A 72,089-nucleotide genomic window follows, 5' to 3' on the forward strand; every position below is an offset into this window, starting at 1 on the left:
TGTGAGTGTACGTATGTCTGTGTATTTTCTGGGGATGCCTCTGTGATGGTGTGTGTGTGTATGTCTGTGTTTTCTGTGGATGTCTCTGTGAGGGTATGTGCATATGTCTTTGTGCATTTTCTGTGGGTGTCTCTGTGAGGGTATGTGCATATGTCTGTATTTTCTGTGGGTGTCTCTGTGAGGGTATGTGCATATGTCTGTATTTTCTGTAGGTGTCTCTGTGAGGGTGTGTGTTTGTGTGTTGTCTGAGGCTGTCTCTGTGGGTGTTTCCTTGGGTGTATGTGCAAGTTTGTGTTCGAGTGTGTGTATGTCCATTGTCTGTTCATTATTATGACATTTTGACCTTACTACTGATTATTCACATCTTTCTACATACTTTGAGACTAATGAGACGTTTCCGGAAGTCACCAATTCACCACTTAACCTTTAAATTACTGTTTAGGCAGTTCAGGGCCCTTCCTTTCAGTCATTGCCTGCTGTTATCATATAGTTAGCATCTTCCTTGACAAAAAGATAACCAGAACTCCATATTTTGTCTTGTAAATCTCCTTTTTTGACAAAACTGTAGTCTACCTCATTACTTGTCAGGTCAATGTAAACAAGTGTCTGTGTGTTTCTTTGCATGTCTGCTAGAGTGTCTATATGTGAATCTTTATGTGCGAGTGTGTGTTTCAGTGTATGAGTGTGTCTGTGTTTCTGTGTTACTACCTTTACAACATTTCAAGTTTGACTACACTTAGGAATAAAGTGCATATACTTTTTAGTCACTTGGTCAAAAATTGCACGTGTCAAAGAGAGGGGGGGTCTGATCAATGGTTAAGTAAGGGGCCCCAATATTTCTAGTGGCGGCCTTTAGAATAAAGGATAGAATGTCTAGTAGGTGTCTACTAATTATCTCCATTATATTTGTTATATACAATGCAGAGAGATTTAAATGTTATGATATAATTAACGTAATAGGATTGTCCGAGTGATTTTTTTTATATATATATTTTTTTATATATCCTTTTATACTTATTTTTATTTTAATTCAATTTCGCTATGTGATGATTTGTATTTACAAATATGGAGCAAATGTTTATGTAATTATAATCTAACATAGTTACATACTCGTCACAATTAAGTGAATAAGGAGAACACAGAAATAGATATACTCTGTAAAATCTAGCACTCTTTCATCCGGCATTTCCGGCTCTCATGCAGGCTGGTATAATATTGTAACACATTAAATGGCTAAAGAATCGAGTACAGCAAGTGTTAAATAACTGCCCGGTATTACATAGACCAATTAGAGAATCATATGACGTTTCAATCCGTGCTCCAATCAGCGTCTGCCACTAACTCACACACCTAATATTTTTTAAATTAAGCCCATACCTCTGACGAAGAAGTAATCAAAATAATAAGACTTTGAAACGCGTAAGGTGACTAACTGTGGGTTTTGAGATCCTGGCAGACGCATCTTAAAATGAGCTGTTTTTATCTGGAGCTTGTTCGTCTGTATATACAGTATATTGCATCATTCACATCCGTTGTTGTTTGGCATGTGCATATGTTTAATATATATAGTATATAATATAGTATACAGGGAGTGCAGAATTATTAGGCAAGTTGTATTTTTGAGGATTAATTTTATTATTGAACAACAACAACCATGTTCTCAATGAACCCAAAAAACTCATTAATATCAAAGCTGAATAGTTTTGGAAGTAGTTTTTAGTTTGTTTTTAGTTATAGCTATTTTAGGGGGATATGTGTGTGTGCAGGTGACTATTACTGTGCATAATTATTAGGCAACTTAACAAAAAACAAATATATACCCATTTCAATTATTTATTTTTACCAGTGAAACCAATATAACATCTCAACATTCACAAATATACATTTCTGACATTCAAAAACAAATCAGTGACCAATATAGCCACCTTTCTTTGCAAGGACACTCAAAAGCCTACCATCCATGGATTCTGTCAGTGTTTTGATCTGTTCACCATCAACATTGCGTGCAGCAGCAACCACAGCCTCCCAGACACTGTTCAGAGAGGTGTACTGTTTTCCCTCCTTGTAAATCTCACATTTGATGATGGACCACAGGTTCTCAATGGGGTTCAGATCAGGTGAACAAGGAGGCCATGTCATTAGATTTTCTTCTTTTATACCCTTTCTTGCCAGCCACGCTGTGGAGTACTTGGACGCGTGTGATGGAGCATTGTCCTGCATGAAAATCATGTTTTTCTTGAAGGATGCAGACTTCTTCCTGTACCACTGCTTGAAGAAGGTGTCTTCCAGAAACTGGCAGTAGGACTGGGAGTTGAGCTTGACTCCATCCTCAACCCGAAAAGGCCCCACAAGCTCATCTTTGATGATACCAGCCCAAACCAGTACTCCACCTCCACCTTGCTGGCGTCTGAGTCGGACTGGAGCTCTCTGCCCTTTACCAATCCAGCCACGGGCCCATCAAGACTCACTCTCATTTCATCAGTCCATAAAACCTTAGAAAAATCAGTCTTGAGATATTTCTTGGCCCAGTCTTGACGTTTCAGCTTGTGTGTCTTGTTCAGTGGTGGTCGTCTTTCAGCCTTTCTTACCTTGGCCATGTCTCAGAGTATTGCACACCTTGTGCTTTTGGGCACTCCAGTGATTTGCAGCTCTGAAATATGGCCAAACTGGTGGCAAGTGGCATCTTGGCAGCTCCACGCTTGACTTTTCTCAGTTCATGGGCAGTTATTTTGCGCCTTGGTTTTTCCACACGCTTCTTGTGACCCTGTTGACTATTTTGAATGAAACGCTTGATTGTTCGATGATCACGCTTCAGAAGCTTTGCAATTTTAAGAGTGCTGCATCCCTCTGCAAGATATCTCACTATTTTTGACTTTTCTGAGCCTGTCAAGTCCTTCTTTTGACCCATTTTGCCAAAGGAAAGGAAGTTGCCTAATAATTATGCACACCTGATATAGGGTGTTGATGTCATTAGACCACACCCCTTCTCATTACAGAGATGCACATCACCTAATATGCTTAATTGGTAGTAGGCTTTCGAGCCTATACAGCTTGGAGTAAGACAACATGCATTAAGAGGATGATGTGGTCAAAATACTCATTTGCCTAATAATTCTGCACTCCCTGTACTTACCTCATTTTCGATTGAGGTTTGACAGTGTAAGCCTTTTTATTTTCTTGCGTGTCTTTCTATAATAATTAAACGTTTTTACACTATTTGGGGCATCTTTTCTCATTAATTCCTTAAATACGAGATGAGCCGCTAGTGACGCAGTACGTGGGGATTCCGCTGGACGTACACGCACAGTGAGAACAAGCAGTTACTAGATGAGCCGCTTTTGACACAGAACGTGAGGATTCTATTGGACTTACACGCCCAGTGGGAACAAGCATCCGTCACGCTTGCCGCTTTCTCTCCCAGGACTGAATAAGATTGAGGTTTAGTTTGGCGAGTACCCATCTTTCTCACTTATTCCGGAAATTGAATGTAGAACTGATAGGTGATGTGAAAACGGATCCGACTATACATCTGCGATATTACTTGGGACTTTTAATCAGTTTTTTATATATACTCCTAGTTTCCAATATTTCAACTGTATATGCCTGTGCGCTTATTTATATGTTTTTTTTTCTTGTATATGACCTGTAAAAACGATATATTTTTTTTAGTAGACAACTCAAGGTATTGAACTAGGCCTATTGTGGTATATTTCATGCCACCATTTCACCACCAAATCATATATATATATATTTTTTTTTTTTACAAACTTTGGGTTTCTCACAGAAATTATTTACATGTTGCTTGTGCAATCATGACACAAATGATTGTAAAGCTTCTCTGGGATCCCCATGGTTCAGAAATAGCAGACATGCATGGCTTTGCCTTTGGTTTTTGGTAATTAGAATGCTGCTAACTGCAGCTGCGCATCACACTTCTATTATTTCCAGCAGTGAAGTGGTTAATCAAGTAGCTTGAAAGGTAAATTTTAGCTGTAATGTAGCAATTACTCTCCTACCCCCTGATCCCTTTCAAAGAGCTCTCTTCCCTACTTCCCCCACCCACTGGTCACCACCATCTTAGGTACTGGTAGGCAGTTGGTCAGTATGCAGTTTAGTTTAGCAGCCACCAATCACCAAGCGCTACCCAGGTGCTGAACCAAAAATGGGCCAGCTCCTAACCTTACATTCCTGCCTTTTCAAATAAAGATAGCAAGAGAACAAAGAAAAGTTGATAATAGAAGTACATTAGAACGTTGCTTAAAATTGCATGTTCTCGCTGAATCATGAAAGAAAAAAATGTGGGTTTAACATCCCTTTAAGGACATTTACTTTTCAAGGATGAATAAGAGTCGGAATTTTTTTATCTGATTCATCTCACCCTGGCCATTGTTTTTTAATCGTCTATCTTTTATCGTAGGCCAAGGTTGAGTTTTACAAACTCAGTCAAACCGTTTTCTGAATATTTTTTTCCACCAGGCTATTATAATAACAAACAAGAATACTTCTCTTATTTCACTTTTAGTCCAATACATTTCACTTTAGTCAATCTTTGTGAATATATTTGATGATTAGATTTTTATACTGCTGATTGTATTTGTTTGTTCATTGTCATCTGTTTGCACCATGAAGAATTCATTGTATATTTTTTTTATATACTTGTTGAGTAAATGATTTCCATTCTATAATGAAAATACGGAATGCAGAAAAAAATGCTTGCGTTAGGAACATAAGTTTCAAACTTTTGTCACACGTGAGGGGAAAAATAGACTTCTTATATTTTATGCATAAATGATAAAAAAAAAAATTAAAAAAAATATTTATTTTTTTACTGTAAATAGCTTAATAAGTTATCTAGAATATTCTTAAAGGGGCATACTAGTTAAATTTGCTCAAGTGTGCTAAGTATTTATCAGTAAATATCAGCCCTGCATTGCAAAAATAAATGCATACAAAACAAAATGCAAAAATATTTGAAATTGCCATTTTGCAATTTTAATACAGGTGGCCCTCGGTTTACAACAGTTCAATTTACACCGTTTCAGAATAACAACCTTTTTTTCCAGTCATGTGACTGCTATTGAAAAGCATTGAGAAGCAGTGCATTTATTAAAATAGCCAGTAGGTGGAGCTGTCCGCTTGTGTTGCGGCAAAGCCAAGAAAACTGAAATTAATCAGTTTAACCAGACCTGAGCTATCGAGCAGATTTCAAAGGAACAAGATCTTCCTGTCTATAAATCAGTCCAGTTTGGAATGCATAGAAAGAACTGCTTTACAGAAAAATGCAAGTGAAGTCTGTGTTGTGTGATTATTTTATTAGGTTTATAACGCTGTTTAGCAAATGTTTTTGTTCATTTAACTTAGTTTAATTATATATTCTGTGTTGTGTGATTATTTTATTAGGTTTATAATGCTGTTTAGCATTTAAAGTCTTCATTTCAAAGCTTTAAAAATAATATTAGGTGTTACTTATGACAATTTTGAGAGGGGCCTGGAACCTAACTCCCTCACTTCCCATTGACTTAAATTTACAACGGTTTCGATTTACAACCATTCCTTCTGGAACCTAACCCCGGCGTAAACTGAGGGCTACCTGTACATATATCATTTGTATATCTGAAAGAAAATGCTTTTTAAAACAAATATAAAAAATATAAAATAACATTGTTTAAAATAAATATTTCGTAAACATTGTTTAAATGTAAATATATTTATGATTGATAATTTTGAGGCGCTATACAAATAAATGATAAAAATACATAGCAACAGAAAATATTTCAAGTTATTTGTTATAGTTAGTGAATGGGTATGTGCTAGAGGAGATAAGGGGAGCAGCAATTATTAATTCCTTTGATTTGCAAGCATTTTAAGGCCTCCTGAGAGAGTAGCGCAGGGTCACGCTAAGGCGAGTGCTGCGGCTGCTTTGAACCCAGCTAAAGTGAGTGAGCAGCGGGGCGGAGGGCCTAGCACTGGTGTAAGAACAATTTTTATTTTACATTTTTAGTACTGGCTACTACTACTCCTTGCATGTCTGCCCTTATTCTCTCTCTAAAAGCCATAGCACAGTATAGTGAGTGCTACAGCACGCAAGCTTTTACAGAAAAGATATGGCGGATGTATAAGGGGCAGCGTTGAAGGCTGCTGCTGTTTTGTGAACATTGAGACAGTTGGAAAGGACTCAAAGAGAGAGAGAGAACATGTGCGCTGTCAGGACTCATCCCCTGTACAACGGTAGGCTGATTTATTGTTCCCCTGCACCTTTGCAACAAATCTGTATAAAAGATTATATATATATATATATATATATATATATATATATATTTCAGAAGGAAGGGAGCTAGTTAAAATGTTTGGAAAGAAAAGCTTTGTTTACAAAGAATCATTAGGCCTAAAATCAGAAAGCTATGGCAGCTCAGCACAGAATAAAAGACTCACCTACACACAGCACAGATTTGATAAAGATCCCATGGTCAATTACATTAGACAGAGAATATGGTGTTAGTTAAAAGGGACATCAAAACCAGAATTTTTCTTTCATGATTCAGACAAAGCATCTGATTTAAAAAAAAAAAAACTTTCCAATTTACTTCATTCTATTTGTGTCTTTAGTTGAAAAGAATATGTAGGTACTACTAGGTAGGTTAAAGGGATAGGAAAGTCAAAATTAAACTTGCATGATTCAGATAGAGCATGTCATTTTAAGACACTTTTAAATTCACTTCTATTTTCAAATGTGCTTTGTTCTCTTAGTATCCCTTGTTAAAAAATGAATACGCAAATATCATACACTAGTGGGAGCTGCTGCTAATTGGTGCCTGCACACATTTGTCTCTTGTGATTGGCTAAATAGATATTTTCAGCTTCCTGTCAGTAGTGCAATACTGTCCCTTCAGCAATGGATAACAAGAGAATGAAGAAAATTTGATAATAGAATTACATTGGAAAGTTGTTTAAAATTGTATGTTCTATCTGAATCATAAAAGAACATTTTAGGGTTTACTATCCCTTTAAGGAGCAACAATGCAATACAGGAAGCTAGCTGCTGATTGGTGGCTGCACACAAATTCCTCTTTTCATTGGTTCACCAGATGTGTTCAGCTTGCTCCAAGTAAGTGCATAGCTGCGGTTTAAAAAAAAAAAAAAAGGATCACAAAAGAATTAAGCAAATTAGATAATAGAAGTAAATTGAAAAGTTGCTAAAGGGCCATAATACCCAAATGTTTAAAGTGTAAACACTTGTAAGTGATGCAGCATAGCTGTAAAAAGCTGACTAGAAAATATCACCTGAACATCTCTATGTAAAAAAGAAAGATATTTTACCTCAAAAGTTCCTCAGTAGCCACATCCCATTGTAAATGACTTCTAAGCAGCAAATCAGTATGTCTGTCCCGGGACAGCGGAAGGAGCGAGCTTTCCTGCACACTCATCTTATTTCCCTATTCAGTGTAAGGAAGTTTACAATGAAATCTCATGAGAGTTAAGTGAAATCTCAAGAGATCACAGTAAAAGAGTTCATGATTGGCTGCTGTTCATTTCTTCATTTTTTATTTACCTGCAGCTGGGCAGTAACCGAGTATAACTTTTTACATAGAACTTACTCTGCTGAGCTGAGGAGATTGTGAGGTAAAATATCTTCCTTTTTAACATAGAGATGCTCAGGTGATCTTTTCCTGTCAGCTTTTTACAGTTATACTGCATCAGTTTCAAGTGATTTAGCATATGAGTATTATGTCCCTTTAAAATCACATGTTCTATCTAAATCATGAAAGAAAAATGTTGGGTTTAGTGTTCCTTTAATTAACTAAACTATACATGGTGGCAGTTATGTAAAAAAACTAAAAACTTTCTTTTTTTTAATGTGCTTTGATTGCAAAGTGTCTTGCAACAGTATGCAGGTGGTACAGCCCCAGGATACAGTTCATTTCTATGTCCCTTTAAATGAAATGATTGTTGTTAAGGGGATACAATTGTCCCCTTAGGGAGGAAACACAGTTATGGATATATGTAAATGAGCTTAGGCTCTGGTCTAAGCAATCATTTTGTAGAATGTTACTGGATTAGTGGTTGTACCTCAAATGAAAGCTCATTTGCATATCCCCCCTAACTAGACACAGTAAAGAAGACCAGGAACATAAATTACACCAAGCTTTTTAAAGGGTATATTTTAAAAATGCTCTTTATTTGCTAAACATTACACATTTTGCAATCAAAATCACAACGTTAAATCATTTTTTAAACATTTATTTTATATACTGATAGTTTACCATTTAAATTAGTTGCTGACATATGGTATGCATATATAAAATAAACAAGTGTGTTTTTCCTAACTAGAAACTGTACAGCCGTACTGTTCTAGTATTCATCGCAAGAGTAAATCAACACTGGATATATGCAAGGAATAGATGCTTAGGACTAATTAAATTATACTACAGCCCCTATTATTATATGTAGAATTTAACAGCATATGGTGTTTATAGTTTTGTTTTTTTACCAAAGAATAACTAATGTTTAGGTAATAGTTATTAACTAAGGCAGTTTGTCAATTAAAATCATCATACCTTGTGTAGACAGGAAATCTAATCACCCCACAGCAGCTGGCTAAACATAGCTCGGTAGCCCTGGCAACTGCACTTGGCTAGCCGTGGGATATCCCAGCCCAACATGTCCGCTGTTGGAAAGTAGACATTCCACTGAGAGTAGTCATTTGACACTATTGGGCTAGTTCCTGGCTTTTGGATAACCACTGGAGAGTTACATCTATCCTCTTCTGTCCACAATACAGCCATAGACTTAGTGGAATAACCATTCTCATTAGCATGTTGGTCAATCTGCTGTGATACCATATGGACAATCACATTTTGTTACTATTAAAGGGATAAGAAGGTCAAAAAATTGAAATGTGCATGGGGACTTTTTTTTATTTGAATTATAAGCATTTTTGCAACATAGTTCCATTAGCAAAAAAGCTTCTTGTAGAAGTTATTACTGCTTTTCAGCAGCATTTCGCACACATCCCGTGAGGGCACGTGCACTAGTATTCAAACACCTTTCCTGCTCAGAGATCTGGTGGTGGTGTATTGCTTCTGAATTTGGATCATACAAGCCACTGCCTACTTTCTATGAAGGTGTGCTGCTTGAATAATGGTGAACAGGATATGTGCGTATGCCGCAGCAAAACAACTTTTACTAGACGCATTTTTGCTAATGAAGTATATTACAAAAATGCTTCTATTTCAAATAGAAATGCACCCGTGCATATTCAATGTTTGACCTTTCTATCCCTTTAAACATTTGGGGCCTGATGCTCTAAAGCTCTCTGCTCTGGTGAGGTTATTTATTTTTAGAAAGGCACCTTTTAGCTTTAGAGCTGTTTATCTCGCTGTGCACGGTTCTGGCTGTGAAGGAGAGAAACATAAAATGTTAATATAATGTTCAAAAATACCCCCCTCCCCCAAAGATTTTGCATGATTTCTCTCAATGCCAGTGAGTTTTTGACCATCAGGCCCTATGAGACACCTCAAAAATTTTAGAAATGTAAATTGTAGCTTGTTGGCTGTTTATGCAGAGTTGTGGATGACACACAATAAAATCATTGAAAAATATGAGATTTCTGTTAGAGAAGTTTTGAGTATCAGGTATTTGAAGTGAATATGTTCCTGGGAACATTTATTAGCGTTTCTCCCTGAAAAGCAATATTTTAAGGTTCAATTTTTTTTTCTTTGTTCCATTTATAAAATGGTTTTTAGATGTATTTGATTTTAGAGATATTTATGTAATGAATAAAACATTTTTTCTGGAAAGACCTAGCTTTGCAAATCAACACAGTCGTATGAGTGCTCAGACAGTGAACGTATTGAATACAATATAAGGATTAGTGTAGAGCCCTTCATGGGCTTGAAGCAGCCTTAAAGGGACATGAAACCCCAAAATTTTCTTTCATGATTTAGATAGAGCGTACAATTTTAAACAACTTTCTAATTTACTTCTATTATCTAATTTGCTTCATTCTCTTGATATACTTTGATGAAAAGCCTATCTAGATAGGCTCAGTAGCTTCTGATTGGTGGCTGCACATAGATGCCTCGTGTGATTGGTTCACCCATGCGCATGGCTGTTTCTTCAACAAAGGATATCTAAAGACTGAAGCATATTAGCTAATAGAAGTAAATTGAAATTTTGTTTAAAATTGTATTCTCTACCTGAATCATGAAAGAAAAAAATGTGGGTTTAGTGTCCCTTTAAGGGTTAAGGTTCAGTGGAATGGGAGGTTTGCTGTAGTGTTTGCAACAATGTTACAGTGTATTGGGAGGTCTCCGACTTAACTTTATAAGGGTTCAGCAGGAAGTTACAGGTCTCTCTTTTTCCTGCTGCATTGAGTGAAGATTTCTATTTTTCCCTCCCTCCCTGAATATGGATGGAGCTTGGGTCTTACGGCTCCCGTACGGGCTGCTTTAGGGTAACATGTCTGGGGTAGGGTTAATCAAGCTACCTTTTGTAGCCTGTGTGCTTAATTTGTTCCCTCCCTGTTGAGAGTTGGCTTGAGCAGCCGTCCCCACTGGGTCCCCTTAAGGGAAAGTGCACTCTAGTAGCGGAAGGTATTGGCCCCTTGTTTCCATCTTAGGACAATGAATGGTGTGGAGTGATGGGCAGGTAAAAGGAAGGGCCTACTAACTCTAGGTGTGTGCCTATGGTGTCCTTCTCGAGTAGGCAGGTCACGTGAACTCCCTGCAAGCCCCTTATTGTCAGTGCAGTGGGCGGAGCACTGAGGGGCTCCATTGCAAACTCCGGTTGGGGCCCTGACCTCTTTTTTTAACTTGAGTAGACTGGTGACTCAATGTGCCGCCATCCTAGTTAATAGTCGGTTATTTTGTCATGTTGAATAAACGCGACCACTTGCAGTCTTCAACCCACAATCTGTCTCTTGTGTTTATTTATGTTAAAGGGACAGTATACTGTAAAATTATTTTTCCCTTAATCCCTTTCCAATTACTTTTTAACCAACTGCAGAGTATACAATATATAAGAATTTGCTTTTTAAGGTTTATTTGTGTATATGAATTAGCTGATTTTGTGTTTTAAAGCCACAACCTAATAAAAGGGGTTTGTAGGTATAATCAGATCTCATTACTTTATCACATTGTATATATATATATATATATATATATATATATATATATATATATATATATATATATATATATATATACACACACACATATGTTTTTTTTTTATCTTATATCTGTTCATAAACCAATTACCAGTAATTGAAGAGAACAATGGAAAATTAACATTTTATTACCTTATCTCTTCTATCCCCAATAGTAGTATAATTTCTTCTGCTGGCTGTGATTACACAGCTTGGCCTGGAGGCCAAAAACTTTCAGAATAGGTGGGGATACCACAGGCTAAATCAACCATTTAAAATGCCAATATAAGGGTAATATAAATACTGTAAACAATGTAATAGACTCCAGCAGGTAAAGTGGATCATTGGGAACAAATTAAAGGGGAGATATTTTTTGAGTAAACTGTCCCTTTAAGTCATGCTTTGTAATTAAGTTAGTAGCTGCACCGTTAATGACAACTTGGGCCTTTAATCCTTTATGAACATTTCTATACATTTTTACATTCCTGTTAAATTAAATTTGAATAGGCTTTATGTAACGTCTATATTTAACCATTTTATTGCTTTTATGTATCCCTAGCACATTATGCAGTTAGCTCAAATTATATTCTATATTTATAATCTCTATTTATATTATGTAAGTATTTACCAGGGTCTGCCTTGTCTTCTCTGGCCTAGGCTCACCCCTGAACAGGTGAACGAACCTTGCTTCCAGGCTGAGAAGGAACTCCCTCTGTATCCCAAGCACTGGGTGTCTGCAACTGTGACTGTCTCTAATCACACCCCTGCTCTAGGACCCTCCCTTCCTGTGCTCACACCAATGCACTCACACGCTTGCGGAGAGACAGCCGGGCGACTTCAAGGCCTCAGGGACAGCTCCGGCTACAACAATGTACGAGACAGCAGATCTCAGTGACTAAAGTGTCTGAAGCAGACGACCCATTGTTAAAACAATACGATTATGTACATAAACTAGCCTGATCACACGTATAGAGTGACACATCAGCTCTCTAAGAAAGCTTGCCCCGCCGGATCATCGGACTGCTGAAATCAACGAGACCGCAGAAATCTACACAAAGTGCTCAGTCAAGGGACACGGAACACAAAGTCAGAGCATCTGGTCATAACATAGACTGTGATCAGATCATGGAGAGAGTGATCTGCCGTACAGTATAGAAGCAGCAGAGCTACAAGAGTGACAGCTGATCTAATGGACTAAGTACGTTCAGTTACTATGCGAGTTCTGTGAATATGGCTACAAATGCAGTGACTAGAACACAGAGTGCGCGTGTGGTGAGTATAGTGACCATGTGTGAGCTCCCCCTATAGCCAGTGACACACTCCGGTACATTGTTGTCTTGCCTATGGCTGATCCCTGCTTGTAGGTACAGGCCTGGCTCCCCTCCCCCTATGCGTTCCCTGGTTCGTGCTCTCAGTCATCTCAGTGTCGCTCGCTGCATATGCTCCTCTGCCCTCTCTTCTACTCACTGTCCCGATCCTTTGTGTTGGTTTCTTCAGCCTTACTCATCGCCACTTGTTTTATTCATTCAGCACATCTGTATCTAATTCAGTGTTTATTTACTTGTCAGTGAAGTTTACTGCATCCTCGCTTTTTGTTACACACTATTCTCTGTGCTTGTTACCATCGCAGCAATGTGTTTACCTTCCTCGGTTTGCCTCTGACCTTTTTATAGCTACTACCTTTATGTTTTCCTCCTTCATTTTGCATATCAGCTGAGGTTTCTTTCTTGACCTCACAGATTTACATCTTTTAATTTGGCATTGCTGGTGCCTTTGTCCAGAGACTTGAGCCATATTTGAGACGCACATTACACTTTTAACATAAAACACTTTGCTTAATACATGTTTCAAGAGTTGCTTTACATGAGTTTGTAGAGGTATGCTCCACTATATCCTGCTATTGGTTCTATGATCCACCTCTTTGTTTTGCTTTGTGTTCAGTTGGCTTCTAGTATCCTCTGTTTTTTTGAAGCAGTGCTTGACTGATGGCTTCTGTTCATGCTCTGTGAATGAACACTACAGGGTGACAGGTGTTCAATTAAGAAGTAATTCATTTGAACATAAATCAAAACTATGTAATATACTCTGAATTGTAGCTATTCTGTATGTTGTCTTGATTTATAAAGTATTATAGCTTTTATTTTGCAAGCTAGTAGTAACCCCCGTAAAGGGACATTAAACACTTTGAGATGGTAATATAAAATGATAAATCACACACACAAAACTCTGCAATATACTTAGGACGTCATAGCCCATTGGTTGTACTAAAACCAAAGCTGCTTCCTTAATGAGATCGTGGGCTGGAGGGCGTGCCTAGAATCATAGACGCACCCCCCCCCCCAACACAATTCCTTCATTGAAATCACAGAATTGCGTGATTTCAATTTTTTACTTGTTTACATCAGAACTTTGTAACACTGCAGACACATAAGGCTGGGCGGGAAGGGGTTAAATTGTAATCTTTTCAGTTCCAGTTATAAATGGAAGTGTAGAACGCTGTTATATTCCACACAGCCATTGGCTGCACACTCTAGTGACCTATTTATAACTGTCCCTAATTGGTCACAGCAGAGAAGGTAACAACATGGCAGCTCCCATTGTTTTATAGAAACTAAACCTTTACACTTATTTTGTCAATATTTAAACAGCTAATGAAAAATACATCTACATGTTAATTTCAGATTAATCTTTTCTTTGAATGCATCACTCTATCTAACATTTATTTAGTGTTTAAAGGGACAGTCAACTCCAAAAAATGTATTGTTTAAAAAGATAGATAATCCCTTTATTACCCATTCCCTAGTCTTGCACAGCTAACATGGTTACTTGTGAAAGCTAATAAAAAGCGTGTGATATGAGGCTGTCTTTAGGGACTTAGAAACAAGCAGGAATTTAGAGGTTTAAATGTCATAAAGTATATTAATATAACAATGTTGGTTGTGCAAAGCTGGGGAATGGGTAGTAAAGGCATTAGCTATCTTTTTAAACAATAACAATTTTAGTGTTGACTTTCCCTTTAATGTCTCTTTAAATGGAATGATTTCTAATATCTTTTATGTAGTTGTTGGTGTTTTCTGCTGTCATATCTCCTTGTATTCCTGATGGCTAGGGACACACTCCTCTTGACCTCTTGATGTATGCTATGATTCATTGATTACATTTGATCTAATATGTTTATAGTGGGTGCCACTAGGTGGTGTATTTTGTAAACTTAATAGATATGCTGTAATAGGCAATTAAGAAACTTGTTAGTACAAGTGTGCAATATACGTTCATTAAAGGGACAGTCTACTCCAGAATTGTTATTATTTTAAAAGATAGATAATCCCTTTATTACCCCCAGTTTTGCATAACCAACACAGTTATAATACACCTTTTACCTCTGTGATTACCTTGTATCTAAGCCTTTGCAGGCTGCCCCCTTATTTCAGTTATTTTGACAGACATGTATTTAGCCAATCAGTGCCCTCTCATTTGTAAATCCAGGGCGTGGTCACAGTGTTATCTATATGAAACACATTAAATTATGCCCTCTAGATGTAAAAAAATGCGAAATGCATTGAAATAAGGGGTTGCCGTCAAGGTTTTAGAAATTAGCATATGAGCCTACCTAGGTTAAGCTTTCAACAAATAATACCAAGAGAACAAAGCCAATTTGATGATAAAAGTGAATTGGAAAGTTGTTTAAAATTGCATTCCCTATCTGAATCATTTAAGTTTTATTTTGACTTAACTGTCCCTTTAAATAATGGTTGTATCATATAGCATGAGTAAGGGTTAAGAACCCGAAACATTGCTGATGGATTCACACTCTGGAATAAATTTTGTTGAATAATATAGTGCTGTGAATCTTGTTTGCTTTTGTCACACTCCTCTTGAAGTCAGTCATGGGTGTACATGGTTTTCTTGGGGGGGGGGGGAGTAACAAATAATACATTGCAACGTATAATGTCAGAATATATAAACACATATACACACATTTCTATAACTACAAATGTACACAGGCACAGTATATGAAATTGTATGGCAAAAAAAGAAACCTAATCCTTTTTATTGTTAGGACATAAGGAAGAGAACTTTTACTTACATTTTTTTTAGCCTTCCCAGTCACTGAAGGAGGCAACAAAATTGCCACCTTTCAAATCATTTTTTTGACGCAATCTAAAGTTACAAGCAAGCAAACAGGATTTAACAATGAACAATATATTTCAGTAGTTATCATGTCCTATTGTTTAAAGGGACAGTGTACTCTGTAAAGCAGCAGATACAATTTGTATTTAAAGTGAATGTAAAGTTAGTGACATGCGTTAACGACTAATCATTTGTGTACTGTTATTTTATGGAACCGCTAACTTTTTTTTTTTACAAAAGTACCATTTGTTAATAAACAAACTTTATGCCGTTTTCATGTGGACTATGCCACTTCCTAGTTCAGTAAAATTTGTGACGTATAGAGCGGTCCCACCCGCTTTATACGTATGTCTCAAGCGTGCTCCCATTGAGCAGTGGACCTGCGCATGCGTTAAAACCCTATTACATTTCAATTCAACATAGTATTCAATGAATGAATACATTCATTGAACACTATAGTGTTAGCGATCACAGCAGCAGATTTCTGATCCTCGTAACTGTCTAATAACAACTAGATTTCTCTGTTTACAAAGGGAGGGTTAGAGAGCATGCACGACACGTGAACGCGCATCTGGACTGAGTAGACCATATTTAGTTAAGCGCATTGCAGGAAGATCCTTTAATACAGGGCTAGACAACTGGCAGTGTGAGTTACATATGGCCTTTGAAACTAGGTTTTGCGGATCTTCAGGAAAAGCAGAACTAACATCATGTGCCATAGGTTTGTGGCCTTAGAAAAAAAACATTACTAAAAATGTGTGCTTTGGGGTGAGAAGATCAGCAAACAGAAAATACAATGTGACCTTACCTAAATCTATTATATAATTATATGTTTTATTGTTTAATAGCCATACATTTATATGCATCCCTTAAAGGGACAGTCTACTACAACATTTTTATTGTTTACAATATAGATAATCCCTTTATTACCCATTCCCCAGTTTTGCACAGCCGACATGGTTATATTAAAGGGACAGTCAACACCAGAATTGTTGTTGTTTTAAAAGATAGATAATCCCTTAATTACCAATTCCCCAGTTTTGCATAACCAAAACGGTTATTATACACATTTTACCTCTGTAATTACCTTGTATCTAAGCCTTAGCAGACTGCCCCCTTATTTAAGTTCTTTTGACAGATTTGCATTTTAGCCAATCAGAGCTGTCTCCATGGTAAATTCACATGCATGAGCTCAATGTTATCTATATGAAACACGTCAACTAATGCCCTCTAGTGGTGAAAAACTACCAAAATGCATTTAGATTGGAGGCGGCCTTCAAGGTCTAAGAAATTAGCTTATGAACCTCCTAGGTTTAGCTTTCAACTAAGAATACCAAGAGAACAAAGCAAAATTGGTGCTAAAAGTAAATTGGAAAGTTGTTTAAAATTACATGCCCTATTTGAAACATGAAAGTTTTTTTGGGACTTTGATTGTCCCTTTAATACACTTTTAACCTCTGTGATTACCTTGTATCTAAACCTCTTTTGACAGCCCCCTGATCACATGGTTATTTATTATCTATTTACTTGCATTTTATCCAACTAGTGCTGTGTCCTGCACAACTCCATGGGAGAGAGGCATAATGTTATCTATATGGCCCACATGGATTTGTAGCCTCTTGTAGTGAAAAGCTAATAAAAAAGCATGTAATAAGAGGCTGTCTGTTGTGACCTAGAAACAGGCATACATTTAGAGGTTTAAATGTTATAAAGTATATTAATATATCAATGTTGGTTGTGCAAAGCTGGGTAATGGGTAGTAAAGGTGTTCTTTATCTTTTTAAACGATAACAATGTTGGTACTAACTGTCCCTTTAAGGCTTCTAAAATATTGTTCTGCAGCCCTAATGTGCTAGGAAGTCGGCCATCACTGCTTTACAAAGGGCTGAGCTCTCACTTACACCCCCACTGGGGCGTTGATTTAAAATCTTTTTTTTTTTATATTGCTTTATTTTAGGCCATTCCTGCAGCAGTGAACTATGTTCTATAGGTGGAGGTTTAAACAGGAAAACAGCTATTTTAAATGACCAAATCAAAGTAAAGGAGTTAGTAATCAATTACTAAGGTAAAAATGGATAATTAGGCAAATTCTACAGTACACTCTCCCGTGGGGCATTTATTGGTCTAACTTTCACCACAGATGTTTGGACTGTTGTATATTGAGCCCAGTTCTCTACCTGATGAACAGTGATGTCATTGTCAGAGACTCATGTGACCCGCTATCCCAGAACTACTAGTTCATGGAGGAGTTTGATGGTAGAGATTACAGCTGTTGTAAGCAGACTTTTTATTTATTGTGAAATCTGCCAGGTGTAACTTTAGTGTATTGCTAAGTTAAAAGAAATAAAACAAATCCTGTACACAAATTCCCACCCCAGTGAGCAACTGCAAGGGCAAAAATGTAGCCACAATAAGAAGATAAAAACAAACGCTAACCTGCACACTATTCCCAAACTTATGTGACAAAATGGCATTATTACTGCCACAAGTATGTAAGCTCACTTGCCCATGTCAGCTATTTCAAACAAAAATAAAGGTAAATGAGCTGCATGTAAGCAATTTAATACACTCGGCATGTAAAATGGATAACTGGGAACAAAAAAAGGAAGATCTTTTTAAAGAAAAAACCCAAACATAAATACTGCCAGTGTTTAAAAGGACAGTAATGTCAAAATTAAATATTAATGGGTTGGGTAGAGCGTGACATTTTAAACAACTTTCAAATTTTCTTTCATTATCAATAATGCTTAGTTCTCTTGGTATCCTATGTTAAAGAATAAATCCTAGATTATCTTGGGTGCATGCCTATGCCTTTAGCCATCTGGTAGCAATGTTTGCAACAATGTTTTTGCAATGTTATACATAGTTGCAAACACTGCTGCCTCAGACTGCAGGCTTCTGAGTTATTATTCAACAAAGGATACCAAGATAACAAAGTAAATTTGATAATAGAAGAGATTGGGAAATAGTTTAACATTTGTATGCTCTATCTGAATAATTTTGACCTTTCTGCCCCTTTTAATTTACAACCAAATGTTAAAAAGCATTGTATTTCTCATGTTCGCCCCCCACCTCCACTGGATTTCATATTATGGTATTGCCTGGGCAATTTCAGGAATTTCCATGGTTTTTTTTTTGCCACTGAATGTGCCAAACCCATGTACCAGGTTAAATTTGAAGGGGCCACGGGCGGACACCCCAGTGTTTAGGTTTGTTGTATATAAAAAGTACATACAATGCCCACATTTAAAAAGCATAGAAATCCTGATATTAAAGGGACAGTAAAATCTAAATTAAACTTTCATGAATCAGACAAGAGTATGTGATTTGTAAACAGCTGTTTAATGTACTACTATTAAAAAAAAATTGCTTCATTCTCTTGGTATCCTATGTTGAATTGTATACCGAGGTAGGCTCATGAGCAGCAATGCTAGCTGCTGTTTGGTAGCTGCACATACATGCTCTGACCCAATGTGTTCAGCTAGCTCCCAGTAGTGCCTTGCTGCTCCTTCAACCAAGGATACCAAGAAAATGAAAAACAGTTGATAATAGAAGTAAACTGAAAAGGTTATTCCTAATCCTGAAAATATAATTGGATTACTTGTCCCTTTAAAGGAATAGGAGAGTCCAAATTAAACTTTCATGATTCAGATAGAGCGTGTCATTTTAAGTCACTTTTAAATTCACTTCTATTTTCAAATGTGCTTGAAAAGGAATACGAACATATGCTACACTAATGAGAGCTAGCTGCTGATTGGTGCCTACACACATTAGTCTCTTGTGATTGGCTAGCTAGACGGGCAATGCTGTTCCTTCAGCAAAGGATAACAAGAGAATGAAGCATATTTGATAATAGAAGTAAATTGTTTGTTCTTTACAAATCATGAAATAAAATGTTGATGTTTCCTGTCTGCTACTACCAAATAGTGTCTGTTTGAAGCAATACATTTTACAGAATAAATGCAGTTCTAGAATGCACAGTAGAGGGTGCGCGTAGGAGAATATATACAAACAAGGGCAGGGGGGGCTTTGTATGTTCATGACTTAAACCGTATTTTTGAAGCTAAGGGAAATTAAAGAAACAGTTTACTTGATTGTTTGTTTGTTTTTGGTTTAAAAAGATAGATAATCCCTTTACTACCCATTTCCCAGCTTGGCACAACCAAGATGGTTATATTAATATACTTTATAACCTCTAAACCTCTGTCTGTTTCTAAGCCCCTGCAGGCCGCCTCTTATCTCAGTGAATTGTATTAGCTTTTTACAGCCAAGCAGTGCTAGTTCATGTGTGCCATATACAGATAACATTGTGCTCACTCAAGTGGATTTATGCAGGAACCAGCACTAATTGGCTAAAATACAAGTTTATAAAAAGCACTGAGATAAGGGGCAGTGTGCAGAGGCTTAGCTACAAGGTAATCACAGAGGTAAAAACTAAAGTATATTAAAGGGACAGCCTATTTATTTATTGTTTAAAAAGATAGATAATCGCTTTATTAGCCATTCCCCAGTTTTGCCTAACACAGTTATATAAATACACTTTTTACCTCTGTGATTACCTTGTATCTAAGCCTCTGCAGACTTCCCCCTTGTTTCAGTTCTTTTGACAGCGCATGTATTTTAGCCAATCAGTGCGGACTTATAAATAACTCCACAGGAGTGAGCACTATGTTATCTCTACGGCACACATGAACTAGCACTGTCTGTGAAAAACTGTCAAAATGCACTGAGATAAGAAATTAGCATAAGAGCCTACTTAGATAAGGGATTTTCTATTTTTTAAGACAATTACTATTTTCAAGTAAACTGTCCCCTTTTATAAATTAATTTGCAGAGAGGTACAGCATATGTGGAGTGATGCACAAGGAAGATAAGTCTGGCAGAGGCATTTATGATGATATGGGTTCTAAATGAGCCCTCCCATATTAACCTCTTAAGGACATATGACAGAATTTTTCCGTCATAAAACAAACTGAAAGCTGTGTCCTTAAAGGGTTAAAACACCAATCTGTTACCTAGTTGGGACATGAAGTCTTTATTAACATGATCAGCATGTGATCCATCGTTCAAAAGAGGGAAATCACCTATTTCAAATGAAGGTTATTATCCTCAAATTAAATTAAAAGGACGGATAGGGATTATTTAAATGCGTGTGTCTAGTGGAGCAGGTGATCACAATTTCTCTTTGTGATACTAGAGGGACATATGACTCCTTACTCAATGTTTTTTTTCCAAACTTGTTCTTGTAGGTCAGATGGGGCACAGCAGCTATTTTATTGAGACCCTAATGATACTCTCTATAGCTGGGACACATCTGTCATTAGTGACAGTCTTTATGGCTAATTATGGGCATACACAACATAGAACAGATGTGCCCAAAAGATAGATTGGATCTAGAAAATGATCTCCTACAATAAAAGTGAGTAAATGCTAAAGATAAAAAACAAAGATAAGCCTGGATGTGAGCGGTGTCTTGGAGGCGAAGAGACAAGGAGGAAGATGCGAGTCGTGGGGAGTCTTGCTGGTAGACTCTGAGCATCCTGTTCGAATAACTCCTGCTGGTGTTATACTATTTTTGAGTGCTATTGAAGTTAATAATATTGCACTATGAGGCGCCCCAATGTTTTTATAGGTACTATCAGGTGTGTAGTCAGCCAGTAGGTGTCGCTAGAGATACAGAACTCCTGTATTGTGGGTCCTGATGATCAAACACTTGCTGCTATGGAGACTAGGGTTGTACCCTTTAATTCATGCCAAACCTGAACACTCTTGTGCTGTGCTTTTGCAGTGTATACATTATACAAAATAACACGTATACACAAACTTGCACATTCAAACGCTTACACTCTCTCACACACACTTATTCTAACTCACAAGTGCACTTGTTATTGTTACTTAATTAACAATTTATTTAATAAACAACTGACAAAAAGGTTTTATTGTTTGTATTTTCTTTTTTGCTATGAACTGTCATGTTAACCTCTTGACTGACGAACAAAGCAGCTCCCCCCCCCGGACCCCTCTACTACTCTTTCTTCTGAAGTGTCCCCAAAATGGACACTTAATACACCTGTAGTTTCTGGTGCCATTTAGCGCCCTATCCTCCCCAGACTAAATCTTTGGGACAGCCATAGGAGCAGGGTTGGAGGAGGGGCTTATCAGGTTCCTTACAAAGGGCTGTCCTTTGCCTGCTTGACATTGAAGGGCGTAAGTTCACCTTTCTAACAACAGAGGCAGAAGTTGTATATGCTTTAGGGAGAGAAGTGTGGGGACTGGGTAAACCGGAACATTTCCATGTCTGGTCCCGTGTAAAACCGGACACTCGGTCCCAGTCCGTCCCAGGCAGGTGGCAACCCTAACGGAGACAAATCCTGCCTGGAGACCTTTTTTTAGTATTATATTGTAATGTATATGTCTTTTCTTCATATCTGGAGTCGTGCTTAGTGAATTAAACAGCTCTCAAGCTAAAATTAGCACTGACGAGACTTCTTACATTATTTCAACACAGCAGAGAGCTTTAGATAATTCTTGTTGACATCTTTTTGTCCTATCTTTAACATTTAGTGGACTAATAACTTTTTCCCTTTTAGACTAGTTACTTTACTCCCCTGATTATTAAACTTTAGTGATATTTCCCACCCCTTTATGTACTGTATGTATATAGATGTAAACATACATGAAAGGGAGTTAACCACTTGCTTTCTCAAAACACCCAAAGGGCTAAATTGTTTGCATTATAACTGTATAACACACTTTTGTCCAGAACACATGCAGCAGCAATTTAACCCCTCGGTCTGAATCACCTGCATGTAATACACAGAGCGTCGAGTGCAATGGGAAAAATGGGAAGATGAGAGCACAGAGTCTGGATACCCTATAAAGATGCAGTTTACAAACAAAATCCCACCCAACAAAACAAAAAGACCCTTGTATAAGTATATGTACATTTTTATACATTGCTTGGATTCTTAAATCATTTTATGGCAAAAAGTAATTTAGTGCAGCCATAATGTGCAGTGAGTGGGGGAGGGTAATAGAATAAAGAGGGGGTGGACAAGGCAGCGAGGCAGATACACAGGAGAGAGCTAAAGAACAATAGCAAGACCTTGTTTTGTTTTAACTTGTTTGGAAATTGAGCTATTAAGAAATAATATTACAAATAAACTGACCTTTTTGAGATATATGTAGAGCTGGTCTTGTTGATATGATCATTTGTGCATAATTTCAGGCTTTGTTTACTAAAATCTATTTAGTATATTAAAAAACAAAACAAACCAGTTGTGCTTTCCTATGCCTAATAGAAAGCTTATGCTTACTATGCCCCTGTAGCTATGTGTGGTATGTGTATGGCTAGATAATGTGCAATAGTGAGATAAAGCAGATCGCTAGCACAGAGGATGTCACAGGGATTGGTGAGCAAGAACAAAGGATGGGAAGAAATGAATAAACTGCACAAATATCATGAAAGCTAGAAAAGGGCAGATAGCGTATAAATCATTTATTTTTCAAAAAGGCATTTCCCAGAGATGTACAATGCAAAGCCAGCAGAAGTATGTACAATTATAATACAGTATGTTAATTACAATAGTGGGGATTGGATGGGATCTAGAATTTGCAGTGTTTGAGGTTGTCATGGAGAGAGGTCATTGTCGCACGTTTTTGTACATCTTGCTTACCTCCATTACTCCATATAGTGACAACTGGCGGGTAGAATAATTTAGTAATCTGTGATGGGGGCTGTGCGTGTGTATGTACATGTAGGATTGTCACAATATACATGGTAGGATTAAACGTGGGCCTAAGGTTGAACTTTTGAGAGGTCTTTGTGTGACCCCCAGCTACCACCCGTGCTTATTCACCGCAGGTTTATTTGTTTTGACTTTTAAAGGAACACAAAAGTAAAAACGTTTCATAATTCAGATAGAGCACACAATTAAAGAAAAAAAAAAGTTTTCAATTTACTTATTATCAAATTGTGCACAATATTTTTATATGCAGTTTTTGAGGCACCAGCTCTACTGAGCATGTGCATGAGCTCTCAGTCAGTATATACATATATGAATCAGTGATTGGCTGATGGCTGTCACATGATACAGGGGCTGGTAAATTGAAGACATTTTTGAGAAAAAAAATCTACTGCTCATTTGAAACTCATAGTAAGTGCTATTGCATTACATATTTTAAAATATATGTTGATTCTGCTGTATTTAAAGGGACAGTAAACACCTTTACATTACAAGTAAAAAGACAACAGGACTAGCACACACCTTTTGAGAATGTCCCATGTAAATTGTATAAGAGTAAGTCTTAGTGCAGCACCTGGAGAACCTACCTTTCCAGGGTCCTAATGTACACCTCAAACAGAACACACAGGTAGCACACACAAATAAGGCAACAGCACCTTTTTTTAGCAATCTTTTGGGGCTCCTGCCCCTTTATCAAGCTAACAAACAATGTACCACATCAAATATTTATAGGTACTTCCAGCACAGGTAACCAATCACATGATAATGGGAGGGGTCAAAGAAGAAATGGGATCACACAAGACCTCATATACATAATTGCCACACATAATTAACCCCTACACTCCTAATGTGAAAAAGTCACCAGATTAAAAACAAGTGCAGCAAGTTGCTATATATACTAAACAATCAAATACTAAGCACATATTATTTATATCATACTTATTGCAAAATTAGTTTAATATAGCCAACTAAGGCCTAGCATAACAATCAAATAAAAGAAAGCAGATCAAATTTCCTGTTGAGACCCTTAGGGTACATAGTGTCTAGGTTCCCTTCAGGAGATAACGTGGCTGTTGAAACCTTTATTAAAATGGTGGAGTGGACACTGACTTTAGAAAATTAGCTGCTACTAACAAACACAACAAGAATCAGTATCAGGCCCTTAGAACCCTACAGGATAACAAAAACATCACCATCAAGCCCGCCGACAAGGGAGAAACGGTGGTAGTAATGGACTCAGCCAAATACAAACAGGAGATAATGCTAAAGCTTGAGGATACCAATACATATATGAAATTGGACTGTGATCCTACTAATGATGTATGTAAAGGTCTTGTTAGAATGTTAGATATGGGTATGTCTAATGATTTGTTAACGAAGAAATTGTATGATTTTTTGCTCCCTAAATTTCCTATTGTTCCAGTTTTTTATTCAGTTCCAAAGGTCAACAAAAGGCTGGTAGACCCCCCCGAGAGACCCATTGTGGCGGAGATTGACTCACTTTTAAGCCCTACAGCCCAATTCCTATCCAAGGTTTTTATCCCCTATGGTTATACAAGGCAAATCTTACATTAGGGATACAGGGCACTTTATTGAATCCATTTCTAAATGGAATAATTTGGGGGAGGATGTTATCCTGTCAACTTAGGACGTAACTTCCCTATACACTGTCATACCACATTTAGTGGGATTGTGTAAGTAAAACATTAGCTAATAGTGGACAATATAGCCAAAAACAACAGGAATGGCTTATACAATTACTTGATCTGGTATTGACATATTATTTTTTCTTGCATGAGAAACAGTTCTACATGCAAAGGATGGGGACAGCTATAAGGTCCAATGTGGCCCCAGCTTATGCCTGTCTGGTCATGGACTCCATTGAGGAGAGAGTAGTTTATGGTGATCCTCTTTTTAATCAGTTTTGCCAGCGGTGGTTTCGCTACATTGATGATTTATTAATCGTATGGCGGGGCCCCCCTGACAAACTGAGACAGCTTAAGGATAACATTGAGAGTGCAAGGAGGACTATCAAAAGGTGGAGTTCCTAGATACTATTGTACTTAAGCAAAATGGTTCCCTCACTACAGATTTATTTGTAAAAACTACAGATCGTAACACTTTGTTACACCGCAAAAAGCTTCCATCCCCCTAAAGTTTTTGACAGTGTCCCCAAATCCCAATTGATCAGGGTAGACAGGATAGTCTCAGACTCCATGATGAGACGGGTCAGATCAGCAGAAATTAAGAATAAATTCATCCAGAGAGGGTATGATAGTCAGAGGCTAGAGGAGGTGGAGAAATCCATAAAGGATCCCCCTAAGAGGTATACTACCTCTGTATCTAAAAGAATGAACTTTGTCACTTCATACAATGTTATGAGTCAAAAAAATTAACATTATCAAGAAAAATTGGCCTTTATTAAAGGAAGCCTGCCCTGAAATAGAAGAATTTCAGAGTGTCCCTAGAGCAGCTTACTGTAGGGGTAACACCTTAGGTAAAAGACTGGTTAGGGCTATGCCGTGCTTAGACTCTGAGAGCAAGTGGCCCCCTAAGGATGGCACTTTTCCCTGTTTAGGATGTGGTCAGTGTAGCAATGTGATTATAGGGGGTAGCATTTCTCACCAGTACACCGGTGAGACATTTATGATTAAAGGATATTACACATGTAATTCTACTCATGTAGTTTATGCGTTAAAGTGCCCATGTGGGCTATTATATGTAGGCGAGACGACCCAGAAGGTCAAAGACCGCATATGCCAACATAAGTCCACCATTAGAAATAAGAAAACAGCTAACCTCCCTGTTCCTGCACACTTCTTAGAGAAAGGCCACCAACTTAGGTTTATGGTGATAGATCAAGCCCCTAGACCTATTAGAGGTGGTGATAGGGTCAAAGATTTGCTTTGTAGAGAGGCCAGGTGGATTTGGAAACTAGACACTATGTACCCTAAGGGTCTCAACAGGGAATTTGATCTGCTTTCTTTTATTTGATTGTTATGCTAGGCCTTAGTTGGCTATATTAAACTAATTTTGCAATAAGTATGATATAAATAATATGTGCTTAGTATTTGATTGTTTAGTATATATAGCAACTTGCTGCGCTTGTTTTTTATCTGGTGACTTTTTCACATTAGGAGTGTAGGGTTTAATTATGTGTGGCAATTATGTATATGAGGTCTTGTGTGATCCCATTTCTTCTTTGACCCCTCCCATTATCATGTGATTGGTTACCTGTGCTGGAAGTACCTAAAAATGTTTGATGTGGTACATTGTTTGTTAGCTTGATAAAGGGGCAGGAGCCCCGAAACGTTGCTCAATAAAGGTGCTGTTTCCTTATTTTTGTGTGCTACCTGTGTGTTCTGTTTGACCTTTACATTACAAGACATTTCTGTTGTATTGCTATCAGCAAAGTCTTAATGTTTTTAAAACAAACTAGCTTCCTTTTTACTGCAGTTATTTTTCAATAGCCTTTGCTTTATTTGGAGGAGACCATTATTGTCATAAAGTTAGTATAGAGTACATTGTTTTGCCGTTGACATCTGATAAATCCAATTAGTGAAAGATATAAAGCAGTTAACCTTAACAAGTTAGAAGGGAGCTTTAGAGAATCAGGCCCTTTGTGTGTAAGTGCCAAATTTTATATTAAAAAACAAATCATTGAACTGTGGTGACCACTAGGTGGCATTGTTTGGGGGGAAAAAGTGTCAGGATTGTGTTCTAAACATTGACATATATCTAAGAATATAGCCATTTATAACCAGTTTCCAAAGATTTGAAAAATTATTATAACATAAACTGTACACCCAGCTCTATAAAGGGTTGTAAATGACAAGTGACTAGAGCAGAAGTAGTATGTTTTTCACTGCTGACTTTAAAGAACATCTCACACCACACTACAGATGATCTTTATTACTTTCCCCTAGAAAATGTAGCTCTAAATGAGAGCGATGTCAGGTATTTCTATAGATTATTCTGCGTCTAGTACTCTATGAAGGTGGCAGGATGCAGGTGATCTGTCATAAAGACCTCATACAAAGCTCACACAATGTACAGTAAATCTGGTGGCTATAACCAATGTCACATACAACAGCCACTTTTTTTTTGTATGTGACAAATATATTTAGGGGCCATTTATCAAGCTGAGGCGGACAGGTATGTGCGCCCCCTGTCCGCCGCAGCTCGCCTCTGGCGGAATTTTTTCTTTCATCTGTCTTATCCTTTCTCATTTTCTTTCTTCTTATGGATTGATACATAGACGTACACTATAGTCTATTTGAATAATGAGCTTTAGCTCTTCCGGCCTTAGAAATTAGGCTGCATTGGGACAGACTTGGACATCAGTACCTCAAGAAAAAAGAACAAAGGTGTAATGTATGTTGGATGTGCCTTTCCTTTGTCATTGGTCTTGTAATGTTGATCTGCAGAGATATCCGTTTTCTCTTGTTGTGTAGAACCAAACTGTTTTAAAGTTTCACTTTTTGCGCCATTATAAATATTGATGTATCCTTTAATCACTGTACAATTTCTACTATATTTGTTAAAGTGAAAGTAAATCCTAGCGTTTTACAAACGCTAGGATTGACTATTGAAACAAATAAAGGGGAACTTTAATTCATGAAGTATAAGATACTTCATGTAGAAAGCTCCTTTATTTGTTTTAACCGATCGCCGTTTTTAGCTGCTACAGCAGCACACGGCTAAAAAATTTTTTTGCCAAGAGGTGACTTTTTCACCTCTTAGCCAATAGCCGTGTGGTAAATCCGGCTTGGCGCCCATGGGAGCCGGATTTACCGCATGGCTATGGGCTAAGAGGTGAAAACGTCACCTCTTAGCCAAAAAAAGTTTTTTAGCCGTTGCCTGCTGTAGCAGCTAAAAACGGCGATCAATTAAAACAAATAAAGGAGCTTTCTACATGAAGTATCTTATACTTCATGAATAAAAGTCCCCTTTATTTGTTTCAAAAGTCAATCCTAGCGTTTGTAAAACGCTAGGATTTTCTTTCACTTTAACGAAGATGAATGAAAAACAAAACTGTTTGATTAACGCTCCGCAGAGAGGCAAAAAAACAATATATGTAACCTAGGTTTTAAAAAGAAATGTGCAACGTTGCCTAAACTAGTATTTGCAGGTTACAGAACTTGATTTTTGTTTAGGGAGCGTGGGGCTAGCACAATATTTTATTTTTTATGTTTAATTTTTAAAGTGTACAAACAATACTATGTGTGTATGTGTGTGTATATATATATGTATATAACATATCCTTAACAATTACTTCCCCAATAGATTAGCAACATTTGACATAAGTAGATCACAGTATAAAACAGCTTTTAGTGTGGTGTAAATTAAAAACGAATGTGGTATCCCCAGAACTTGGTATAAAGTATTGTCATATTGAATCTATGGGGCTGATGATAGCACAAAAAGGGGAGTTCCACATTAAAGTAGTATAAAGGGACATTAAAGACTTTGAGATGGTAATATACAATGATAAATTGTGTGTGTGTGTATGTATGTATGTGTGTGTGTATATATATATATATATATATATATATATATATATATATATATATATATATATATATATATATATATATATATATGTATGTATGTATATATATATATATATAGTATATATATATATATATATAATATATATATATATATATATATATATATATATATATGTGTGTATATATATATGTCTGCAATATGCGTTCTTTATTCTTTTTAACCCCTTTTCCTGTTATTCCATTCTGAAATAGTGAGCTTTTCAGTTCCTGTTAGAAATAGAAGAGCAGAGCACTGTTATATTCCACACAGCCATTGGCTGCACACTCTAGTGACCTATTTATAACTGTCCCTAATTGGCCACAGCAGAGAAGGTAACCTAAGTTGCAACATGGCAGCTCCCATTGTTTTATAGAAACTAAAACTTTACACTTAATTTGTCAATATTACAACAGCTAATTAAATTTAAAAAAAATACATCTACATGTTATTGTCGGACTAATCTTTTATTTGAATACATCATTCTAACTAGTATTTATTTAAGGTTTAATGTCCCTTTAACTCTTTAATCAAAAGAAAAGAACTGAGGGAATGACTGGGTAAGCATCAGAGGTGAAGTTAACCTTTTGTTGTCCCATTACAGTGCAGGGGGATGATATGCACCCCTCCCCCGTATTACTTACATGTATTCCTTTGTTGTTGCTGCCTTTTGTTTTAGATGTTTAAGGGTTACCAATTGTTTCTCTGTTCATGTCCCCACAGATGATGTTGCTTCATGCAAGTTTCGGACATCGGAGGACGCAGGTGAGGATGAAACCAATACTGTGTTGTGTAGGATCATGTAAACCACAGCATATGTCATATTAAACCGCAGTTATATTTAATTAGAATAATCCAGGCACCACCATGTACTATGCTGTGACAGGGTCAGGTCTCCTAGAAATCTACCTTACAGTGTCAGAAAAAATAGACCTCTACTACCTACAAAACTATAATTGCAGTAGCAGATATCCAGACATCCACTCCCCACCACACTGTGTAGGTAGCACCAGGGCAACTGGGCATATACCATCTAATGTGTAGCATCTTTAGCTCCACCGCACAGAGAGCACCAGGGCAACTGGGCATATACCATCTAATGTGTAGCATCTTTAGCTCCACCGCACAGAGAATCTGTTACTTGTATGTGTGCAGTGCCAAGACACTACCCTGCTATATAAATAGTGATTGCCCTGGTCCTGAAGTAGGTAAGCTACAGCCATCCCTGAGCCGTTAACCTAAAGCAATGCTAGGGGCACCCTCCTAGCTGGAATGTTTGCTGCTGAAGGCTGCCCAGGGCATATAAACAAGAGGCCACACCACTTACCTATCATATGTTTAGCCCTCAACATGATGTCAATGAGGAAAATATAGTTTCACTATGGGGCTGAGTTTGCAGAAGTAGAATGTTGTCGAATTGCCTATAATAAAGGGTTCATTTTTTTGGAACATAGATTTATTCATTAGTTTGATATGTTAACTTATATCCTTTTTTCATGTAGTATTTGTGCCCATATTGTACTATAAGATATGAGCTTTCTTTATATATAAAAAAAGGTAAAATTATAAGATTACTGTGACAAAATGTTTCCAAGGCATCAATAAAAATGCCTTATAGGACCTCATTAAAAACCAAGAGAACCTGCTGATTCTGGCTGATATAAGCAGCTCGTCAACTGATGTGTGAAATGCTGCAGGAAAATATTCCATGCTTTAGGCAGCCATATTGGTTTGGAATGCTATTCAAACACGCTTGTATTCTTGTTTCAAATCTTCACCACCTGCTTGATGGCAAAGCACCATTGTAAGCAGGGGAGAAAATAAAGCCAGACAGACTTGTATTTGCATAACGCATCCTTTTTTGTGGCCATATTATAGATCTTATATTTAAGTGTCTAGGCACACAAAGGACCCCTAAAGTTAGAGAAAAAATGTGTAAAATAAAACTGTGGAGCCCCCCCAGAAAATAAAAACACCCCAGTTTCTATGCTTGTTAATCCAAGAGCAGCTTGCGTACACTGCTTTTTTTTTTTTTTCTTTTTCCAAGCGGTGCTCGAAAAGTATCCGCCATTTACATGAATATTGGCAGCGTATTTTTTTCTGCATTTCTTTAAAATACGCAGCACGCCTTTTTCATTAGAGGTATTTGAATATAAGTATTTGTCTCACTGTGTATAGGGAGATAAGATAATGACAATTTTGTGTAAATAACTTAATGAGGTCTGTTCTCAATGCAAGCATTGCCCATTTCATTCGGTTGTAGTTTCAGTTAACATAAATGGTTATTTAATATATGAAAATATACATAAAGGAGCAATTTCTCATACATTTTACAGTCTGCAGCTAGTCTAACAAGTGATTGGAAACACATTAAGGGGAAATCAGTTTTACGGTACACTGTCCCTTTAAATGACACAGTGAAACATTATTTTGCTTCCTTTTGCTGTAAAATACATCTGACCTGTATACTGTACTGTTCCACTTTCTTGGGTTCATACTTTTAGCTACATCCTCTGAGCCAGTTTACCCCATCCTCCCTCATCATATCTGTACTCATTTGCTCTTTTAATGTGGATTATCAGTTTTACATCAACAAGCGAGAGAGAGAAAAAAAGATGCATGTGAGTGATAGTAAATTGTAATGTGCATGAACGTATTTTCCGAATCTACCCTCTTTCATTATTATTTTTTCCCCGATAGTCATTATACTCCATAACCCCCATCTGGCTGTCCACCTGGGGTTAAGGAGTATAATGACTACAGAAAAAAAATAATAATGAAAGAAGGTAGAGTTCAACTTTTGCATAGATTTGTAATATACGTTCATGCACATTTACTTTTAATAACTGTTAAATCAATTACTAAGTAACTAAGTTGCTTCAGTTCTAAACCACCTTAAGGGAAGAGAAGAGGGCGGGTTAAACCAGCACTTGTTATATATGTGTATTAGTTTGTGTTTGGTTAGCAAGATCCGCTAGGAACATATACTTGTTTTTGTATTTTTTTGTTTAAGAAGATAGAAAAGGTCTTTACTACCTATTTCCCAGCTTTACACAACCAACATTGTTACATTAATATACTTTATAACTTGTAAATCTTTGTCTGTTTCTAAGCTCCTGCAGGCCGTCTCTCAGTGCATTTGACTAGATTTTCACAGCTAGACAGTGCTAGTTCATGTGTGTGTCATATACATAACATTGTGCTCACTCCTGTGGAGTTATGCAGGATTCAGCACTAATTGGGTAACATGCAAGTTTGTAAAATGCACTGAGATAAGGGGCAGTCTGCAGAGGCTTAAATACAAAGTAATCACAGAGGTAAAATTATATTGTTATAACAGTGCTGGTTATGCAAAACTGGGGAATGGGTAATAAAGGGATTATCTTTTTAAACAAAAACTATTTTCAAGTAGACTGTCCCTTTAAATCAGTGATTTTCAACCTTTTTTTTTTTTTTGCAGTGGCACATTTTTTTTACATAAAAAAATCCTGCGGCACACCCACCATCCCAAAATGTTACAAAATCACACATTGTAGCCTAATACAGCATATGTGTATATATATATATATATATATATATATATATATATATATATATATATATATATATATATACAGTACATACATATACATACACACACACACACACACAGTACATACATATACATACACACACACACACACACACAGATATACATACATATACATATACATACACACACACACAGATATACATACACACACACACACAGTACTGTGCTGTCATGCCATGCCACAAACTATACAGAGGCGACTTATTTTTTTTACATCTGTTTTTTATGTATACACATCATGCACTCACACACACACACAGATATACATACACACACACACAGTACATACATATACATACACACACACACACAGATATACATACACACACACACAGTACATACATATACATACACACACACACAGATATACATACACACACACACAGTACATACATATACATACATACACACACACACAGATATACATACACACACACACAGTACATACATATACATACATACACACACATACACACACACACATACACACACACAGTACATACATATACATACATACACACACATACACACACACACACACACACACACACACACACACACACAGTACATACATATACATACACACACACAGATATACATACACACACACACAGTACATACATACACACACAGATATACATACACACACACACAGTACATACATATACATACACACACACACACAGATATACATACACACACACAGTACATACATATACATACATACACACACAGATATACATACACACACACACAGTACATACATATACATACATACACACACACAGATATACATACATACACACACACACAGATATACATACACACACACACAGTACATACATATACATACATACACACACACACACACACATATACACACACAGATATACATACACACACACACAGTACATACATATACATACATACACACACACACAGATATACATACACACACAGATATACATACACACACACACAGTACATACATATACACACACACACACACACAGTACTGTGCTGTCATGCCATGCCACAAACTATACAGAGGCGACTTATTTTTTTACATCTGTTTTTTATGTATACACATCATGCACTCACACAATTCGTCACAATTTCCTCGCCTTCTATCGATTCCTCTCCCTTGCTTGTTCACCCTCTCTTGTACTAAATTGCAATCCTCTCCCTCGCTCATAAAGTTAGGTTGTTGTATTCCAAACTTGAACCCCAGCCCTACTGCTATACAGCTTTGATCTTTCAGCTGTCTTCTGTTGTCATGCACCTTGGTCTAAGAAGAATCTTTGTGACTGCTAAACAGCACTGCACATTCCATCTGTTCAGCCCAGTAAGGGAAAAAATTAAATTGGGTGAATTTCGCCCATGCATAGTGGATTTGCCGCATACATTTCTGAAGTAATGTAAAATGGATATTTGTGCATCTGCAATATCAGATTTGGTAGAACATTTCTGCTTAATGTTTTGGTTTTTAAAATAATTTTTTTCAGCATGAATTTCATGGTAAGTTTTATTGTACTTACTGTAATTAGCTGTATATCATGGCTTGGTTCCCGGCCTAGCAGTAGTCACAAAGCTTACTTCTTTCCTATTTTCATTCAGTGCTTTTTACATAAAAATGCTGTCCAGTATTATTTGGGGGTACTTCTATTACTTGAGAAAAGGCGGGATGTTGGGTTTCTGTTAATTAGCTTTAAAGGGGGACAACTCTTTGTTGCGTGCATCTGAGGAGAGTTGACATGGAAATTATTTATTTAGTACAATTTACTTTCTTTTTTTAGGTACATCACTATCCTTACTGAGTTTGTTTTTTCTTTATTTATAAAATACTTAAAATTACAATATGACTGCACTACAAATGTAGGTCAATATGTTTTTATATTGTAACGTAACATAAGCATACATGCTCAGATAAAGAACAGGAGAAGTGGACCGAGCGCTACACCCAGGGCCTTAGGCTTACTAACTATATAGCCTCCTAGTAGGCTAACAATACAAAAGTTAAAATGGGGAGAGAGTAAGCGCTAAAAAGCTTAAAAGGCTAGTAAAAGGTACATTTTAATACATATAAAAATTTACAAATGGCAATCAGACGCATGGATCCATGTCTGACTTAACACAAAAAAAATATATATATATAATAAACAAATCTAAAAATATCCAATGGAGTATAGCATGTGACGCTGACTTAGTGAGCCAGTGATGAGGAGTTAGAAGGACATGTACATTCAATAATATAAACAACCTAAGTGAGTGATTGAGTGCACACAATAGCTTTCAACAAAGAAAAATAGCATTCACAAAAAAGAAAAATAGCATTCACAAAAAATAGTGTTCACAAAAATTGGCGTACATAAAAAATGTTCAAATGTTCAACCGGTTATATGTAAGTGAATCCAGTAGTGTTTCCTCCAAAGTGACGTGTAGAAATATAACGTGAAGTCAATAATAGTAGAATGTAAACGTTGAGTGGGTCAAATTATTGTGGTTCAGCTGCTAAATTAAAAAATTGTAAATCCGTGAGGTGTATAAAAATAAAAATAACTTGTGAAAAAATCCACGTGCAAAACTTGAATTCAAATGATAAACAAAGGTCAAAAATCAAAAGACAAAAAATCAAAACACAAAAATATTGAAAGACAAAAATAGAAAATCAGTGATAATATTAAAAAGCACTAAAGATCTAGTGAAAACAAATCCTTAATTCAGATGTTAAAAATCCTTGGTAAGATCCATAACAAACAAATACATCGATAAAATACCTAAAAGGGAACAAAAGAGAAACAAATAGTGCAACACTGTATATGATATATAATATAGGTAATTAAAACCAAGCTCACCAGTATGCCAACGCGTTTCGGCCTAGACTAGGCCTTTCTCAAGACTATACTTTATCAGAAAATCTGGGAGCTTTAAGTAGGGTCAGTGTTGAAATGATTGGTGCTGTTTTGGCGCCATTTTTAGAGGCACCTCCCTTTCCTGTTTCACCCATTGCATCTCTGAGGTATTTCCTATGTTATGTTTCCTGTTTCACCCATTGCATCTCTGGGATATTTCCTATGTTATGTTTCCTGTTTCACCCATTGCATCTCTGGGATATTTCCTATGTTATGTTTCCTGTTTCACCCATTGCATCTCTGGGATATTTCCTATGTTATGTTTATGTTTTCCCATCTTAAAGGTTAATTGGTTCCTATTATTACACAAATTCTAGTATAAATCTAGATTTTCCTATTTATTTGTTTTTTATTTTCATTATTAGGTAATATTAGCGTTTTGTCAATGTTGTTATTATTATATTCTGTGTTAACTCAGTTAGTTTTCTGGGCGGGTTTCCCCTTTCTTTGGGCTCAAATTGCTTATTTATTTACATGGACTGGTTCTCATTTATGAATTGCCCCTGTTGATGTCAAAAACTTAATTTCCAATGCGATCTTATTTTGAAAATATGACCGGAAGTGGCCTGGTATCGCGGCATCAACTTCCGTTTTAGCTTTTGGGAGACATAGTTTACTCGATTCACCGGTCTCTATCATGTGACCGGAAGTTCTTTGGTCCACCGGTCTGCATCATATGACCGGAAGGTGCAGCATCATATTCCCCATTGACTTATGGGATATGTAGTTCCCTCACTTATTAGGACTACAGATCTTTCTCAGATATTCGGTATTACCCGATCTTACTATGGCTCATTGTCTCTATGTGTCTATAACATATAATGTCAGAGTGAATGTGCCAATATGTAATAGAATCGGTTACTGGGAATAGTCAATTCTTTGAATAATGTATGTAATTTCTTACGATGCTGAATGTACATTATTGAATGTACATGTCCTTCTAACTCCTCATCACTGGCTCACTAAGTCAGCGTCACATGCTATACTCCATTGGATATTTTTAGATATTTTTAGATTTGTTTATTATATATATATATATTTTTTTGTGTTAAGTCAGACATGGATCCATGCGTCTGATTGCCATTTGTAAATTTTTATATGTATTAAAATGTACCTTTTACTAGCCTTTTAAGCTTTTTAGCGCTTACTCTCTCCCCATTTTAACTTTTTTATTGTTAGCCTACTAGGAGGCTATATAGTTAGTAAGCCTAAGGCCCTGGGTGTAGCGCTCGGTCCACTTCTCCTGTTCTTATAGATTGGTCTTTCCTAGTAGGTCCCGAGCAGCCACACACCAAGACCCCTGATATTAGTGCAGCATTCTACAAAGTACTGCACAGGAATTTCCCAATTATAGGCTATAGCCCGTCTTATTCCCATACACCAATATGGATCTGTTGTCAACACTCAGAAGGGATATTACCCTAAGTATAACCACACCGTTAGATGATCATGACAATGATCCAGACAGATTAGACATTCAATCTATTTTCAGAAACTTAGGAAAACTTCTCATTTCTGAAGTTAAGTATAAAGCCGAAATCTCATTTCTAAACAAATGTTTAGAACTGGACATCATTCCTAAAGGCTTGATTATTAGAAAAGAGTGTTCATTTCAGTTAGCTGATCCAGATTTTGCAGAAAAATGGATGAATATCCTATTGGAAACTTCAAGACAACTAATGAGACTCATCATCGAATTTAAGTCATCCCTAATCTTAAAACTAGATGATGAGATTAAAGATGATGAGGTACTACTAACTAATCTGGACAGCACAGAACCAGAATCTAAAGAAATAACCGAAAGAAGAGAAACTCTAATAAAACGAGTCACGAAAACGAGAGAGGACGTAATCCAGAAAAAGATGAAGAAACTAAATAGAGAATTGGATGCCAAAAAATCGGTAGATATGGACAACACACGACAGACCGACCCACCGTATGAGGAAAGGGGGAACTGTCCGCAAGACACAACAGAACAAGACAGTGAAGAGAGAACGTAAGATATAAGAGACAACTGGACAGAGGTGAACTATAGAAAAAAGAAAAAACAGGGATACCATTCCAAAACAGGGAATGAGAGTTATGGAAGACGAAGACCGTACTTCCGGTCCCCTGTCAGGCCAAACAACAGCTACTATTCTCACACAAGAGATTCTCCATACAACAGAAGCTATGTGTATAATGCACACCGGGAGGACCAACAATACCCGAAAGATTATAACAACTACAACTACCCCGAAAGGAGACCACGCTATGACAACAGAAGAAACCAGGACCAAACAAATTGGGAACATGAACCCAGGTTTGGAAATACCAGGCCATACTATGGCCACTTCCGTCCACAAACTTATTATCACAGACGGCAGCACCATTATCGTGATGATAGAAGATCACCGTTTCCACTAGGGGACAACTATGGAAAGAGTCCATTCTTCATGGACCAAAGGAAAAATCATTCGAGGTTTGATGAGAGACCTTATGCCCATACAGGCCATAGAGAACACAATGATTACATGTATAACGGACACAGAAAACAAAGTTGGAAAGACGACCCTCCCTACAACCAAAATATATCCAAAGAATCACAATGGAGGAACAACCAACAATACTCCAATGTGAAGGTGGGCCAACAAAAACACACCCCACAACAACATAGGAGTGTTACAATACAAGAAAAAGGCCAAGAAACAGGCGAGGTTTTTTCAGGGGAAAGCCCCCTTTCACCAAGGGAAAAAGAGAAAAACAAATCAACATTAAAGAGAAAGAACCTGGACATGGAAGAACAATCCTGTTCCGTAAACAAAAAAAGACCTCTAGAGGGTCCAGAGGGGGCAGCAGGTCAAGGAAACAGAAGCCTGAACAGATCATGAGGATTCTAAATGACACCAATACCTACCAAAAGCTCTGCAGCAACCCAGTAGTTAGGTTCAAGAAAGAGCTAGATGCCCTCCTCGGAACAGCTGAAACCGAAGGGATACTCAGTGAAAGGGAATATAATTACATAAGAATACCATACCCAAAAACACCCGTATTTTATCAACTACCGAAAGTCCATAAATCCTTAAACGATCCACCAGGAAGGCCCATTATATCTGGGATAGGATCTTTGACAAGCAACTTATCTGAATACGTGGATAAGATGTTACAGAAATATGTAATATCATTACCATCACATCTCAGAGACTCCACACAAATTCTGTCACTGCTAAATTCAATGACCTGGAAGAACAACTATATAATGGCCACATGTGACGTTACGTCACTTTATACAAGTATCCCACATGACCTAGGGATTGAAGCAGTAAACTCATTCCTACTAAAGGATGAGGAAATACCAGAAGAACAGAGGATATTCATTTTGGACTGTATTAAATATATCTTGAATCACAACTATTTCTGTAACAATAATCAGTTTTACAGGCAATTGTGCGGCACAGCAATGGGGACCAGGTTCGCGCCAAGCTACGCCAATCTCTACATGGGCCTATGGGAAAACATCTTCTGGGACTCATGTCCAGCTGGCGCGGACCTGGTCCTATATTCAAGATATATAGATGACATCTTTTTGATTTGGAGTGGAACATTGGAAGATCTGCTACATACTATCAATGTAATGAACCACAACGAAAAGAATCTTAAGTTTACATACCAATACAGCCAAGAGAAACTGGACTTTCTGGATCTGAGAATTGAAGTGAAAGATGGGAAGCTCGAGACGTCAACCTTCTTCAAGGAGGTTGACTGTAACAACTATATCTATAACACAAGCTGCCATCATCCCACCTGGAAGTCAAATATACCCAAGGGCCAATTCTTGAGGGTCAAGAAAAATTGTTCTACTATAGAACAATGGACTGCACAGGCTGACATACTGAAACAACGTTTCTTGGAAAGAGGGTATGACAATAAGTCGTTGGATGATAAAATCGAAGAAGTCAGTAAGTTCAAGAGAGAGAACCTCCTGAGTTATAAAAACAAACCAAGAAAAACCTGGGATGATGAAACAATCAACGTGCCTATGATATCCGAGTACTGTGAGAACAGATCCATCCTGGAAAAGATTATTAAGAAACATTGGGCAATACTCAAAGATGATGACGTGATTGGGGAAAGGCTGAATCCACATCCGAGATTCATTTATAGGAGAACTAGGAACCTGAAAACGATAATAGCTCCTAGTATACCTAGGAAAGGAAATAATAACGACACGACCAATCACCAAGGAAAAAGCATTAAAGGCTTCTACCCATGTCCAAGCTGTAAAGCTTGTAAGAACGGACGAAAAACGGATACTTTCTCATCACATCAGAGAAACGAGAAACATAGGATCAAAGAGATGATCAGATGTAGCGACAAAAATGTGATCTATCTAGTTTCCTGCTCCTGCGGATTACAATATATAGGGCAGACATCAAGGGCCCTCAAAGATAGGATCAGGGAACACATCCTATGCATAGAGAAAGGCAGAATAGATACCCCACTCTAAGGGGAATCTGAAAGATTTTAGTTATTTTGGGATACAGAAGGTCAAAAAAGACTGGAGAGGAGGAAACCATGAAACCAAGACCTTGCACACCTGATCTCCATTAAATGACATCTATTAAATAACAACCACCATCCATCTCCGAGTGCTCAAATATGATATGACCTAAGTTAGAGAGATAGGATCCCAACATGCGACCGCTAAGTTGGTTACCCCACACAGTATCCCAACTAAATATTTACCTCCGCATTCATCACTATTTTCTATGTACCTATAAAGGGAGATCGAATACATGAAAGCTATAAACTAGAGTGGAAGTGAAAATCGAAAATACTAACCCTCTCCGTTTCCTATAAAAACCAAGGGAAATGTAAAAATTCAGAGTGGGCATAATACTTGTTCTGTATTACAAAATGTTAGTCGCTCATTAAAGAACAAAATCATATCAGAGAGAGAAACATAACATCAGGCATAGGACAATTTGGTCACAAAGATACATCAGCACCAATGAGTAAATATACAAGCATAAGTACATTTGTCAAGTAATTAACACCTGGCAACAGATCCATACACGGGAATAATAGACCTAAAGAATTGCGACAATGTCGTATTGAATACACCCAGCTTTGTCAAACTGAACACATTCAGTATGACAACTTTAAAATTGTCATATTGAACTAAAAAAGTATCATAGAAAAGAAAAAACCCTGTATTCATACACTGGTCTATACATAACAATCCAATGTAGGACTACTTAATGTGTGAAATGAAATATCATAATTTGAAGATTTTGTATCTTGTATCCTCTACCCCACGTCTGCCCCAAAGTCAAACAGAAGCCATCACTTTGAGTGTATTTACGTCTGATTTTACACCAGCTGATTTCTGGTTAATGGTAACCTAAAGTCCTTTATATACACATACAAATGTAATGAAACCCTCCCAATTATATTTGAGCTTACACCTTCACTGTGAACAGATAGGAAGATTCTTGATCCCTCTTGAGACATTACAGTTTGTCATCCCACCATCGGCGGTGAGATACAGCATTAGGATGCAATAAACGTCTCACAATGTTAAGTTAGATAAACATTGCAGGTCTATACTTTATCAAGGTCATATATGACTCAATGGCTCCTTGAGAATACCCATAGGCTTTATTTTCAAAAGAACTAGAAGGAAGCAGTGAAACGGCTATCCATTACGAAAGTATGAACAAATAAAAGTAAATTGTAAAGCTATTCAATATTAGGATCCAAGAATGTGCCTAGAATTAAGAAAGTGAGTTTTATTAGGATCCAAGAATGTGCTTAGAATTAATATAGCGAGTTTTATTAGAAGCAGTTTTACTATAAGCAGTGACAGATCAGCATTGTAAGAAATTACATACATTATTCAAAGAATTGACTATTCCCAGTAACCGATTCTATTACATATTGGCACATTCACTCTGACATTATATGTTATAGACACATAGAGACAATGAGCCATAGTAAGATCGGGTAATACCGAATATCTGAGAAAGATCTGTAGTCCTAATAAGTGAGGGAACTACATATCCCATAAGTCAATGGGGAATATGATGCTGCACCTTCCGGTCATATGATGCAGACCGGTGGACCAAAGAACTTCCGGTCACATGATAGAGACCGGTGAATCGAGTAAACTATGTCTCCCAAAAGCTAAAACGGAAGTTGATGCCGCGATACCAGGCCACTTCCGGTCATAGCAATTTTCAAAATAAGATCGCATTGGAAATTAAGTTTTTGACATCAACAGGGGCAATTCATAAATGAGAACCAGTCCATGTAAATAAATAAGCAATTTGAGCCCAAAGAAAGGGGAAACCCGCCCAGAAAACTAACTGAGTTAACACAGAATATAATAATAACAACATTGACAAAACGCTACTATTACCTAATAATGAAAATAAAAAACAAATAAATAGGAAAATCTAGATTTATACTAGAATTTGTGTAATAATAGGAACCAATTAACCTTTAAGATGGGAAAACATAAACATAACATAGGAAATATCCCAGAGATGCAATGGGTGAAACAGGAAACATAACATAGGAAATATCCCAGAGATGCAATGGGTGAAACAGGAAACATAACATAGGAAATATCCCAGAGATGCAATGGGTGAAACAGGAAACATAACATAGGAAATACCCCAGAGATGCAATGGGTGAAACAGGAAAGGGAGGTGCCTCTAAAAATGGCGCCAAAACAGCACCAATCATTTCAACACTGACCCTACTTAAAGCTCCCAGATTTTCTGATACAGTATAGTCTTGAGAAAGGCCTAGTCTAGGCCGAAACGCGTTGGCATACTGGTGAGCTTGGTTTTAATTACCTATATTATATACAGTGTTGCACTATTTGTTTCTCTTTTGTTCCCTTTTAGGTATTTTATCAATGTATTTGTTTGTTATGGATCTTACCAAGGATTTTTAACATCTGAATTAAGGATTTGTTTTCACTAGATCTTTAGTGCTTTTTAATATTATCACTGATTTTCTATTTTTGTCTTTCGATATTTTTGTCTTTTGATTTTTTGTCTTTTGATTTTTGACCTTTGTTTATCATTTGAATTCAAGTTTTCCACGTGGATTTTTTCACAAGTTATTTTTATTTTTATCTTTATACACCTCACGGATTTACAATTTTTTAATTTAGCAGCTGAACCACAATAATTTGACCCACTCAACGTTTACATTCTACTATTATTGACTTCACGTTATATTTCTACACGTCACTTTGGAGGAAACACTACTGGATTCACTTACATATAACCGGTTGAACATTTGAACATTTTTTATGTACGCCAATTTTTGTGAACACTATTTTTTGTGAATGCTATTTTTCTTTTTTGTGAATGCTATTTTTCTTTGTTGAAAGCTATTGTGTGCACTCAATCACTCACTTAGGTTGTTTATATTATTGAATGTACATGTCCTTCTAACTCCTCATCACTGGCTCACTAAGTCAGCGTCACATGCTATACTCCATTGGATATTTTTAGATTTGTTTATTATATATATATATATTTTTGTGTTAAGTCAGACATGGATCCATGCGTCTGATTGCCATTTGTAAATTTTTATATGTATTAAAATGTACCTTTTACTAGCCTTTTAAGCTTTTTAGCGCTTACTCTCTCCCCATTTTAACTCATGCTCAGATAAAGATTATGTAATATTTGTGAGTTCGTATTGGTTTGCAATCTGGATTTTTATGTTCTACCTAACACTTTATTAAATTAAGGACATTATCATAATGGGTTAATAGGCCCTGTTAACCTCACCTGGTTCCCAGCAAGTAGTAGACGGGAGACGGAACCCGAGGAGAGAGTCAGCCAATGTCAGCCGTAAATCCCGCCCTTCACCAAGCTGAGCAAATTAACATGTTTAAGCAGAAACAACTACCGCCTGTCAATAGCATCATCGGCATTGCGACTGTACTGCCACCCGCATCCTGAGTCTAATGATTCATTTACAATACATGACATACTGACATTCATTCACAAACGATCATAATGATTGTGAATGAATGTAAATATGTCATGTTATAAATAATGCTGTCTGCTTGATGAGCCTGTCAGTCTGCCTCTGCAATGGCAGCACACCTGACGATCTCTCACGGCACACTAGTGTGCTTTAAATAATATTAGGTCTTTGATAGAGGTGTATGAGTTTAGAGTGATCTTACAGATAAAGTAATCTGCTTTAGAGACCCACAGCAATGCTGGTGAATGTTTGGTGGAATATGTTTGGAATATGATGGTTATGGCTTAGTTTTTGGGGAAAAGCACATTGATGCTAAATGCAGCTTCAGTTAGTTATTTATTAACAGAGAAGGACCTTTGAACTTAATTATAAACCTGCAGTAGTTGATTATGATTGTGACTGTGTAAATGTAAGTCTTATAAGTGTTCTGCAGCTTATATTTATGTAAATCAGGGGGTCGGCAAATCTGTTTCAAATTTAGGAGCCAATAAGAGAATTTAGGAGCCAGACTAGGGTTGCCAATTCTCCCCTATTTCCCAGGTTCTGTAATTTTATGCTTTTTTTTTTCATTTATTTTTTTGGTTTCTCCCGGCTACCTTTTTATAGACATTCATGTTTCTCCCGCCTTTGCTGTCAACCTGCAATACAAAAAAAATAAACGCTGTCATTAAAAAGAAAAAATTGTAATGGCAGCATTTTATTCTTTTACAAGGCCTCTTCCTCCTCCCTCCTGAGTTCCTGGGCTAAAAACAAAAGTGCAGGAAGGAGCTCTGGAGATGGGGGCAGCACGATAGGCGGCGGCTGATAGGATAAGAGGGCAGTGGCGGGCGGAGGCAAGACGAAGGCAGTGAGGAGAACTGGTGCTACAGTATGGCGGTCGACAGGTTGGCAGTGTTACTGTGTGGGGCCTGGGGTGGAGACCAGAGTTGGCTGTCAGTGGGAGGAACTGCTTTAGCAAGTGGCAACAACGCTGTTGCAGGAGTGTGCAGGATGCACTCGCTCGCAGGCAGCAATGGAGACGTGTTTTGGAGAGAAGTGTTGGAGCCAGTGGTGGTATGAGGTCCATTCCGGATCCGGAGTGACAGACGGGCTGGTGAGTTTAAGCACAGAGGAAACTGAGGCCCCGGTTCTAAAAAAAAATTTAGCCGGTCAAGGCGTGGTTTTCCACTCCAATACTCGCAGAGGTAGCCCTCATGGAATTCTATAAATTAAAGGGGCTGTGCTTGTGACTGGTGTGATGTCTGTCACACAGATAATGAGCGCTCTCTGCAAGGTAAAAAGGGGTAAACCAGCGAGTTTTAAAACTTGAATGTTACCTTACACTGTTTTCAGTGTTCTGTACATTTAATTTGCTGTAAGGTTTTCCTTTCAGAATAATGAGTGTTTTGAGTATTTTGGTGAAAAAACAGTGAGAACTGTAAGTGTAAAAATATTTATTGCATTATGCTGGGATTTGAGAGAAAATTTCTTACACGGTTCATCTAAAAGCAATTCATCTAAAATCATAGTATACGAATGATGATTCCCTAAAACCACAATTTATATTGAGACAGTAGGAAGCTATATAGTGATATCTACGCAAAAAAGAAATAAGGATGATAAGCTAATACCTGATGTATGTTGAGTCCTATATCCAAATAAAATCCAAAAAAATTCAAATAAAAGTCCAAAAAGAGAAAGGTGTTAATTAATCCAATGTTATCCGATATAAATAATGTCCCAAATTAATCCAATGTGATCCGATATAAATAATGTCCCAAAATAGTATCCAATGTGTATCCAAGTGAATATATCCAATAGAGTTTGTGTTTTTACTTTTACATTTTTACTTTTTTAACGAATATTTTTACTTTTTTAACGAACTTTTGTCTACACAAACTCTTGGATATATTCACTTGGATACACATTGGATACTATTTTGGGACATTATTTATATCGGATCACATTGGATTAATTTGGGACATTATTTATATCGGATAACATTGGATTAATTAACACCTTTCTCTTTTTGGACTTTTATTTGAATTTTTATGGATTTTATTTGGATATAGGACTCAACATACATCACGTATTAGCTTATCATCCTTATTTCTTTTTTGCGTAGCTATCACTATATAGCTTCCTACTGCCTCAATTGTGGTTTTAGGGAATCATCATTCGTATACTATGATTTTAGATGAATTGCTTTTAGATGAACTGTCTATATTGTTGTGATAATAATTGCTTTTAACATTGATTATGTTATATGTTTACATTTTTAATGTGATTAAATATCTATATTTTATAACCTATGGATTCCACCTTAAGCTTTTTAATCTCCCCTAGGGGGTTATTTTAGCGCTCCCCTGTTGCATACTTTTTATATTTCCCTTTGAGATCTGGTTGAGAGATCTTGCTTTCTTTGGGAGGAGCTTGTAGGCGCTGGAGATATCCATATGTACTAAAATTTCATATACGCCCATGGAATGCCTATGTTCAGCCCATTTTACGAAAAAACAACCATTACGCTTTGTATTTTATACTGAATTTCTCTCTCTTTTTTTTTTTTTTTTTTTTTTTTGAGCATCCAGTGTACTTAAATTACAATTTACACTGAGCGTAGTTATTGCCATTTATTCCTGTTTAATTTACTTACAAATTTTACATTTTTGATACTATTTTTGATGACCAATTTCATTATGACTTTTGATGCACCTTAACAATACAAATTTTCCCTTCTTATTTTTGTGTAAATAGTTCAATTATCCGTTTTGTAAGATTTTAAAGTTATGAATTTTATTGTGCATTTTAAAGGGGCAGTAAACCTAGAAAATTATGTTATATAATTCTGCACATAGTGCTTTATACAACATAATATTGCAGCAATGATTTATTATCAACTACAGTTTTTCAGACCTCTACTGAGCGGGTCTGTTTTTTTTTTCTAAGCACATCTGGGCAGCTGTCTACATACAGCGTCTACTCACGGCCGGCCCGATCGCGCCATTAAACTCAATGTAGCTCGCTCCCACTACCAGACCAGAGTGGGAGCGAGCTACATTAAGTTTAATGGCGCGATCGGGCCGGCTGTGAGTAGACTGCTACCCAGATGTGCTTTGAAAAAAAACCCAGACCCGCTCAGTAGAGGTCTGAAAAACTGTAGTTTATAATAAATTATCGCTGCAATATTATGTTGTATAAAGCTAGCACTAATATAATGTTATTTAATTCTGCACTATGTGCAGAATTATATAACATTATTTTCTAGGTTTACTGCCCCTTTAACAATGTATGCAGTTGCAGTATATACCCCTTAGCTGCCTGTTTTCAGGTTAAAAGTGTCTTTATATAAATCCACCAGGGAAATAGGGCTGGTGAACATTCTTATAGAATCTCACCAGCCCAGAGATCTTTTTAGAATTGGGGCCTATGTGTGATGTAGATTAAAGTCTGTGGTGTGGACTGGGCACAGAACTTTACTTTATTGGAACTTGGAAGTAGAAGTTAGTTACTGTCTGTGTCTCTGTCAGACTTTCTGCGATTCTGGATTTATTAAGTTTTGTTTGATAGAACTGTACTAGTGATAGTTGAAACAAATGGCGCCTGCCCTGCTGCCATATATACTGTCATTAAGTGATATAGCGCTTCCTAATTGAATTGTGTTATGTAGCAGTCTTGTTGTGGCAGACTGGCAGTGGCACTTAAAGGTTTGCATAAACCAAGATCTGTACTCAGACTCTGTGTTATGTCTCTCTAAACATCTTTGGCCCTCTCTAAGTTTTTGCACTAAGCTGTAACTTTACCTGGCATTAGTAAACTAGTGACTTAAAGCGACATGAAACCCAAAACATTTGTTCATGATCAGATAGAGAATACAATTTTAAACAACATTCCAATTTACTTCTATTACTAAATTTGCTCCATTCTTCGGCTATCCTTTGTTGAAGAAATAGCAATGTACATGGGTGAGCCAATCACGAGGCATCTATGTGCAGCCACAATCAGCAGCTACTGAGCCTATTTATATATATGCTTTTCAGCAACGAATATCAAGAGAATGAAGCAAATTAGATTAGAGATGTAATATGGAAAGTTGTTTAAAATTGCATGCTCTATCTAAATAATGAAAGAAAAAATGTGGGTTTCATGTCCCTTTAAGCTGCCTGCCTGCAACATGGATGATTAAAATAACTTATATGCAAATCTGCAGTGCAGACAGTGCCAATTTTAGAACTTATTATGCCATCTGGCAGATTGAATCTGCAAAACTACTGGACATGAAACCCCAAATTTTTCTTTCATGATTCAGATAGAGAATACAATTTTAAACAACTTTCCAATTTACTTAGATTATCTAATTTGCTTCATTCTTTAAATATCCTTTGTTGAAGAAATAGCAATGTGCAGCCACCAATTAGCAGCAACTGAGCCTATTTAGATATGCTTTTAACAAATGATACCAAGAGAATGAAGCAAATTAGATCATAGAAGTAAATTGGAAAGTTGTTTACATTTGCGTGCTCTTATCTGAATAATGAAAGAAAAAATTGTGTTTTATGTCCCTTTAATGTTATGCCAACTTTTTTTTTGCAGGCAATTTGCAAAACCAATTGATTTTCAAGAAATGTTGCAGATTGCATAATAAGTTATTAGTTTTGTAGTTTGCCTAACCAATAAATGTAACTACTATGGCCTATTTAGAAGATTGCAACTTACAGGCTGGGATGAATTGTCATTTTTGATCATTTTAATTTTAAACAAATATTATTTCAAAAGTTTGGAATTCCGGATTTGGGGATTTGTACCTAAGTAAATGTTAAAATATATTACACTATAAAATGTAAAATGGCCGTTCCTTGCCTGTGTTTGTCTGCTAGCGTGTTATGCCACTATCTGCTTTTCTTGCCAATGAGCATTCAGTCCGTTGTACACAGACAACTTATTGGGTTTAAAATCAAAATAATTACCTTTTGAAATGTAACTTTTTTATATATATATTTTGTAACATGTTTTAAAAACAACTAATGTACATGAAACACAATATTCAGAGTGCTAAATTTGTTAAAAGAATTGTAATACCTACACCAGGAAATGTTTAACTCATGTAGTAACAACATTTTGTTTCTTTCTACAGGAGCCGCTGTAGAGAAGGAGAGGGACAGCTGCACCCCTACTCTTACAAAGTGACTACATATTAAAAACAGAAGGGAAGCTGCATGCTTTGGAGCCAACATTAACTTCAAAGTTTACTACCCAGACTATAACAATGTCCCCCACCACCAAGGGTCCCGGTGTATGTCCAGGGGGAGCTGCAGGGTTGGTGTGTCTACCTCCAATCTCTAATGATTTGAAACTAGTTTGGACAGAGGCAGCATTAACTGATGAGTTAGATGATCACCCCGAACTGATCCATACCTTTAGTTACTTCCCATATCCAAGTATGCCTGAAATTGCTTTGTTATGTCTGCGATCTGGGCTGCAGATGGAAAAGGTAAAGACCTGGTTCATGGTGCAGAGGATCCGCTGTGGAATAAGCTGGTCATCAGAGGAAATTGAAGAGACACGTTCACGTCTTGCTTACAATCAAGACCATCTGCACTTCAAGCCTCTTGTTGGTGTAGCCAGGAAAGCTAGCAGTCTTAAAACCCATGAAAAAACAGCGGTTTCCACACCAAAGAATGAAGCAAGACAAGAAGTTTCCCCTCCTCGTCCTTGCCCATCTTCAGGCATTGCTGCACCAGAAGCCAAAAGAATCAAGACAGACTTTGTAGCCTCAGTGCAAAAACCAGCATGGGCTGCAGAGGGCTTGAGCTCAGAGCGTTTGCAGAACCAGTCAAAAGCATGGGAGTTATCAGGCACCTACACTCAAAAGTCTGAGTCAAGCTATTTTTCAGAGACAGAAGGGTTGAAAAACACAGCAGAGACTCCTATTGCTAGCCAAATGTTTGGTGTTGATGGGACAGGAGTGAGCACTGCTGTAGCTTGTCTCCCATCTGAAGAGGAGCTTTACAATAGGGTTGGGACTCCATCTTCCAGTATGAACAGTTCAATGACATTTCATGTTCATGGTTACCAAGATCAAAGTAGTGGCATATTCAGGGGAGATGAGAGCTGCACACCAGTTATGAGACGCCAACGGAAAACCAAGGACCAGTTGGCTATGCTCAAGGCCTTTTTTTTGCAGTGCCAATGGGCTCGTCGAGAGGATTACCAGAAACTAGAGGAGATTACAGGGTTACCAAGGCCGGAGATTATTCAGTGGTTTGGGGATACCCGTTATGCACTTAAGCATGGGCAGCTTAAGTGGTTCAGGGACAATGCCCAAGAACGACCCAGCTGGCTGGATGAACCTCAGCATGCTGTTAACCAAAATGGAAGATTAAGTGAGCCAAGACCAGCAGGGAGTCCTGGAGTAGGAATGGCAATACCTATGGTCAACGTTTTAGGGACCAACACTGAAATGGCAGCTCAACCAGCAACAACTTCGGTAACTCAAGTTGTGTTAAGTCCAGTGGTATCCTCTGTGGGTTACATGCCAGTGGTAGATGTAGGAAGAATATTTAATAAAAGCACAGAGGTGCCTGAGAACAAAAATCCTAAAATCCTGGATTCTAAATGGTCAACTGCACCAGGGACTCAAACATTAATTAGAATAAATGAATTTGAGCAGGGTAGCTCAGGGGTTAAAGATTCTTTAACAAGAATTTCAGGGTCATTAGGCAACGAAACACACAAAAACTTACAGACTGTACTGGCAAAGCCGCCTCCTCCATCTCCCATTCCAGTTGCAATCCCCAGAATAGACTTTAATATATTAGAAAGGTACTGGTCTGTCCGCAAACACATTCGTGAAGTGGACTTGCATTCCCTAGTCGCAGGGTCTGGATTAAGCCGACAGCAAGTGCTGGACTGGTTTAGTAAAAAATCAAGTGAACCTGCAGAAGTAGAGGTATTTCTAGACGATGAAGAGGATAATGTGGAAGAGTTTGAGGAGGACGATGATGATGTTGTTATCCAAGATTAATTTTCTCATTCTCGTGCAATCTACAGGGATTACATAACACATCATGCAGACATTTCCCTCAATATAGTATTTAAATAAAAACATGTCTCACATAATTAATTCACAGCACACACAAATTGGGTTTTCTTCTATTTATTTCCTTCCTACTGTTAAGATTACATTTTTCTATTTGTCTTTTAGAGGCAATGAATAGGACAACTATCAGATCTGCATTATGTGTGCCTAACTATTGCAGAACTAGGGAAGTGCGTTACAAAGCCAGGGTTTTCATTGTGCAATATTTCTGCAGGTTTCTTGAACAGCTCCAGATGCTGAAAAATGTTTGTTTACTTATAAACCTAATTAGAACTAAAACATTGGACAGTAGAAAAACTCTAACTCTAATTCTTATTCAAAAGTACATGTAGTAGACTCTTCTTCAATCTGATCTTTATATTAGTAACTTTATTTTATAGAAAGCAAAATTCTACTACTAGCTCTCTAAGCGGTTCATGGTTATTACAAATAATAAGCTGTGATTAGATAACCACTAAAATATATCAGTACAAGGGGACTTAAATAACAAAGTTTGAAGGCAAACCTAGGTACTTGCATGCCTGCAGACTCAAAACTAATCCAGAGCAAATAAGGGATTAAAGGGATATTAAACAGTGCTCCTTTGGTAAAAACAAATATGTTAAATAAAAGAAAACATAAAAAGAAACAGATTGTGTAAAACGAAAAAAGCAAACCACTTGTTTTCTTGCACAATTAGCACTTAGAATTTCTCATTGTAGCCTCAATTCTCAGGGAGATACAAGTGGAGACATTCTGTCAGTTCTGAGCATGAGCAAATCTGACTCACTGTTTATCTAGTCTATTCACTTAATACTAAACCGGAAGTTGTTTGATATCATGCTAGATAAGCTTCCTGTAGAGACCACAGCCTCCTTGTAAGTCTGTAACAGGAAGTAATGGACACTGCAATAATGAAGTTTAAAATGAATTTAAAAAGATGAATAATACATACTGCAATAATTTTGATTAAATATAAGACACTACAATGAAACAGAAATATATTTGTTAACAAGCTTTAAAGTGTCATGAAACCCAAATGTTTTCTTTCATGATTTAGAAAGAGCATAACATTTAAAACAACTTTCTAATTTACTTTTATTATTTAATTTGCTTCATTCTCTTGATATCTTATGCTGAAAAGCATATCTAGATTGGATCAGTAGCTGCTGATTGGTGGCTGCACACAGATGCCTTGTGTGATTGGCTCACCCTTCTGCATTGCTATTTCTTCAACAAAGGATATCTAAAGTACGAAGCAAATTAGATTATTAAAGTAAATTGGAATATTGCTTAAAATTATATTCTCTACCTGAATCATTAAAGAAAATGTTTGGGTTTAGTGTCCCTTTAATGTGTATTAGTGTCACTACTAAATGTAGTAGTTCAAAAAAGTGTGTATGTGTGTATATATATATATATATATATATATATATATATATATATATATATATATATATATATATATATAGATAGATAGATAGATAGATAAACTAGAGAGAGACTGCACTCACTTGATTAGAAAAAGCAAAGCAACTTTTAATCCATAATATTATAGTATTATTATCGATTAAAGTTGTTTTGCTTTTTCTTTGCAAATCCAGTGAGTGCAGTCTCTCTCTTTTGGTTTATATTCTATTATTTTTGGATCTGGCACCCTGGTCGTTGACTCTGTGGGAGTGAGAGTGCAGATACCCTCCACTTTGTTTTGTGTGTACATATATATGTGTGTGTGTGTGTATATATATATATATATATATATATATATATATATATATATATATATATATATATATTGACCAAGATAGCGCACTCCCACTCGCCAACAATTCCTCAAAAGCAGGGTGCATAAACAAACAAAAAGAGCAATCCAATTATATGCACTCCCTGGATTTAAGCACAACACACTTTATTCAGCAGTGTTGTACTGCTGAATAAAGTGTGCTGTGCTTAAATCCAGGGAGTGCATATTATTGGATTGCTCTTATATATATATATATATATATATATATATATATATATATATATATATATATATATATATATATATATATATATATACATATATGTGTGTGTTTTTTGATAAAATATCAACATTTATGTTTTAAACAGAGTTGAAAAGTTGAGTAAAATTAGTACATATTACTAAAAAAAGACAGGGAATTTAGCACATCTGGATGAAAGTAGAAAAACTCCATTATATAAATTTGTTTAAATACAAAAAATAAATTAGGTTGCATCTGTCAAGGATGACCATACCAACAAAGTTTTTTTGCAACAATGTTCTTGTATAAAGTGCAGAGTTTTAACAACGTTATTTTAAAGAGTAAAAAAGATACATGCAAATTTCTTAATATTAAAAGTGCCAAATATTAGGGGGCTAACACCCCAGCCGACATTAAGCCACACTAAAATATTAGCGGGTACATCCTTTAGCCATTTGTAGGGATCTATTAAAATAAGACATCCTCTGAAGTGCTATATAGTATACGTCTAATACATAGCAGGAGGTTAAAACCCATCCATCAGCAGGCCCCAACAAACACGTAGAGGGTAAATGCCTTTGCGGGTATAGTAAAGGTATCAATGTTAAACCTTACAGACTCATGCAAGCCATAGAACGACAGCATAGATATAATACAGCACAAAAACCAGAATTGGTATACTGATGTATAAATAAAACAGTTTGCCATATAAATCCATGTATAATACATGCAGTGCTCATATGTAACAAAAGTAACCAAGCATCTGGTAAAAAGAAGAGCATTACCGCTGTATACAATGTATAGCAATCCTCAGTATCCCTCCTTAGAAGTCTTAATTGCCACAGCAAACACCTGCCAGGGGCCACTACGCAGCACTGATGGGGGACACAAGGAACCACAGTAGATGATACACACTGCTCATGGGTCATAGTCACCAAGGGTTCCGGTCCTTGTGACAATGTTTGCAGAGATACACTTTATAGGCTTAAGATGTAGGCGCACTAGACACACAGCCAATGCGCATTTCACCCCCAATAGAAATCACATGGGTTTCTTCCAGTCTCATTGTTTAATATCCCTTTAATGCACAGGTGCATGTTTTTAGAGGGCAGTGGAGAGGAGCAGAGTTTGCATTCCTGTTTGGCTTAAAAAATTAACACATTTGTAAATTATGGTTTTGCTAAATTGTGACATTTATGTTCCTTTAATGGAATCTTTGGAGTTTATTCTGAATATACAAAAATAAATGGGGGTGTCTGGAATATACAGAGGATAATCTAAAGCAAAAAAGTTAACAACCACTGCTGTAGTCATAGTTTCATTCAATCGTCTTGAGGCTCCTAACATTCTACACTGTTGCATATTTTATATGATGGTGAGAGTGGGATATATTTCCTGTCCAACAGGAGAAAGCAAACACTCTTACAATACAGCTCTTTAAAGCTTTGATCCACCCCATCTCCCAGCACTTCCCTACATCTCTATACTTTGCCTCCAGCACGAGAGAATGAAACTTTCAAGTGCTCCAATACTCACAACGCTAATAGGGTCTCAGATCAGTTAGAGGAAACCTTCTATATATAGTGACATGTCTAGCTCTCATAAGGTGTTTTGGGGCCTTGTTAATTGTGGCTTGTACATAGGACTTCTTTGGCTCATTATCTAGATCAGTGTTTTTCAACCAGAGTTCCGTGGCACACTAGTGTGCCGTGAGAGATCCTCAGGTGTGCCACGGCAGACTGACAACAGTGTGACATATTTTTTAAACTTTGCTTGTTTTTTACTCCCAGTGCAGGGGTAGTTTGTAGGTGGCATGGCATAACAGCACAATACATACAGTATGTGTGTGTTTGTGTGTATGTGTATATACAGGGAGTGCAGAATTATTAGGCAAGTTGTATTTTTGAGGATTAATTTTATTATTGAACAACAACCATGTTCTCAATGAACCCAAAAAACTCATTAATATCAAAGCTGAATAGTTTTGGAAGTAGTTTTTAGTTTGTTTTTAGTTATAGCTATTTTAGGGGGATATCTGTGTGTGCAGGTGACTATTACTGTGCATAATTATTAGGCAACTTAACAAAAAACAAATATATACCCATTTCAATTATTTATTTTTACCAGTGAAACTAATATAACATCTCAACATTCACAAATATACATTTCTGACATTCAAAAACAAAACAAAAACAAATCAGTGACCAATATAGCCACCTTTCTTTGCAAGGACACTCAAAAGCCTGCCATCCATGGATTCTGTCAGTGTTTTGATCTGTTCACCATCAACATTGCGTGCAGCAGCAACCACAGCCTCCCAGACACTGTTCAGAGAGGTGTACTGTTTTCCCTCCTTGTAAATCTCACATTTGATGATGGACCACAGGTTCTCAATGGGGTTCAGATCAGGTGAACAAGGAGGCCATGTCATTAGATTTTCTTCTTTTATACCCTTTCTTGCCAGCCACGCAGTGGAGTACTTGGACGCGTGTGATGGAGCATTGTCCTGCATGAAAATCATGTTTTTCTTGAAGGATGCAGACTTCTTCCTGTACCACTGCTTGAAGAAGGTGTCTTCCAGAAACTGGCAGTAGGACTGGGAGTTGAGCTTGACTCCATCCTCAACCCGAAAAGGCCCCACAAGCTCATCTTTGATGATACCAGCCCAAACCAGTACTCCACCTCCACCTTGCTGGCGTCTGAGTCGGACTGGAGCTCTCTGCCCTTTACCAATCCAGCCACGGGCCCATCCATCTGGCCCATCAAGACTCACTCTCATTTCATCAGTCCATAAAACCTTAGAAAAATCAGTCTTGAGATATTTCTTGGCCCAGTCTTGACGTTTCAGCTTGTGTGTCTTGTTCAGTGGTGGTCGTCTTTCAGCCTTTCTTACCTTGGCCATGTCTCTGAGTATTGCACACCTTGTGCTTTTGGGCACTCCAGTGATGAAATATGGCCAAACTGGCCAAACTATGGCCAAACTGGTGGCAAGTGGCATCTTGGCAGCTGCACGCTTGACTTTTCTCAGTTCATGGGCAGTTATTTTGCGCCTTGGTTTTTCCACACGCTTCTTGCGACCCTGTTGACTATTTTGAAGGAAACGCTTGATTGTTCGATGATCACGCTTCAGAAGCTTTGCAATTTTAAGAGTGCTGCATCCCTCTGCAAGATATCTCACTATTTTTGACTTTTCTGAGCCTGTCAAGTCCTTCTTTTGACCCATTTTGCCAAAGGAAAGGAAGTTGCCTAATAATTATGCACACCTGATATAGGGTGTTGATGTCATTAGACCACACCCCTTCTCATTACAGAGATGCACATCACCTAATATGCTTAATTGGTAGTAGGCTTTCGAGCCTATACAGCTTGGAGTAAGACAACATGCATAAAGAGGATGATGTGGTCAAAATACTCATTTGCCTAATAATTCTGCACTCCCTGTATATATATGCTGTATTAGGCTACAATGTGTGATTTTTTTTAAAATTTTGGGATGGTGGTGTGCCACAGGATTTTTTTAATGTAAAAAAGTGTGCCACGGCAAAAAAAAGGTTAAAAATCACTGATCTAGATGATATTCTGATTCTGACTGGTTCTCTTTAGAAGTCAAATGAGCAAATGAATGCCTTACTATCTTTACTGCGCAGACACAGCTAATGAATAACTGAACCAAAGAGCCTCCTTGTTCCAACTACTCAATTTTTCTTGTGCTCCAAAATAGATTCTGTGCCCATGGTGCTGCCTCTGATGAAAGAGCGACAGCTCAACAGCACACCCCATTTCCAGCTATGGCCCAGTGCTTGGAGGTAATGTTGCTGATTATTGCCATGTCAGATGGAGTCCTTTTCTCCATATTTCATCTGCTACCTCTGCATCTGTCTCTTCTGCATCAGTGGAATTGTCTCAGATGATCTACCTGAATCTGGAGACAAGACTGACTGCATTGGTGGTAGACTGACTCCATTGCATTGTTTAGTGGGCTTCATTTCTACTGCATAACTATACAGTAATCTTGACAAATGCCAGCCTTTTGGGATAGTGGAAAGTCTGGGGGTCTCTGAGGGCACAAGGAGTGTTTTTTTCCCCCCAGAAGTCAAGGCTACCCGTCTACTCTGAGTAATCTTCAGAACTGTAGAGAGTTGGCACAGTTCCTGTCAGGAACCTTACATTTGTTTCCAATGAGACAGCGTTACAGCAGTGTTGCTTATTTCAACGAGTGAGGTGTAATACATCAGGTGGATAGAGTTTTGTTGGAGTGTGATATTGTCCAATTATGTTCTGTGAGTCAACAATTAAGAGGCAGACTTAATCAGCAGAATGGTCTTTACATCAAGAGGTTATTAACCAATTTGTGAGGTGTTTGGGAAGGCTAGATATAGACATTATGGTTTCTCATTTGAACCACAAGCTTCCCATTCTTGTGCCTTAGTAGTGCCATGGTCTTTCAAGCTAATGTATATCTTTCTCCCATTTGTGTTGTTACGCAGATTGACAGCCATTCTTCTGTCTCCGTGTCCTTTTTTTCATCAGGATCTTTGGACCTTCTTTTTTGATGGCCTGGCAATTTAACACATTATCTTGGCTGACAGTCTTGTCTGACACGGAGCTTGTGCTCTTGATTCAAGTGAGGAATCCTGTAATCATACATATCTTACAAATGTTATGGATAACATATATGGCTTTTCTTTGTTGCTTGGAGTTTAATTTGGAAAACATTTAGGATTTCTAGAATTCTGGAGTTTATCCATTTCTCTGAAGGCTCAGATATCTGCCTTGTCCTGATTCATTGGAAGATGGGTAAGATTCCTGATAATACAGATCATTGTTCAGACTCAGATTGAAATCAAACCTATTATTTGACCTGGAATTTCACCTTGGTGTTTTAATCTGCACTTGATGTTCTTCAGACCCCTCTTGTTGAATTTATGTAAGGTGTAGACTGTCTTAAAGTGGAATGTTCTCTTTCTGATCGCCATTTCTTTGGCTCACAAGGTTTCTGAGCTTTCTGCTCTTTCCTGTTACTCTCCTTTTTTTTTTAAATCAGGATTTGGCTGTTCTATAACCAAACCATTGGTTTCTTCTTAAAGTGGTATACAGATATACCATTAATAAAAAGATTTTAGTACCTTCTTCGTTGTCAGCTTCCAAGAATTATAAGGGGTTCTTTTAGACTTTTTTTTCTTCCCTTTATAGGTTATTTTTTCTGGAACCCACATGGGTCACAAGGCTACAGCTTCGAGACTGGTAGCCTGGCTTAAGGCTTTGATTAGAAAGGCTTTTCTGTTGGCAAGTAGTCTCCTTGCCCACTCATATAGAACAGGGGCTACTTCTGGGGCCTTTCCTAACAATTCTTCTCTTGATCAGATTTGTAAGGCTGCTACCTGGTCTACATTGCATATACCTCAGCTGTGGTTGCCTTTGGCAGGGAATTACTTCAAACTGTTTAGTAAGATGTCTGCTTTAACTCTTAGGCCCACACTATTCTGGTGTTGTTGTGGACTTCATTACTTGGCTATTGGATCACACATATAATAAGTGGACTCTCGACAATCATATGAAAGAAATTCAAATGTATGCATACATGATGAATTATGTCTTTCATGATAGTGTGTTCACAACTGTGCCCATTTATTCTTATTTTCAGTTGGCAGTTGATCCCGTTTTGAATTTAATTTGCCCCATTTAAGCCCTATCCTGTCTTCTGGCTTTCCTTCTCTAATTTTGCAGAGAATGATAGGCAAGTGCTAGAAGATGGAGTGGAGCAAAATTCTGGATTGTAGGGGTGTTTTGCCACCTCCTGGTGGGCAAGAAATATAATTCCACATGAAACAATAAATAGGCCAAGCATAAGTTATGTTTTTTTTATGGTTGATCCCCCCCCCCCCCCCCTTTTTAATAAAAATCTTAAATTATATTTTGTGTTCCGAGTACACTGAACTTGCTAAAGTACTTTTAATTTAGTATTTATTTACTTTTTAATTTATATTAAAAAATGTATAGGTACATGATTTTTTGCTGCATCCTTTTTACATTAAAAAGAGAAAAAACAAAATGTCCTGCACTTGAATAGGTTTTATTTAAATGGTTGTGAATGCGTGTCCCTTTTACCAATACAACTGTGGGATTTGTCCCTGTCAGCCACTGAGCATATATGCTGCAGTATTGATTTTTAATACATTTTAGATAGTTTCAATATAAAGGTTTTTTTCCTAAAGTAAAAATGACATGCTCTTATCCATTAAGCTCCTGCTCCAGAGTGGGACCCCCTTTGCAGGGGAAAACAACATAGTACGACAGAACATGTCATTTTTGCATGAGAATGTCCCTTTAAGGAAATTGATGTTTTCAAGGCAACACGTTGTCATGCAAAATTATCTTGTTTAGTTGATATCTGACAAAATTATTGATGTTTCTTTATGAGAATACACTACATCATCCATAACAGAAATACATCCCTTCCTCACAAAACAAGGTTTTCTGCAAGCAATGAATTATGCAGCTTTGTTTATAACCATACCAAGCAAGGGCTTAACGATTTGCTGGTCTGTTTCTGCCTACATCTCTTGTTCTCCCTTAAAATGGAAAATTGCTTTTCCTAGCACACTTTATATTGTCAACAGATCTTATTTTTTATATATATTTTTTAAATAAAACTATTTGATTACAGCTTGTTTTTTTTATTATAATCCTCCAAAGGTCAATGTCTGTCTTGTGCCTATTAGCTTGGGTTTGCACTGTCATTTTACTTATTTATTTTATCCTAGGAAATAAGTGTTTGTGAACTGTGATTTTTCTTTTAATTCTTTTTAATGATCCACTGTGCATAAATTTGTTAAAAAACATAAATTATGCTTACCTGATAATTTCATTTCTATCTGTATGAGGAGAGTCCACGGCATCATTCCTTACTTGTAGGAATACAGAACCTGGCCACCAGGAGGAGGCAAAGACACCCCAGCCAAAGGCTTAAAAACTTCCCCCATCTCCCTCATCCCCCAGTCATTCTGCCGAGGGAACAAGGAACAGTAGGAGAAATATCAGGGTATAAATGGTGCCAGAAGAATAAAACAAAAATTTAGGTCCGCCCAACAGAGAAACGTGCGGGGGCTGTGGAGTATTTTCATACAGATGGAAATTAAATTATCAGGTAAGCATCATTTTATGTTTTCCATCTTAATATGAGGAGAGTACACGGCTTCATTCCTTACTTGTGGGAAACATATACCCAAGCTAGAGAGGACACTGAATGAAAACAGGAGGGTAAAGAGAGGCGGACCCTATTCTGGGGGCACCACAGCCTGTAAAACATTTCTCTCAAAAGCTGCTTCAGCCGAAGCAAAAACGTCAAATTTGTAAAACTTTGAAAAAGTATGTAAGGAGGACCAGGTATCCGCCCTACAAATCTGCTCCGTAGAGGCCTCATTCTTAAAGGCCCAAGAAGAAGCCACAGCTCTAGTTGAATGAGCCGTAATCCTCTGAGTGGCTTATGTCCCACAGTCTCATATGCTAAACGGATAATACTCCTCAACCCCAAAGATAGGGAAGTGGAAGAAGCCGTCTGCCCTCTACGCTTCCCAGAATAGACAACAAACAATGCCAAAGTCTGTCTAAAATCCTTCGTGCCCTGAAGATAGAATTTAAAAGCCCGAACCACATCCAGATTATGAAGTAATTGTTCCTTCAAAGAAGGATTAGGACACAAGGAAGGAACCACAATCTCCTGATTGATGTTGCGATTAGACACAACCTTAGGGAGAAAACCCAGCCCAGTGCGAAGAACAGCCTTATCAGCATGAAAGACTAGGTAAGAAGGCTCACATTGCAAGGCCGCCATCTCAGAGACTCTGCGAGCCGAAGCAATAGCCAGTAGAAAAAGAACCTTCCAAGACAGTAATTTAATGTCAACCGAATGCATAGGTTCCAACTGAGCCTTTTGCAAAACCTTGAAACCCAAAAAATTTCATGATTTATGTATAACATATAATTTTAAACAACTTTCCAGTTTACTTCTATTATAAAATTTGCTTCTTTCTCTTAGTATGCTTTGTTGAAGGAACAGCAATGCACTACTGGTTTCTAACTGAACACATGGTTGAGCCGATGACAATCGGTATAAATATGCAGCCACCAATCAGCAGCTAGAACCTAGGTTCTTTGCTGCTCCTGAGCTTTCCTAGATAAAGATTTCAGCAAAGGATAACAAGAGAAGGAAGCAAATTAAATAAAAGTAAATTGGAAAGTTGTTTAAAATTGTATGTTCTGTCTAAATCATGAAAGAACATTTTTGGGTTTCATGTCCCTTTAAGAACAACATTTAAACTCCAAGGAGAGGCAGAATGTCTAAACACAGGCCTGATTCTGGACAGAGCCTGTACAAAAGACTGAATAACAGGAAGCTCGGTGAGCCTCTTGTGAAGCAACACAGATAAAGCCGAAATCTGTCCCTTTACGGAACTAGCGGCAAGTCCCTTCTCCAAACCATCTTGGAGAAAGGAGAGAATCCTGGATAGCTTGACCTTATGCCAGGGGAATCCACGTTCTTCACACCAGAATAAGTAGGTCCTCCACACCTTATGGTAGATGCGAAGAGTAACCAGCTTTCTGGCTTGAATGAGAGTATCAATCACTCTCTCAGAGTACCCTCTCTTGGCTAGGACTAAGCATTCAATCTCCATGCAGTCAGCCCCAGAGAATCTAGATTTTGATGAACAAATGGACCCTGTTCCAGCAGATCTCTGCAACAAGGTAACCTCCATGGAGGAGATGACATCCCCACCAGGTCCGCAAACCACATCCTTCGAGGCCACGATGGAGCAATTAGAATAGTCGAAGATTGCTCCTGCTTGATGCGGGCCACTACCCGAGGTAGAAGTGGTAACGGTGGAAATATGTAAACTAGGTTGAACCCCCAGGGCACTACTAAGGCATCTATCAGTTCTGCCTGTGGATCCTTGGACCCACGACCCATAACTGGGTAGCTTGGAATTGAGTCTGGATGCCATGAGATCTATCCGGCGTCCCCCATCTGTTGCAGATCTCCGCAAACACCTCGGGATGGAGAGACCATTCACCCAGATGAAAGGATTGTCTGCTGAGAAAGTCCACTTCCCAGTTGTCCACACCCGGAATGTGGATCGCTGAAAGCGAGCAGTTGTGGGCCTCCGCTCATTCCAGAATCCGAGACACTTCCCTCATGGCTAGGGAGCTTCTTGTTCCCCCCCTGATGGTTGATGTAAGCCACCAAGTTAATGTTGCCTGATTGGAATCTGATAAACTGTAAAGAACCCAGAAGAGACTAAGTGCTCAGAGCGTTGAAGATCACTCAAAGCTCCAAAATGTTGATCGGGAGGAGAGACCACCGGCCCTGTGTCTTCCTGGCACCCCAAACAGCTCCCCATCCTGATAGACTTGCGTCCGTAGTCACAATCTCCCAGGATGGTCTCGAAAAGTATGTCCCATGGGACAGGGCGATCTGGACAGAGCCATCAAGAGAGCGATTCTCTCGACTGGTTTTCCAGAGACATCTGTTGGGATAGATCTGAGTGATCGCCGTTCCATTGCCTCAGCATGCACAACTGAAAAGGTCTGAGATGGAACCTGGCGAATGGAATAAATCTATGCTGGACACCATGAGCCCAATTACCTCTATACACCAGGCCACAGATGGCCTTAAGGAGGTCTGGAGGGCAAGAAAATTTGAAGTAATTTTGCAACGTCTCTGGTCTGTAAGGAATATCTTCATAGATATGGAATCTATTATCGTGCCCAGGAATTCCACTCTGGTACTGGGGACCAGCAAACTCTTTCCTAAGTTTATCTTCCATCCATGAGACTGAAGAAGAAGAGCTCTTGAATGGTCCTCTGCCAGCCGGCAGGACGGACCCTGGACCAGGATGTCATCCAAGTATGGCGCTACTGCAATACCTCTGGATCTCGCCACCACGAGCAGAGCCCCTAGAACCTTCGCAAAGACTCTTGGGGCAGTAGCTAGACCAAAAAGTAAGAGCAACAAACTGGAAGTGATGGTCCAGTTAAGTGAATCTTAAGAACTTGAAGTGATCCTTGTGTATTGGCACATGAAGGTAAGCATCCTTAAAGTCTATCCTAGTGATGAACTGTCCTTGAACTAAGGGCAGGATAGACCTTATTGTCTCCATCTTGAACGATAAGACAGACAGAAACTTGTTTAAACACTTTAGGTCTAGAATCGGGCGAAACGTACCCTCCTTCTTTGGGACCACAAAAAGGTATGAGTAGTACCCCAGACCTCTCTCTACTATAGGTACTGGCACAATTACTCCTAGGGAGGAGAGATCCCTCATGAACCCTAGGAAGGCATCTTGTTTTTCTGGCCTTGAAGAGAGGTTTGATAAGAGGAATCTGCCCCTGGGTGGATGAGATTTGAAACCTATCCTGTAACCCTGAGCAACGACCTCCAGAACCAAAGGGTCTTGCACGTCTCGCAGCAAAGCCTCCACAAAAAGAGAGCGAGTCTGCCCCCGACACGATCCAGTGACGGATTGGGGCAGCCCCTTCATGCCGATTTTGTCTCGTCTGGCTTTTTGTTCTGCTTGGATTTATTCCAAGATTGAGATGGTTTCCAAGTTCCCTTGGACTGATCAGGCTTCGCGGAGGGCTGCTGGCTTTGGGCTTTATCCAAACGAGACGAAAATTAAGACCCTGTCCTCTAGGCTTATTCTTCTTATCTTGCGGTAGAAAGGCACCCTTGCCTCCAGTGACCGTGGATATGATAGAGTCCAGGCCTGGACCGAAAAGAATCCCCCCTTGAACGGAAAGCAATGTAGATTTTGAAGTCATTTCAGCAGACCAAGACTTCAGCCACAGAACCCTACGGGCTAGAACAGAAAAGCCTGATGTCTTAGCATTCAAGCGAATAATCTGCATGTTTGCATCCCAGATAAGCAAATTAGCTACCTTCAAGGCCTTAATTCTTTCCTGGATTTAATTGAGTGGAGTTTCCACATCGATCATCTCCGACAGAGAGTCACACCAATAGGTAGAGACTCCAGCTGAAATAAATACCCCGTGTGCTGAAACATCTTTCTTAACAGAGTTTCTATTTTTTTTTTACCCCTGGGAAGGATAGCAATATTTAACATTTCGCTTGCGCTTAGCAGGGCGAGACAAAGCACTGAGAGCCGCAGACACTGCCGTTTGTAACTGTTCATTAAATTTTGGCGGTAAGAGGGCCCCTCCCGAAAGGGGGATTAGCAGTGTGATGGAGAGCTGCATGTGTAATAGGAGATGATTACAGAGAACGCACCTCACGGGACGGAGACCCCTCAGAGGTGGACGACTCAGTGGTACTAAACATCTTTGTCTTTTTAGATATAACTACCTTATCGAGGCATGTGGAATATAATTGAGCAGGCGGGTATACCGTAGCCTCCTCACAATAAAAACGGGTATTAGATTTAGGTAAAGAGGGAGTACCCTCTAACGCATCAGAGTCCTCCATAGCTTGCGCTTTTAAGATGGACAATTAAAAAAGATAAATGGCACCTTTATACCCCTAATGGCCGGGGCCCTCACCACCTCCTATGACCCAGGCCCCACAGAGAAACCGCTTCTTCTCCTGTAAACTGCACAGTCAGGAAAGGGGAAGCTAACGAGGCCACACCCAGTCACATGGACCGCCCCTGAATGTTCCCACATCTGCCAGAGCCTCATCTCACATGTTGCAGCATAAAACTTTATAAAGCAATCATGTATAACCCCCCCCTGTTCAATAATCTCCTTCTAGAGATATTGATTCCATACAGATAAAGGAGTCACAGTGTGACCTTGTCTTCTTTACATTATCATATGAGATAAAATGAAACTATCTTACTGGAATCATCACCATGGAACAGAAACACAGCCTCTCAAGTTTGACAGTTTGTAGCATCGCACCTGACATGGACTTGAGTGATAGAAGCAGGCAGTGAAACTTGTCAACACTGATAGCTTAGAAGTTGTTAATACGAGTCTGGATGGTTTCACAGAAAGACTCTCCCTGCATCTCCAGACCCTAACTTTCACCAATGCTCTCACTGAGTGGCTGACTAGACTACTTAAATGTCCAGTCCCACAGTGAAGAGTACTACCCTCCATAAGAGACTACTCCGAATCTTTCGACACTTCTCTGCCATCCTCCAAAGAATTACTGAGGGATGAGGGAAGTGGGGAGGTATTTAAGCCTTTGGCTGGGGTGTTTTTGCTGACTTCTGGTGGCCAGGTTCTGTATTCCCACAAGTAAGGAATGAAGCCGTGGACTCTCCTCATATTAAGATGGAAAACAAAATGTATGCTTACCTGATCAATTAATTTCTTTCATGGTGATGAGAGTCCATGACCCATTACTCCTGGAATTCAACTCCTGGAGACTAGGAGGAGGCAAAGATTCACACAACTACAAGGGTACTTAATCCCTCCCACCTCTCTGGTATGCTAGTTTTACATATAGCCAAGCAAGGGAATTAGAAAGGAAAAATCAGGGATAATGAGGTGCAAAAAGTTAAATACATTTAGAGAAAATGGGCGGGTCTCGTGAACTCTCACCACCATGAAAGAAATTAATTTAGCAGGTAAGCCATAAATATTATTTTCATCCATATGGTGGTGAGAGTCCATGAACCATTACTCCCTGGAACTAATACCCAAGCTATGGAGTCCTCGAGTAATTTGGGTGGAACAAAAAACTTTTTGAAAGAGGCAGGCACCACATTTCCAGACACTACTGCCTGGATAACTTTCCTACTAAAGGCTGCTTCAGAAGAATCAAATAAAAAAAACAAAAATCTGGTAGAATTTAGAAAGGAAAATAAGCATCACCATACTAGTGTTTTACAAATTAGATAAATAGGAGGGAATGTGAAGCATTTTGGGGAGAGACTATCCTGCTTCCAAGTAAGACCTGAGAATCAAGAGCCGTAGCTTAGAAACTAAAGTAACAGGAGAAGTATTTTGGCCTTTGCATGGACCTTGAATTGTAGAAACTCAAGGCTGAATGTCTTGTGTATAGGCTCAAAAGGAGAGACCTGCAAATTCTTACAGCCCAAATAATGTTCCAAGAGGAGACAATGGATTAATCAATGGACCTACTCTGACAAAAGCATGGATTAAACTCAGAAGAGAGAATCAAACAAATTTCTTCATGAATAATACACTAGTTAGTGCTTGCGTACCATAAAATCTTTAAGAAACTGTGTCATGAATTAGATGTTAAAGGGTTAATTTTCTGTAGCTGGTGTGCTAAAAACATTTGTTTTCTCAAGAAGGAATGTATGTTTTCCCTTTGATAAGCCAGAACCCCCCTAATAAATAAGCTTGTCCCATGCACAAGAAAGAATTTTATTGCCACAACCTATCAGCACAGGGATTAATGAAACACAGGGTCTTTCTCAAGGAACTAACATGGGGTCATTGACTAGACAACTAGCCTTGCAAATTAGTGCTTTTATAAGTAATAATGTCTCAGAAACATAAATAATGCAATGGTGGTTTGGTATCAACATACTCCTCACATCATCACTAATGGATTGCCTTTCTGTGTATATGAAATAGATGTACATAACAGAAGTTATAAGGTGTTCTACAATTTCAGCCAAAGATGCTGAGCTTTATGACCTGTCGTAAAAGAGAGGGGTGGATATTTCCCTAGCCCCCTCTGCAAGAAGGTTGAGTCAAGCAATTTGATATCATGGAAACAAGTATAACATTTTGTGTTTAACAATTAAAGTTGTTCATTCTACTTGGGAGGCTGCTACAGCATAAGTGACCATTTCTCTTGCCCATCTCCCTGGGGCAGACTTTTATAAGCTAGGAAAGTATTAGGTCTGTTATTTCTGCTTTTTATTTTAAAACTGTTTGCTTGTGTATAATTTTATTTGTTAAAATATTTTTTTTACTAATAATACACCGTGCATCATTTTTCACATAATAAATCATTCGCTTATTAAGTTTTTGCCTTTGTCTAATATTTGAACCACATTACTGAAAGAGACTTATTATTATTACTGTGATTTTAGTTTTTTTTTTGCTAAATTGTATTCTGGGAGTTACGTTGTTAGTCTGGGTTTTTCCTTAGGATAAATAAATAATTCGTAAGTGGTGGCAGCTTATTTAGTTTGGGTGGCAGTAAAGGGACAGTCTAGTCCAAAACAAACTTTCATGATTCAGATAGGACATGAAATTTTAAACAATTTTCCAATTTACTTCTATCACCAATTTTGTTCTCTTGGTAGTTGAAAGCTAAACCTAGGAGGTTAATATGGTAATTTTCTAAGCCCTTGAAGGCCACCTCTTATCTCAGGGAATTTTGACATTTTTTTCACCACTAGAGGGTGTTATTTCATGTGTTTCATATAGATAACACTGTGCTCACGTACTTGGAGTACCTAGGAGCTAGCACTAATTGGTTAAAATGCAAGTCTGTCAAAAGAAATAAGGGGCAGTTTTTAGAGGCTTAGATACAAGGTAATCACAGAGGTAAAAAGTGTATTAATATAACTGTGTTGGTTATGCAAAGCGAGGAGATAGGTAATAAAGGGAATATCTATTTTTTTAAAACAATAAAAGTTCTGGTGTAGACTGTCCCTTTAACCCTTGCCCCAACTGAACTAAGTCACAGGCTTGCCTGGAGTGGCTAGACTGTGGCAGATTAGTGTAAATGGAAAGGGTCTGTTAACCCTTTTTGTGCTAAACAAGTAACTGGCGCAGGGTTGGTTCACCCTGGTCGTCACAAATTGGGCAGCGGTGTAGATATTTTATTTTGTATTCGATTTTAGTGCTTTGTGGATTTGCTAGTGTGAAAATCCCAGTACTAAAAGAAATTGTGACTCTCACAATTTCCAAAGGCTAAAACTCAGTGCATTATATAGTTACACATTGCAAACAGTCCCCTTCCCTATTCTCTGTTTTTTTTTCTATTTTATTTTATACTATGGAGGCATACCAGCAGCAGACCAAGGAAATGATGGCACTGTTATGCCAGGAGAGAGATATTCTCTCCCATGGAAAAAAACAAAGATGGATTGATACAAGCTCTTATGGACTATGACAGCAGCCAGGTCACACAAGCTGAAGCTGTAGGAGAGGTGTCTGCAGCTGCGGGTAGTGATTCATCAAGCTCTTGAGATCCCTTGGACTGTTATTTGCAAAATGTTTTAAAGCATATGGGCTCAGCGGATCCAAGTTTGCGCATGGAGCTGATCCTAAAATTCTAAGAACAGCAGGCTGCTAGGGAAGTTGCTTGTCTGGATTTTTCCTTAGGACTTCCCATAAATAAATCATAAGTGGTGGCAGTTTATTTAGTTTTGGTAGCAGTAAAGGGGAGTTTTGGGCACCCACTGAACTAAGTCACAGGCTTGGCTGGAGTGGCTTGAATGTGACAGTTTAATTAAAGTAGAAAGGGTCTATTAGCCCTTTATGTGCCAAACAAGTGACTGGCGCAGGGTTGGTTAACACAAACTGTCCTTCAGTAAATGGCTTCCCTTCTTTTGCAAGCTGCTCACTCACCACATAGCTGGCCTCAATTGCTGCGTCACGGTCCTTTTTTGCATGCTTGAGATTTTGCTGCATGTACAGGCCTTTCTGAAGTTGGGCAATTGGCCCTCTCCCTTTCTTTTGCCTCATACTTTGCATACTGATCTGCATGTTTAGTAGTATAAGGCTGCTTAAGGTTATAAGCTTTAAGAACATCAACTTTATTGCACATCAGGCAAGTAACAGCCTTATTAAACTCCACAAAAACAGTTACTTGTCCACCTCTTGAAATTTCCTCTGCTCAGCATCAACTTTTTTTTTTTTACTTAAAATCTGACATTATGGAGTATTACAGGGTCAGAGAAGTATGTAATGTAATGTAATTTGCTGTTTTTCACCTCCTTTCTTGCCAGCACTTTGTTTAATGCAAGCTAAGGAGAGTATTGAAAAGAAAAAAATATATAACTGTATATTTTAATTTTATTTAATTAATTTAAAAAGGTTTGCCTCTTCTCCTGCTTAAAGGGACACTAAACCCAAATTTTGTCTTTCATGATTCAGAAAGAGCATGCAATTTTAAGTACCTTTCTAATTTACTCCTATAATCAATTTTTCTTCGTTGTCTTGCTATCCTTATTTAAAAAACAGGAATGTGTAGCATAGGAGCCGGCCCATTTTTGGTTGAGAAACTGGGTTATGCTTGCTTATTGGTCGGTAAATGTAAGCATCCAATAAGCAAGCGGTATCTATGGTGCTGAACCTAAAATGGGCTGGCTGCTAAGATTTACATTCCTACTTTTAAAATAAAGATAGCAAGAGAACAAAGAAAAATTGATAATAGGAGTAAATTTGAAAGTTGCTTAAAAGAAAAGAATCATGAAAGAAAAAATTTGAGTTCAGTGTCCCTTTAACTTTTTTGCAGGGAGGGCACGAAATCCCTGATGGTACAATAAGGGGTTAAACCGTTAAAAATTAATCCTGGTAGTCCAATGGGAGAGTGATTGGCCTGTAACTCTGGCTGTTGCGGACCACACTGATCGCTCCTTCCAGTTGGCGCTCAGTGATGAGAGTCAGAGTGGTGGCTGCTTTCTGACTAATGCTTAGTGCCTAAATAAAAAGAGAGAAGCGCTCAACCTGGGAATGAAAAATAGCATAATAGCTTGTTCTATGGCTAGTTACCACCCAAGAAGCAGCCTCTTTTTTCTCAACATGTGCCTTTCACAGAGAAGAACTTTCCTGAAGCATATCAGTCTGATCCTGACTTCACAGTACAGTCCAGCCCCGAAATACCAGGCAATCCCTCTCTGAACGAGAGAAACACAAAACCCCAGACGTACGTTTCGGCATATTGTAGGCCTCGTCAGTGAGGTGCAGCCATATCCCTCTAGGCATATTAAGCAACGGGTCCACGTCTGGATTCCTGCATCACACTTAGGGAGACATCCCTAAGTGTCATAATTTGCATAAATAAAAAGAGAGAAGCGCTCAACCTGGGAACGAACAATAGCATAATAGCTTGTTCTATGGCTAGTTACCACCCAAGAAGCAGCCTCTTTTTACTCAACATGTGCCTTTCACAGAGAAGAACTTTCCTGAAGCATATCAGTCTTCTCTTTTTTTTTTTTAATGCAAATTATGACGCTTAGGGAAGTCTCCCTAAGTGTGATGCGGGAATCCAGACATGGACCCGTTGCTCAGTGTGCCTGGAGGGATATGGCTGCACCTCACTGACGAGGCCCACAATAGGCTGAAATGTACATCTTGGTTCTGCTGTTTCTCTGGTTTAGAGAGGTATTGCCTGGTATTTTGGGGCTGGACTGTACTGTGAAGTCTTGATCAGACTGATTTGCTTCAGGAAAGTTCTTCTCTGTGAAAGGCACATGTTGAGCAAAAAGAGGCTGCTTCTTGGGTGGTAACTAGCCATAGAACAAGCTATTATGCTATTGTTCGTTCCCAGGTTGAGCGCTTCTCTCTTTTTATTAATGCTGAGTGCCGTCATCGCGAGGGAGCAGTTACACGGACTGCATTTAACAGAGGTACAGAGCACAATGCTCCTCCACCCGACCACCGGGGATTCATTTTTAACCCCTCATTGGACCACTAGGGAATACTTTTAAATTTAATATATTGCTGGTTCGGCAATATATTGAATAAAAAGGAAACTGCCGTTGAGCTCTAAGGCCTTAAAGTATTGTGGGCTCTGACTAGTCCCAGATGCAGTGGCTCACCAGAAAATCTCCTGGTATCCTGGTGGGCCGGTCTTGTGGCCCAAATGTAACTGGTTCACTGGTCAGTACTTTTTGACCCCTGCTGTAAAGGAATAGTATAACAAGTAGCTAAAGTGTAGATCCAACCCACCTTAGGAATAGTTTCCCAGAACTGGGACAAACTGGGCAGATTAAGAAATGTTCTCTTTGGTCCACAATATGATTTACAACTCATGCATGTTCTACTAAATGCAAAACCGCCAGACTATTGCAAAATTAGACATTCCCTTTTCCAATTTGCCATTAACAGTGCTAACTTTGTAATTGCCAGGTCCTGGAAATCTCCATCTCCCCACTTTAAAACATCATTGGTGTAACAGACTAGAAGAATTGCCAAGAGACCAACATTATTTAATTCAGTTTTATTCGTAGCAGTTCAAGGCATTGTAATGTAACTCACCCATCATATGGCCATATGGCTATTAAATATATTGTTGGACCTCCATACCCCACCATCTTTCACCTCTTTTCCTTTCTGACAGTGCTCTCTTGATGATTTTTCTCCCCTACTTTTGTTTTCAATGTACCCTAAGTGTAAATCATTAATTGCGATTATATTTAGTTTTGTCAATACACTCAAAATTTCAAATATAATGTATTTGTAGATGTGCTAAGGAAAGGTTGACTAGCAGAGAAGATAACTCTATAAAATGTGCAGCCACCAATCAGCAAATAGCACCCAGGCGCTGAGCCTACCTAGCTATGCTTCTCAACAAAGGATACCTAAATAGTGAAGCAAATTAGATAATAGAAGTGAATTGGAAAGTTGTTTAAGTGAAAGAAGAAAATTGGGTTTCCTGTCCCTTTCAGCTTACTTGGAGGAGACAAGCCGACAACATTCCAGAAAAAAAAAATACACAAAATTCTTAAAGGAATAGGAAACCCATTTCCCCCATCATTAAAACAATATTTAAAACATGTAATACTTGCAAATAAGATGTATTAACACTTTTGTATTTTCCATATCAAATTATTATTGCTTCCAAACCCTTTGTTCTTCTCATTATGCACAGTGTATTACATTGTTCTACATTGATGGCTGCCCGCATGTGCATTTTCTATAGATCTTCACCCACTCATGCGCATAGTGCTGCCGAAGTCTCCTCTCTCTGTAGGTGCATCATCACCCCAATGCTGGAGTCAGATGAAGAGGCCCGTGACGTCAAGGAGGGAGTGGCACACCAAAGTGCTAAAGACAGAGACCACGGAAGTACAAAAACCACAAGGTTAAAACCGGGAATCTGAAATCAAGAAGAAAATTTCTCTGAAATACAGTGCAACCACACCCTGAAAGACAACTGAAGACAGAGTCTTCAGGACACAAGATGACTCTGAATACTGAAATATTCAGATATCAAACACGTGCAGAAGACCCACATAAGCGAACACCTAAGTCAACACCACACGCCACAGTCACACCAGGATGTCTCTAATAGAACACTTGTAAGTAAGGAGAGCAGCTGAAAGAGATAACAAACCTCAATCGTCAGACTGCTAAACATCCACTAAATAGTGGGTACGTCACAGGCTATCTAAAAGCCGCCAGACGTACTCAAATATCTGGAACATGGAGAAGCACATAACCTCAAGGAGGCTCACCAAACCTCAAGTGACCCGAGGACAGATAACAGATTTCAGATCCTGCTCCACACCGGGCCAGCCCAAGTGACAGGCAGGTCTGAAAATTACCCCAATCACCAACCCCTAGGGAAGGACGGAATGGAGGGGACTTAGCCCCCCCCCCAACAGATGCTAACCCAAGAACTCCTCCAAGAGGTACACTCAAAGAGAAGCACAAAGGAGATAAACAAAGCAAAATGCAGTAGACCTCAATGAAGACTGCTCACCCTTACAGGCTAAAAACACATGTCCCAACCTCCTGTACACAAGACAGGACAACAACCCTCCAGAGAGAGGAACCCCCCTCTTAAGAAGGACAAACAACCCCCTCCCCAAAGGGAAAGACACAAATAAAAATTGCACACATAATCATAAGCTTCCTGACATCCAGAAAAATCCCAAACAAAACTAAAGGCCCAAGCCCCAGATTTGTTAAAAACAAACAAATGCCAGAGGGAACACGAATACCCCGTCTGAAAAATCAGACCTCACAGGGGAATAACCAAACTAACCCAGAAACAGGGACAAAATTTACTCATAAATCTCGACCCAAAAGGAAGAAAACCCCCCTTACAGGAGTCCAACAGACATAAAAGAGCTAGGGCA

General features: G+C 38.0%; 1 protein-coding gene across 2 annotated transcripts; it reads left to right on the plus strand.

Annotated features, from left to right (window-relative positions):
• The first annotated feature begins 11,925 nt into the window (after window positions 1–11,925).
• On the plus strand, window positions 11,926–50,187 carry HOMEZ (homeobox and leucine zipper encoding). Of its 2 annotated transcripts, none has more exons than XM_053702338.1 (3): window positions 11,926–12,415; window positions 29,293–29,334; window positions 48,182–50,187. In XM_053702338.1, exon 3 carries the CDS (start codon window positions 48,314–48,316, stop codon window positions 50,069–50,071), a length of 1,758 nt encoding a protein of 585 aa, XP_053558313.1. In that variant the 5' UTR covers window positions 11,926–12,415; window positions 29,293–29,334; window positions 48,182–48,313; the 3' UTR covers window positions 50,072–50,187. The 2 variants fall into 2 exon arrangements, with proteins under 2 accessions (XP_053558313.1, XP_053558314.1); XM_053702339.1 differs by having other exon boundaries at window positions 11,926–12,341.
• Window positions 50,188–72,089: the final 21,902 nt, after the last annotated feature.

This window comes from Bombina bombina, chromosome 2 (genome assembly GCF_027579735.1).
Source record: "Bombina bombina isolate aBomBom1 chromosome 2, aBomBom1.pri, whole genome shotgun sequence".
NCBI classification, from domain to species: Eukaryota; Metazoa; Chordata; class Amphibia; order Anura; family Bombinatoridae; genus Bombina; species Bombina bombina.

What these genes read in the sequence shown, in the direction of transcription:
- HOMEZ (XM_053702338.1), top strand. Translation starts at nt 48,314, where the DNA reads ATGTCCCCCACCACCAAGGGTCCCGGTGTATGTCCAGGGGGAGCTGCA.